Source organism: Gymnodraco acuticeps, unplaced genomic scaffold (genome assembly GCF_902827175.1).
Source record: "Gymnodraco acuticeps unplaced genomic scaffold, fGymAcu1.1, whole genome shotgun sequence".
Taxonomy (NCBI): Eukaryota; Metazoa; Chordata; class Actinopteri; order Perciformes; family Bathydraconidae; genus Gymnodraco; species Gymnodraco acuticeps.
The window spans coordinates 1305303-1376064 of record NW_022990037.1 but is presented as its reverse complement, the minus strand read 5'-3'; the positions used below and the strand labels follow the sequence as shown (position 1 = coordinate 1376064).

The 70762-nt window shown below is 39.4% G+C and overlaps 6 protein-coding genes, 3 long non-coding RNA genes and 1 pseudogene across 12 annotated transcripts in view; 4 read left to right on the top strand and 6 right to left on the bottom strand.

The window, feature by feature from the left end:
* LOC117545396 (zymogen granule membrane protein 16-like) overlaps positions 1-279 on the top strand; it is a 7326-nt gene extending 7047 nt beyond the window's left edge. The window contains exon 5 of the mRNA XM_034215151.1: positions 1-279. This exon is cut by the window's left edge and continues 2164 nt beyond it. The gene's annotated coding sequence lies outside the window, so the exon portion shown is untranslated.
* A 7305-nt stretch (positions 280-7584) lies between these two features.
* LOC117545399 lies at positions 7585-8463 on the bottom strand. The gene is made up of 4 exons (XR_004568828.1): positions 8287-8463; positions 8022-8134; positions 7856-7938; positions 7585-7683 (listed from the first exon to the last, which is right to left on the bottom strand). It is a non-coding gene; the product is annotated as an uncharacterized LOC117545399 (long non-coding RNA).
* Positions 8464-12431: 3968 nt separating this feature from the next.
* LOC117545407 lies at positions 12432-15344 on the bottom strand. Its single transcript, XM_034215164.1, has 8 exons — positions 15186-15344; positions 14804-14969; positions 14635-14717; positions 14310-14486; positions 13401-13508; positions 13217-13303; positions 12876-12980; positions 12432-12647 (listed from the first exon to the last, which is right to left on the bottom strand). Exons 1-8 carry the CDS (start codon positions 15342-15344, stop codon positions 12615-12617), a joined length of 918 nt encoding a protein of 305 aa, XP_034071055.1. The 3' UTR covers positions 12432-12614.
* Positions 15345-17533: 2189 nt separating this feature from the next.
* On the top strand, positions 17534-25016 carry LOC117545393 (zymogen granule membrane protein 16-like). Of its 2 annotated transcripts, none has more exons than XM_034215147.1 (5): positions 17534-17587; positions 21449-21486; positions 21563-21615; positions 21706-21826; positions 22423-25016. In XM_034215147.1, exons 3-5 carry the CDS (start codon positions 21564-21566, stop codon positions 22742-22744), a joined length of 495 nt encoding a protein of 164 aa, XP_034071038.1. In that variant the 5' UTR covers positions 17534-17587; positions 21449-21486; position 21563; the 3' UTR covers positions 22745-25016. The 2 variants fall into 2 exon arrangements, with proteins under 2 accessions (XP_034071038.1, XP_034071037.1); XM_034215146.1 differs by lacking the exon at positions 17534-17587 and adding an exon at positions 21171-21342.
* An 8027-nt stretch (positions 25017-33043) lies between these two features.
* On the bottom strand, positions 33044-39907 carry LOC117545405. Its single transcript, XM_034215163.1, has 11 exons — positions 39736-39907; positions 38827-38934; positions 38643-38729; positions 38308-38412; positions 37945-38079; positions 37470-37604; positions 37046-37140; positions 33717-33843; positions 33481-33565; positions 33286-33368; positions 33044-33112 (listed from the first exon to the last, which is right to left on the bottom strand). Exons 1-11 carry the CDS (start codon positions 39877-39879, stop codon positions 33044-33046), a joined length of 1173 nt encoding a protein of 390 aa, XP_034071054.1. The 5' UTR covers positions 39880-39907.
* A 206-nt stretch (positions 39908-40113) lies between these two features.
* Positions 40114-40761, bottom strand: LOC117545382. The gene is made up of 3 exons (XR_004568826.1): positions 40611-40761; positions 40229-40394; positions 40114-40142 (listed from the first exon to the last, which is right to left on the bottom strand). It is a non-coding gene; the product is annotated as an uncharacterized LOC117545382 (long non-coding RNA).
* Positions 40762-43496: 2735 nt separating this feature from the next.
* Positions 43497-50974, top strand: LOC117545394 (zymogen granule membrane protein 16-like). Of its 2 annotated transcripts, none has more exons than XM_034215149.1 (5): positions 43497-43550; positions 47410-47447; positions 47524-47576; positions 47667-47787; positions 48381-50974. In XM_034215149.1, the coding sequence occupies exons 3-5, from the start codon at positions 47525-47527 to the stop codon at positions 48700-48702; spliced, it is 495 nt and encodes a 164-aa protein (XP_034071040.1). In that variant the 5' UTR covers positions 43497-43550; positions 47410-47447; position 47524; the 3' UTR covers positions 48703-50974. The 2 variants fall into 2 exon arrangements, with proteins under 2 accessions (XP_034071040.1, XP_034071039.1); XM_034215148.1 differs by lacking the exon at positions 43497-43550 and adding an exon at positions 47132-47303.
* Positions 50975-58914: 7940 nt separating this feature from the next.
* Positions 58915-65868, bottom strand: LOC117545401. Of its 2 annotated transcripts, XM_034215155.1 has the most exons (11): positions 65697-65868; positions 64788-64895; positions 64604-64690; positions 64269-64373; positions 63906-64040; positions 63431-63565; positions 63007-63101; positions 59681-59807; positions 59416-59528; positions 59250-59332; positions 58915-59077 (listed from the first exon to the last, which is right to left on the bottom strand). In XM_034215155.1, exons 1-10 carry the CDS (start codon positions 65838-65840, stop codon positions 59326-59328), a joined length of 1056 nt encoding a protein of 351 aa, XP_034071046.1. In that variant the 5' UTR covers positions 65841-65868; the 3' UTR covers positions 58915-59077; positions 59250-59325. The 2 variants fall into 2 exon arrangements, with proteins under 2 accessions (XP_034071046.1, XP_034071048.1); XM_034215157.1 differs by lacking the exon at positions 59416-59528.
* Positions 65869-66076: 208 nt separating this feature from the next.
* On the bottom strand, positions 66077-66724 carry LOC117545381. The gene is made up of 3 exons (XR_004568825.1): positions 66574-66724; positions 66192-66357; positions 66077-66105 (listed from the first exon to the last, which is right to left on the bottom strand). It is a non-coding gene; the product is annotated as an uncharacterized LOC117545381 (long non-coding RNA).
* A 2733-nt stretch (positions 66725-69457) lies between these two features.
* LOC117545395 overlaps positions 69458-70762 on the top strand; it is a 5245-nt pseudogene continuing 3940 nt past the window's right edge.

Here is a 70762-nt window from a genome sequence, read left to right as displayed (position 1 = left end):
ATATGAAAAGGTTAGAAAAGTGTCAAAATAACTATACTTTCACGGGAAGACTAGGGGTAGAGGAATGTGAGAATTGGGTTAGGGATATAGCCAAATATCTGGAATGTAACTACCAGAAACCTGCAGATCCACTGCAACTCTTGTTCCCCTGTAATTATGTTGTCCTTTTTGTTTTCTGTTGTTTTTCTGTGTAACCAATGTGCTGCAGGTCTACCTTGAAAAAGATCGTTGATCTCAATGGGATTTTACCTGGTTAAATAAAGGCTACAAACAAACAAACAAACTCTTACTACTTTTAAATCCAGACTGAAGACTTTTATTTTTGCCGCTGCTTTTAATTGAACTATTCACATGCGTTATTCATGTTTTATCTTTTAATGTTTCTAATGTGTTTTATGCTCTTAATGTTTTTCATTTTCGTAAAGCACTTTGAATTGCCTTGTGTTGCAAAGTTTGCCTCGCCTCGCCTCAATCATGACAAAAACAGCATTCAATATGTGCCAAGTCCCCCCGACCATAACTCTGGAGCTAATGTCATAACTCCACAAACAAGATAAACAAGTTTTACAAGTGCCGTATGATTCACTAACAAACACAGTGTGCTTTGCTGGCCCGGTTCCAGAACAAAATGACTCTAAGGTTAGAGGGGGTGCACAAGTAGTAGGCTTACGTTAGCTCAGGGTTGACAACTTTGGGTACCTGGCTGGAGTGAGATTTTGATATCATGGGTTTAATTACACATATGCGCACGAAATGACTGCTATCGTGTCAGCAGCGGGACCATAGCATATATATAGGATATATATACAATATTTACAAATACACAAAATTGGACACAGACTATAAAGGACACACAGTTTAATTCACTAATGAAAGTCAAACACATGTTTGTTTCCACTGTTTTATTGTGTGCATAGGCCTGTCGCGATAAGCAATTAATTGACTTATCATACGATAAATAAAAATGAACTCGATAAATTGCCATTTACATGAGGATGTGACTAGCAGTTTGAAAGGATGTACTTGAATTATTATTATATATTATCATTATGTCAGTGGTCTAAAATGGTCATACAACGGTGCCGACAATATTATCGGTTATCGCAATAATTTCCGGGAAAATGTATCCAACAAAATTAATTATCGTGAGAGGCCTATACATGAAACACACACACACAAAGAAATCTACAGACTTACTCCAAACTGCCAAACATATTAATTAACACACATACATATACTAACACATAACACATATACATATACTCTTTGACTCTAATTTGGCCTAGTAGAACAATAAGCAGCAGACTTTTACTTTTTTTCATTTCTACTGGATCTTTGATCTGCGCATGCGCAATACGGGTCGGCAGTTGCGAGAGAGTATTTGTGTTGGGTAATCTATGGTAGGGCTAACCAGTGGCGGCGCCAGAGATTAAGGGGGTGCTGTGGGGTAGCTTTACGTTTCATAGAGGGTGCTCAAACATTACCAGCGCTACAGTTGAATTTTCTACTGCAACACTCCTCACACACACACAGTGCACCCTCGACTGTTACAATGAAGGCTCGATAATCAGCTCACGGCATATACTGTAGGTGTAAGCAGGGCTAAAGTGCTATTTTTACAAGTGGTGAGTGGACCTCACGTCCTCTAAGAGGGACCTCACCTCCTCTAATGGGGTCCGGGGGCATGCTTCCCCGGGAAGGTTTTTTTACATATTGAAGTTAAAAGCATCAATCTGGTGCACTTTGAGAGCAACGTGAAGAGATCTATGGATACATCTCTCAACACCCAGATGAAACAGAACTGTAAACAGATTTTCTATTTCTTTATAGATATTTTACAACTCCCCTTTTAAAACAAACCGTTTGAGACCCACTGAGATAACTAGACAACTATCTAAACACTGAGAGCCCTTTACTTCACCTGAGCTGAGGTTATCTGAGACTCTCAGTCTGACAGGAGAGAGTTCTCCCTCCACCTTGTTGTTAAAAAATCTCCTTATATCCGTTAGCTTGGCTAGCTAGCACCAGATGCTAACCACAACGATCTCCAGTAGATAGGCCTACCCACCGGTGCGTGAGCTCTCTCGCTCGCTCGCGCACGCACCCAAAATGGCTCGTGCCACACACACACAGAGCAGAGCTTGAATGAAACACAGAGACCCAGAAGTAAGCTACTTGTACTCACGAGGCTATGCTATTATGTGCAGAATTCCTCTCGCTTTCAGGTGGTTTTGATTGAGTGTCCACACGTGGACGTTTAAGGACTAAAAAACGATCAATTTTTCACTTTGCTGTTAGCAAATAAGTTGGCGCTCTAGCTAACAGGAAGTCACTCAAGTGTCACAAAGTCATTTAGCCTATGGGTAGGTCAAAAATCGAATCGGTGCTGGCCATTGGCCTAATCATATCACCTGTGTTGGCTTTATGTTTTTGGTCAAAAATGTGTTTGTTTCACATTTGCATTGAAGTAATCAATAATATTTCTAATTTAATTTAATAAAAATTATTATTATTATTTTCGGGGGAAAAAAAACACATTTCTTGGGGGTGCTTTGGCAACCCTGGGGGGTGCTTCAGCACCCCCTAGCTCCCCCCTGGCGCCGCCCCTGGGGCTAACCCATACAGTGGTGGGGCTCAAGTCAGTTTTTGCAATGTAATTACATACACGCTCCCCTTGACAGTGAAACGCCACGCGTGAGGTTTAGATTATTTCCCTGTCTCAATCCAAATTGAACTGTATGAAATAAAAAGGCACATTTGTCTTGTAGTAAATAAAAAGGGCGACCTGGAGCCAATCCTGCAATTTCCCCACAGGTGAAAGAGTTGACATGCTGAAAACCCAACCCCTGCAGGGGGGTCTGGGGGGATTCTCCCCCAGGAGATCTTTTGAAATACTAACATAAAATACACATTCTGGTACTCTCTTGAGAAGAAAAATAAATAAATCTATCACTACACGACAACAAATGAATGCCATTTAAGTTTTGTGTTACTTTGTTCTGAAAGCTGAACCTGCTGCTCCTCACAGAGAGAAGAGGGAAGAGGCTGTGTGAATTACTTTACATTGTGGATAAGGGTGGATAGCCCCCATTGTTCTGTGTGTCAAAATGAAAGACAGCCCACACACCTATCAATCATCAAACCGTGGGGTCTTATTTCATTACGTGTTGATTTCTATCAACACGTAATGTTGTATCGATGTATATAGAGATGTAGGCCTACTACAGCAAAAGTATTCTCCGTCGGGACTTCCTGCAACAACACCATGCCGTTATCTTGATTCTGATTGGCCAGAAGACATTATCAAAGATGTTCTATTGAGAAGACGATCACTACGTGACAACAGTTTTCAAAACCATTTCTAGTCTTCGGTATTCTTGTTTTTGGCGTGAGAATAGTTTGGGCAGCGTGAGAGCGTGAGATTGAGAGTGAAAGCGTGTGTCACACGCCAGATGCGTGAGAGTTGGCAACCCTGGTGACTGGCTGTACATGATGTGGCCTGCCGACATGGCCACTTTCATGCAGATCATACTAATGCCCTCGATTGGTCTCTGTGTGTCATTCAAGCTCGGGAGGGTGTGTGTGTGTGGCGCGAGCGAGCGAGAAAGAAAGCGCGCGCACCGGTTACGTGTAGTGTTGTTGTTACCATCTGGTGCTAGCTAGCTGCGCTAACGGATATAATGAGCTGTCAACAAGGTGGGGGGAGAGTCCTCTCCAGTCAGACTGAGAGACTGATACAGCTCAGGTGAGGTAAAGGTCTCTCTGAGTGTTTAGATAGTTAACTTAGTCTAAGTTCTCTGTGGGTCTCAAACGGTTTGGTCACCATTTATGTAAACACATATTTCCATTTGAAGGGGGAGTGATTAGTAAAATATGCATGAATAATAATTTTAAAAAAAGTTAACTAGGTGAAAAAAGGTAAGATAAACTATAAAAACTTGTTGAGAGCTAAAACTAGTCTTTGCTGCTGCCTCAAAGAGGAGCAGGGGGGAGAGGAGGGAGACAGGAGAGGCTGGTTCAGGAGCACAGACACACTCACAACTATAAATGAACCAAAAATAAATAAATAAACAAGTTTCAATGTTTTTTCATATTGGATATGGGATGTTATTGGTTACGGCCATGTTTTTATGATTTAATGATTATTTAAATGTATACAGTTCTGTTTCATATGGGTGTAGTCTCTTTATTTTCCCCTCAAAATGCACCAGATTGATGCATTTAAGTCCAACATTTAAAAAAAAAAAAATCTTAGCGGGGGAGCATGCCCCCGGACTATAGGATTTCAGGTCCACCTCCACTTAAAATATGTTCACATGGATAGGTTCCTAAATAGATTTGCACAGCAACGCTGTATATATTGACAAATTATTCCAGGAAAATGGCACAAAAGAAAACTGTTATGGCGCGTTTCCACTGCAGCGGGTAGCCCCGTTTAAGCGTCCTTAACCGTCCTCAAGCGGCCAGGCCGGTTTTTGGTGGCGTTTCCATATAGCCTAGCACCGGCCAGCGGGTACTTTTCCCCTCTTTTTCCGGCCTCATAAAATCGTGGTTCCCTCAGACCAGGGCCAGGGCTGAACTAGTGACGTCAACACTCTCGACTGCTGATTGGTCAGAGAGAATCGTCACAAGATTGCTCGCGAGTTCATCCCTAGCGTCGCATATATATCTAGAAGCAAGCTTGCAGCATTTTTATACACAGCATTTTGTAAACGGAGGAGCTACAAAAATGGCTACTTCTAAGAAAAGCACACCGTGGTCGACCGAGGAGGTGACGACGTTCCTTCATCTCATTGGGGATGATAAAATCCAGCGGGAGCTCGACGGAACAACGAGAAATGTGAACAAAAACAAAGCTGATCGCCCCGCCTACACTGCGTTGCTAGCCCAGGTCCTAAACTGTAATGGAAATGCGCCACGGCCTGGGCCGGCCAGCGAGGCAGCCCGAGGCCAGAGCGAGGACGCTTAGGGACGCTTAAACGGGGCTACCCCGCTGCAGTGGAAACGCGCCATTAGTGCCCTGGCTGGGTGTATAATTCCCGGCCTGACTTATTGTCCCAGTCCGGCCCTGGAGTAGCGTGACAGCCTGCAGTCCATGTCCACACGGTAGAGGATAATCCAAATGGTCCTTTGCCCGAGTAGCCACGATCAGATCCACTTTGTTTCTGCCGCAGCTCCAGTAGCCACGATCAGATCCACATCCGACAATTCCAGTGATAGTAAGTTCCTACACGCTAGTAATCCTCACGACGTTGTCGGTAAGTTTTTGACTTAATGTAGTGGCCAATTGTCCAAAGAAAATTAATGCTCAAAGGCCACTTAGTCTAGGAGGCGAGCTCGAGTATTGACTCGCGTATATTCAAAAAATCAGATACCTTGCTTGTTCCATTCAGGTGCTTTATTGAGAGGTTCAATAGATCAGCTGGCGGCCCACTGCCGACGTGCAACATTTGCACGGTATTTAAACAAATAAACAAACAAGATCCCTCGGTCATACGGATGTATGCGGTCAAAAACTTTTTTCAACTGCCTCTCTAGACTTCCTGCTGTGTCATGCTGGCAGCGTCATTTATACCTGAGCACGCCCCTACTATTGCTTTGTATAAATAATAACAAAACATAAACTAGAGCTGTCCATAAGCAAGATGACACGTTACAAAAACAATATAATAATAATTCATAGTTATTCAGCTCATTTAAGTTAAATTAAAGAATATTCAATTGGATCACAAAACCATAATTCATTACCATAAAATAATGTGCCTAAATCAAATGGCTCTTACACATGGGTCTGGGACTGCGGTCAACTCAGCCGTCTCTCGCATTTGCTTGGTCAAATGAGCAGCGCTTCAGTTTTGAGTGCGTGATTAATAGCGTCTTTACGGTAATCGCCGAGAAGTGGCACTGACAGTAGTACCGGTGCTTATGCTATATTTAATCAATCAATGATATTTGATGAGGGATAACATCATTTTTAGCCATAAGTTCTTAATAAAATTGGTACTGTTGGACTCAGTACATGTTAGACTACTACCACAAATACAATCAAGTACTTTTACTGTGTACTATTTGAGTAATACTCTGTCAAACTCCCCTCCAGAGTGCAATAATGCATGTTTTCTGCCCTCTTTGATGAGAGATACAATCATTTTTTGCAATAAGTTATTAGTGAGATTGGTACTGTTGGATTCAGTACTACGTGGACTAGTAGCACAAGTACAATCAAGCACTTTTACTGTGTACTTTTTGAGTAATACTTGTTTAAACTCCTGTCCTGAGTACACAAAATAATGTATTCTGCTATCTTTGATGAGAGATAAAATAATCTTTTGCAATAATTTATTAGTGAGATTGGTACTGTTGGATTCAGTACTACTTGGAATAGTAGCACAAGTACAATCAAGTACTTTTACTGTTTACTTTTTGAGTAATCCCCTGTCAAACTCCCCTTCAGAGTACAATAATGCATGTTTTCTGCCATCTTTGATGAGAGATAAAATGATTTTGTGCAATAAATTCTTCATGTAATTGGTACTGTTGGATTCAGTACTACTTGGACTACTACCAAAAGTACAATCAAGTACTGTGTACCTGTTGAGTAATCCTTTGTCAAACTCTGCCCCTGAGTACAATAATGCATGTTTTCTGCCATCTTTGATGAGAGATAAAATGATTGAACTCCCTTCCAGAATACAATAATGTATTCTTTTTTTACCACGTCAAATTCCTCGTACGTGTAAACCTACCTGGTAATAAACATGTTTCTGATTCTGATATATAATAAGCGTTAGAAAAATGTTCTTCACAATACTGACTATGTTGGACAGAGTATTTTAACAGGATATGGTAAACACATGATATGAACACTAGATCCACTAGATCAGTACTCCAGCAACAGCATTGTTACACTTTGGAAAGTCTTTAGAGACTGGCCTGGATAGCTGTTCACAACTTTCCTTCAGCACAGTGACACACCCTTGTCACTCTTGTTGGCCTCTTATGACGCTGCATGTCTTTTAATATATGTATAATATATTATTTCTCTGCCCCTAGTTCTTTCCTTGCAGATTCTTCAGTCTCATCAGCCTCATCAATCCATCAGTCCCAGTCAACGTCTTCAGCCTCCAGCACACTTTCCCTGTACAAGGCTCATTCCCCATGATCACAACACCTTATATTATCCTGTCTTTCACAAAATGTAAAGTCCTTCTACTGCACCTTTTGAAGACTCCAAAACAGGCATTTGTACTGTATGTGTTTGGAGAAATTATACAACAAATGGCCCAGATTTGTACTATAGAAAATCGAAATCTTGTAATGTAGGAAACAATTCACACTGGCTGCCATGTGATATAGGCTTTGTTTTGCAATATTTATTCAACGGTCACTTCTTAGTTAAACAAATCTCAAATATATATTCTAAATATATCAAATTGAGCATATAAATATAAACTATTTCACAGCAACCACATCCCCTGCTTTTTGGAAAAGTCTGGAGTCCCAGTCCCTAGCTGGTGCCTTTTTTTTTGTTAATATAGGACATACAGCAACCGCATGTTCATGCACAAACATTATTTGTCACACAGAGCAAACCCAGTCCCCAACTTGTGCCTCTTCAAGAGACTTTTGGTCCATATGCAGGCACTGTGTGTGGCACCACCGGAAACAGCTGTCACACTGAATCTGCAATAGAAGGAGTGGAGACAAATGAGAGTAAAGCCCTGCTTATAACAGCTTTGAGCAATGGTCAACTGCATCCCTCAAGTGTTTGTATTTAGTTTCTGCTTTCATTTAATGCTTTTCTACAAATCTAAATTGTGAAATATCTGAAGTCTCAATATTCATTAAACCTTACCCAGTCAGTGTGGGTGTGATGTGGCACTGAGCCGGGTGGTTTTATGCCGGCGCACATGGCACAGTTGACTTCTTTGTCAAACACTGATGAAAAAAAAATGCTAATGTTACATCTCAAGTACAACAATATCACAATTGAATTGATATTTTGAAAAAGTAGCATGCACCTGATGCTGTCAGTATTTCCATGGCCAACACTTTTCTTTAACATCTCCTTTTTTGTGGTCCCAAAGGCCATTGTTGGTGTTTTAGGAAAGACTTCCATGACCTCCTTTGCCATCTTAAAGTGATACACCATGTTATGTTCTTAAAATAACTATCCAACTACCCCAAATGTGTTTTTGTGAAAGGCAGTAAAACAGACTTAATCCTAAAAGCTGAATGAATGTTATATTAGCAAAAAGCATATATGAAAATAAATATTCCACTTACCATGCAGACAACTACCCCACAGCTATTGCCATCCTGCTGTACTGGGTGTTTCATTACTCCTCTCTTCCATTTTATGTCTACCCAGTCTGTCTTACTGCAGCAGGTCCTCCTCATTTTGAAGTAATCACTGCGTGAGATAAGATATATTATTAATGTACAATGCATACTGTATAAATACAATACTCGCATAATAACATAAATCCTTGTCACACTGTGTCTCAGCAGTCGAGTAACACAATTTGAAGTGATGTTAATGCATGTTTCCCAAATGTATATTTTAAGATGTAACATGCAGACACCTAGTCTGATGTCAAAATGAATTGACAATTGTTCACTCTAAGGTCTCAGTGCTGCGTTTGACACTGTTGACCATAACATATTACTAGACCGACTGGAAAACTGGGTGGGACTTTCGGAAACAGTTCTAAATTGGTTTGAATCCTACTTAAAGGACAGAAACAACTTTGTTTCTATAGGTAAATACACATCTGAGTTGACAAATATGACATGTGGGGTTCCTCAAGGCTCCATCTTGGGGCCGCTTCTCTTTAACATCTACATGCTTCCACTGGCTCAGATAATGAAAAACAACAAAATAAGTTACCATAGCCAGGGCTGCACATAACTGGTGCGCAGGTGCGCATGCGCACCTCCGCCAAAAAAAGAGCACCGGGTCATTTGAAACAAAGCGCATTTGCGTACCAACATTGAGAGAGGGAGAGAGAGAAGGGAGAAGAGAAAAGAGAAAATAGAGGAGAGAGGAGAGATGAGAGAGAGAGAAGAGAGAGAGAGAGAAAGATATTTGCGAGTTGCATACATGTATGAACCATGATATGAACTCAGGGTCGGCTCGTAGCACTGGCTAGATGTTCGCCTAGGGCGCCAGATCTGTGGAGGCGCTGCGCTGGCAGTTCTGGGAGGGAAAAATCATTTTGACCGTTGGGGCTCATCCTAATTTTCGGCCTTGATGTAGCAATATTCACAATTAAGTAAATGTAACACCCTTTTCACCCCGGTTACACGTTTCATTTGCCCTGTACAATGGGCGCTGTAAGTGATGAAAATGGGGGATGTTGGCTTATCTGGCGCCCGCAGCTCACAGCCAAAATGCGAGTGAGCGAGGGAGGGTGCACCGGTACCAGCGCTGTTGTTATTAGAATCTGGTGCTGTGCTAGCTGCTCTAACGGATATAAGAAGAAGATGTTTCTACAATAATGTGGAGGGAGAGTCCTCTCCAGACTGATAACTACAGCTCAGTGAGGTAAAGGACTCTTGAGTGTTTAGATAGTTCACTTTAGTCTAAGTTCAAACGGTTTGGTCGCAATTTATGTAAACACATATTTCCAAGGCACTCCTTAATAATTATTGGGATAAACAGGTTTTAAATAATTCCAATGTATACTATAGGACAGTAACCAAAAATATCCTTTAAAACTGGAGAGATAAAAAAAAATGCATAAATAAATGTTAAGGTAAAATAAGATATGAATGAACAACACAAATAAAATAAGTTACATTCATTTGTTATTGGCTATGGTAGGTTATTGGTTATGTTCACATACTTATTTGATTACATCCACTTGTCTAAGATGACAACAGAGACTTTCGACCCAAAACCAGCTGTTGACTTGTGGATGCAAGCATCTAATCGCAGACTCAACCAGAGAGAAAGTAGTAGGCCGACATCATCAGCTACCATGTCTGACAGAGAGGAAGACAGTGAGGAGAACAGTCAGGAGGGTAGTGATGACAGCTTGTAGGATTACTGCTTGTGCTAATGTTGTCTTGTGTTCACCTCTGCATGTGTGTTCTGTGTTCACCTCTGCATGTGTGTTCAGTGCCGTGTGTCTGGCAAATAAAGTCAAGACCCCCTCAAAAGTTACGGTTTATTTCATTTTAAGGATGAGCACCAAGCAACATCTCCAGGTGCTCCTTTGAGAACCAGGGCAAAACAGTTATGTGCACCCCTGACCATAGCTATGCAGATGACACACAAATTTACGTAACAATTTCACCAGGAGACTATGCTCCAATTCAAACACTGAGTAAGTGCATTGAACAAATCAATGACTGGATGTGTCAGAACTTTCTCCAATTAAACAAAGATAAAACTGAGGTAATGGTTTTTGGAGCCAAGTCAGAACGTATAAAGGTTAGCGCTGAGCTTCAGTCTGCAATGTTCAAAACAACAGATAAAGCCAGAAATCTAGTTGTAGTCATGGACTATGACCTGAGTTTCAACAGTCACATTAAAACAGTTACTAAATCAGCCTACTATCACCTAAATAATATATCTAGGATTAAAAGACTAATGTCACAGCAGGATTTGGAAAAACTTGTCCATGCTTTTATCTTCAGTAGACTCGACTACTGCAATGGTGTCTTCACGGGTCTCACTAAAAAATCTATTAGGAAGCTGCAGCTGATTCAGAACGCTGCTGCTCGAGTCCTCACTAACTCTAAGAAAGTGGATCACATCACTCCTGTTCTGAAGTCTTTACACTGGCTTCCTGTGTGTCAAAGAATAGATTTCAAAATACTGCTGCTGGTTTATAAAGCACTGAATGGTTTAGGCCCAAAATACATTTCTGACCTCCTGCTAAATTATGAACCATCCAGATCTCTCAGGTCTTCAGGGACTGGTCAGCTTTCTGTCCCCAGAGTCAGAACTAAACATGGAGAATCAGCGTTCAGTTATTATGCTCCAAATATCTGGAACAAACTCCCAGAAACCTGCAGGTCCGCTGTAACTCTGACTACTTTTAAATCCAGGCTGAAAACTTTTCTTTTTGTCGCTGCTTTTAATTGAACTATTCATATCTTAGACTGCACTGTAACTTTTATCCATGTACTTTTTATTTTAATGTTTAATTGAACTATTCATATCTTAGACTGCACTGAAACTTTTATCCATGTATTTTTTCTTTTAATGTTTATTTTATTAGCTTTTCTTTTTAATGACTGATTTTAAATGCCTTTTTCTTAATGTCTTTCATTTTTTGTAAAGCACTTTGAATTGCCTTGTGTTGAAAAGTGCTATATAAATAAACTTGCCTTGCCTTGCCTAAGGACAGGTTGTTTATTCAGTGGATTGGGTGTTTATGGTATAATCGGTATGGACCAAAGTCAAACATGCACACATTTTTCACACATTATATGTTCTGGTGTAGTAGTACATCAATTAAAAAAAAAAGGGCTGGTTGTGGCAATATAGCTGATCCATCTATTCCCACATAAATATAACAATAAATATAAACATTATATATGAGGGAATAGAATGAAATAAATATTTTTGAAAAATAGGTGAAATTGGATGCAGTTAGTACCTGCATTTGTTGGCAGCATTGTCTGACTCTGCCTGCTCTGCAGAGTTGCGTGCAGGATCTGCCAAATACACTGTGCTTTCTTCAGCATTGATGTACTGTGGACACAGAAAAAGAAATATATATATTTGAAATAAATACAACACCCCCAAAACGTAGCTGATCAAGAAATATACTATTATATGATATAGACACTACTAACCAGACATTTCCAGTGTACACCATCAACATGTACAAAGGACACAATGGCTCCATAGCTGTCAAAGTGTATCCGTAATACATACGAACAAAACAACTTCCATTTCCCATCAGGCTGTATTTGTTTTCTTTATACAGTAGAGTCAAATAGCTTGATAGAGTATGTTTATATTTAGACAAAGACATAATGAAAACCTTTGTAGTTATCCTCAATAGAAACACAAGTTACCTTTGACAAAGTGTGCTTCCTGACCTCTTCTCTTTTCCCAAAGAGGATCACACCAGCTGAGTAATGGTTGAGAATATAAATCCTCGTCCCCAGTTCACATTTATGTGCATGTATATGGAAAAGACACTCGATGATCTGGAGAGAATGTCGACAAGCAGACATTAATAAGAAATACAATTATATTAAATAATAATGTAGTTGACAGGTGTTAAGTTTCGTTGATAAAAACAGAAAATTATAACAGTGAATGACCACATTTGACTACTTCTTCTAGTGTACAATACAAGTTAAATATTCAACTGTGGATGCCTTTTAAGATTCACTTTTTAAAACAGTTTAATACATTTTAGGCTTTGGGTGCTAACAAGACTTCAGTGGTGTGCCATGAAGCTAGCGTTACATGAATATTGGATTAATGTGTAGTGAAGAGACTTGGTATGAGCACTGGTTCTGTCCTATGATATGGATGAAATACCTCGCCTGTAAGCCACTGGTGTGGTCTAAGGGTCCGCATGTCAGAGTGACGGATGGTAAAACTGTTGCCTCTTATTTGAGTGGGGACTACAGACACCACCACGTCAGTGTCCTTTTTTTTTCCACAACGCGGTCAGCTGGGGGTCACAAAAAAAATACTATATAATTTGTATGTCCCAAAGCTAGATTGTTAACAGAGCATGAGATACACATTGTAAATTGAAAGGTATTATTTTATAACGTTCCTTTAGTATTCCTTAAACATTAAAATCTGCATTTTAACTTTTTAGTTAATCAATTATTTTACTATTTTTATCTGGTCCCTCTGATGAACTCCCTGATGATGTGTCCTTACAGTTTCTTACCTCTGATGAAGCATCCACTTTACCTCCCTGTGCATCATCCTCAGCATGCTCCGTCATGTCTGATGTGGATGAAGATTGACCTTGTCTTGCCTTGTCTTTTGGATCCTGTATAGAAGCCGAAACATCAACATTGCCTTTCACATTGTCCAATATGTGTTGTTAAGTGCATGTCATAGTTAATCACTTCATCACACAATTTGAATCTTCAGTTCTTCTATCATTACCTACAGTATACTAATAGAAATAGAAAATGCAACATTAAGCTTTAGATTCCAAGCTGGTTTAGATGTATGTGTTTCAAATGCTTCCTGGCTTTGTTTAACCATGCTAAATGGGATTACCTGTGATGGAATATGTGCTTCCGTTTCACCTGGCGCTTGTTTTTGTAGTGGAGCTGGAGCTTTTGCTGTTTTTGTCTTCTGCATGAGCTGATAAAAAACAAAGTGTTAATAACACAAATATTATAACATTTATGTTATTTTCAACAAACAGGATAACAATGGTTTGCTCTCAAAAAATACATACATTCTTCTTGTGCTGTCTGAAAACAAAAGGCTTGTTTATGGGTGTCACATAAACTCCTCGCCTGTTCTGCTTTCTTTTTTTCCATCGCTCCATGTCCACACGATGGGTCTGCAGTTAATAAGGAATATTGACAGGGTAAATGCACTCATAAATTACCTTTCATTACATATTCTGCCATTTCACGTTATTCAATGTTGTTTTCTTTTCACAACAAACATTATCTTTGCCTGAAATAAATGTATTATTTCATTAATTATTATTCATCAAAATTATGAAACCAACTACATTCAGCATAGTTGCATCACAGTTTTGATTGGTGTATCAATATTATTGTGATATTATTAGCACACCTAATATAACTGTTAATAATGACCAAATTACCTGCAGAATAACTGTTGAGAAAATACTGAATGTACTCTTTGAATATCAGAGTAGCACATGATGACAAAGACCCTAAGTAGCTGTGTACATGACAGGATGTGTGAAGAAGAGAATCAGGACTGTTTGAGGCATATGATAGCTATGTGATTAACATGATGATTCAGCCTCTATGGAGATAGACATATGACAAGCATGATCATTTCTGTCGTGAGCCTTAGCTAATCTGAACTAAACATTGTATACTGCTTTGAACCGGTATTCCTCCATCTTGTGACGGTGTAAAAAGTCTGTCTACAAGTCTCTTATATATAAAGCTTGTGAAGGACACTGCTCTGTGAACTATTTGTACCAAATGCTCTGGACGTGATGAATACTTCCATTCTTGCAAGGATAATAAATACATGTATCCTGATTATTGAAACTCAAGCCAGTGGCGAGTGATATTTTCCTAACATAATCGATAGCAATGCTTAATGACTAGGGACAAATGTGATAACATAACAGCAATATATAAATAACAAACTGTACCTTCTTCCCCCTCCTCAGAGAGTCGCCATATTCCCTTAGCAGGGCGCTCAAGGTGACTTTGTATGTATGTACAAAATCGTCCAGCCTGGTCAGACGTCTCCGTTGAAAACGGATCTTTTTGAGGTCCCACTTGCTTTTTTCCATTATCCCTTGAGTTTTGTTGTCCTCTGTGTAATTCTGCGGTTGAACATATTAGTTACGGTACATCAAATGATATTGTTAACAATCACTTGGATTACATACTGTTTACATTGCAGTTTATAATATTGATTATAGAATAATGCATTGAAATTCAATATTACATCAAAGCTTTAGGTTTTTGTACCTGTGTGGGTTTTTTTGCAGCATTTTTGTACTTCTGGGAACGTTTCTGATAAATGGTCCCTGTTCCATGGCGTCCAAGGTCACCTAACCAAACAGTAAACATGCCTTATTATTTTATATTACATTACATTAACAAGCAGCTATAGAAAGACGTGCAAAATAAAACTTACCCAAGAGTAGGCCAGACCACAGACCAGCCAGGGGCAGAAAGTACTTAAGCAAGGAAGGGATGAAAGTCGGGCAGAAGTACATGTTGTCATCACCAGATTTCTCAATAACTGTTTGGGTTATTAAGTCCTCAAAATGCTGTTTGAAGGGCGTAGGTCCGATATCATTCTAGAAAAAACAATCCACAAATAACTTTAGTTGCATTGCATTGAGCTTGGGGTAATATAAAAATATGTAAACCATGTTAATATTTTTCATTGTTTCTGGTCACACTGCCTCTGTCCTCTTTTCTGTGCTGTGTTGTACTTGAAGTTAAACAAATCATTTGTAATGATATTTTTGAGCTATGAAACAACTTCCAACATTCACATAATTATTACATACCACACAGTCTTCCACAATGGTTGAATCGTCCAAGTTTGACTGCGCTGAATTTGTCAGTAGTCCTTGGAGATTTTCAAAATGTTTTCCAACATTTCTGTCACTGTGGGAGCTGGAGAATACCACCACAGCACTGGTGACAACTTCATCCAGCTCGGACATTGTGGTGGCATTTATTAGGCAAGGCAAGGCAAGGCAAGGCAAGTTTATATAGCACTTTTCAACACAAGGCAATTCAAAGTGCTTTACAAAAAATGAAAGACATTAAGAAAATGGCATTTAAAATCAGTCATTAAAAAGAAAAGCTAATAAAATAAACATTAAAAGAAAAAATACATGGATAAAAGTTACAGTGCAGTTTAAGATGTGAATAGTTCAATTAAAAGCAGCGTAGTAGTTTTGGTAGTAGTCCAAGTAGTACTGAATCCAACAGTACCAATTACATTAAGAACTTATTGCACAAAATCATTTTATCTCTCATCAAAGATGGCAGAAAACATGCATTATTGTACTCAGGGGTGGAGTTTGACAAAGGATTACTCAAAAAGGTACACAGTAAAAGTACTTGATTGTACTTGTGCTTCTAGTCCAAGTAGTACTGAATCCAACAGTACCAATTTCATTAAGAACTTATTGCACAAAATCATTTTATCTCTCATCAAAGATGGCAGAAAACCTGCATTATTGTACTCAGGGGTGGAGTTTGACAAAGGATTACTCAAAAAGTACACAGTAAAAGTACTTGATTGTACTTGTGCTTCTAGTCCAAGTAGTACTGAGTTCAACAGTATCAATTTCACTAAGAACTTATTGCAAAAAATCCTTTTATCTCATCAAAGAGGGCAGAAAACATGCATTATTGTACTCAGGGGTGGAGTTTGACAAAGGATTACTCAAAAAGTACACAGTAAAAGTACTTGATTGTACTTTTGGTAGTAGTCCAAGTAACACTGAATCCAACAGTTCCAATTACATTAAGAACTTATTGCACAAAATCCTTTTATCTCTCATCAAAGATGGCAGAAAACATGCATTATTGTACTCAGGGGTGGAGTTTGACAAAGGATTACTCAAAAGGTACACAGTAAAAGTCCTTGATTGTACTTTTGGTAGTAGTCCAAGTAGTACTGAATCCAACAGTACCAATTACCTTAAGAACTTATTGCACAAAATCATTTTATCTCTCATCAAAGAGGGCAGAAAACATGCATTATTGTACTCTGGAGGGGAGTTTGACAGGGGATTACTCAAAAGTACACAGTAAAAGTACTTGATTGTACTTGTGGTAGTAGTCTAACAAGTAGTGAGTCCAACAGTATCACTTTTATTAAGGATGTATCGCTAAAAATCATTTTATCTCATCAAATATAGCAGAAGTTGCATGATTTTGTTCTCAGGAGGGGAATTTGCGAGTATTACCCAGAAAAAAGACAGTAAAAGTACTTCATTTTATTGTACTGAGTCAAACAGTGTTTTTTTTTTTAAGAACTCATGGTAAAAATCATTTGTATCGCATGAAGCAGAAAAAACATGCATTCTTTTACTCTTGCGTTAGTGCCGCTTCTCAGCGATTACCGTAAAGGCGCTATAAATCGCGCACTCAAAAAATGAAGAACTGCTCATTTGACCAAGCAAATTTGAGAGACGGCTGAGTTGACCGCAGTGGTCTGGGTAGAGTTCTTCAGAAGTGACGTGGCAACTCTACCGTGCAGTCAGATCGTGGCTGCTGTGACTTGTGATGTGAATTCTCCGGCCGAAGCTCCAAATAAACCATCAGTCGGTGACTCCCACTGCATTGCTACACAGAAGTTTCCCTTACAATGATCCAAAACAAGAGCATACTTGGCACACATAGCCGCGGGAAGTAGGGGTGCTGGGGGTGCTGCAGCACCCCCTGTTGGCGAGTGGTGTACATTTGAAAAACTGAGTGACCACCTAAATAAAAATGATTAAACTACATAAAATAGTTATGATTTTACTTAAAATAAAATTAGCTGTATACAGTAGCATATAATAGTCATAGTATATATTTGTATATATCAGGTGGCTTGAATTTATTTTCCAAATAAATAAAATCCGAGTCATCTAGGTCATAGGTCGTGGGAGAGTGACGTAATTGACGCGACACACACACTGCAGAGTGACAACTTTATAGAATGGCGCAAAAAAGGATTTTGGATTTTTTTCTCCAACAAACAACCCAATAAAAAGAGTGGACCACCAGCTACTCCTCAGCCCACCACCTCTACAACTAGAGTAATATGACACAGAAGAGACTGACACATCTGACTTTAATGCATGTCCATAGTAACATTTTGGACAATGTGGATGTATCTGCTCTAATGAGGGTCTTCATTAGTGCCACCCCAGGCTACATTTGGAGTTTTGTGAAGCCCCAACACAAGGTAAGACGATATTTTTCCTTTAATGCTGCTGCCGCTGTGCAGTGTTTTGCCTTGTCAATCAGTTAAAATTGAATTCATAGTTTTATTAATATTGTAAATAATATTTTCTGACTATTTGTAATGTTATGTAGGTTTGTAAGACTCATAGTTAGCATGTGGGCATGTGCAGCTGTTGCTAAGGTCTATAATGGTTTATTAAAGTTAAGGCGAGACACCCCAGGTGAATAGGGTAATTTCTCCAGTTAATTACCTACAATAAGGCAATTGTTTCTTATATTACAAGTTTTCTGAATATGCAAATGAGTCATTATCTCATTAAATTTGCGCATATTTTAACACATTTGAGGAACCGAAATCTGAACTTTGGATAAAGCCAGGTTCAAAATTATCGTTTCATTTTGTAGTCATATTAGCATCTAAGGTTTTCACAGAAGGGATTTTGGATATCTCTTTTTATCACTCCATAAATCAGAAAATACTGTCAACAGCCCTAAAATATCAATTTTCGCCATGTTTCTAGGTATAACATCTTATATAATTCAGGCTATGAATGATCTATGAACAAACCCTTCTGTAAAAGCCTTCATAATATTGATAGGAATATAACTGGAAGGTTTGGTGTATGTACGTGCAACTGAAGTGGACATTTCGAACTCAGAGTAGGAGAAAAAACTCATTTTGAGAAAAGGACCTTTAAAGATTGCAGTGAGGCGCTAGCTAAACCCTCCTGTTCTTTGGATGACAGCTTGCTTATCGAAGCACTCCGTGAAGGTATTTCATGTTCGGGGTCATTTGTGTTTTGTATAACCTTGCTTCGTGCAAGTGACAATTGTTGTTGTCTTCTCTGTGAACGTTTTTTTCGCCGTTCCTTTGCCATTTTGAGATTTACATTTCTAGCGGAAAGCTAACCAGGAAGTGTTTTAGCACATCACGTGATGCATCTGAACGAATCACGTTGTCAGAAGTTGACACCAGCCAATGAGATTTCGTTTCTTGGTTTAAGACCCTTTTGTACTTTCACGATTGGTTGCTGATACAAAGGAAATGACCATATTTGGATCTGATGAGATTGTGCAGGAGAGACTCAGCTTTCCAACGATGACATGGTGCAAACAGCGGTCGCGGTACTTTATGTTACGTTAGAATGCTAACTTTTGGTGAATTTAGGAGAAATATACAGACGCAAATAGACCAACTATAGTAAAATGAACACTTAAATGTGTATTTTGTACGTTTTACTTCCAAAAGCCTGAAAGAAAACATGTTATGGAATCAAAATAGTACAACATCTCAAAATTGACCAGTGCATGAAAAACGATGTTTTTGCCTGCCGTGTCTCGCCTTTAACAAACAATGTATGCGGCTCGTATCGCTGACAGCTGGGCCCGGCTGGGCCTTTTTTTTTTTTAAGCCTCTCCCTCCTCACTTTTGGCAGCACCCCCTGAGCAAAATGACTTCCCGCGGCTATGTTGGCACATATCATATTTACACCTAGATTATGAAGATGTTGACTGGAAGGAATTACTTGACGAACCGCCAACAAAAATACCCACGCACCTCCCTCCCTGTCTGATACGTCATAACTCGGCAAGGACCAATAAACTGTTCAGGATTTGTTTCTGAATGCAGTTGCACTATAAATGATCGTATCCACTCCAAATGTAGATATTAGGAGAGTAGCTGCACACATGCTGAGGCTTCATTTGCTGTAATGCACACTTGAACGGCAAGTATCATTTTTTGAATTCCAAAAAAAAAATGCTCCATGTTTTTAGGCTGTAAACTTTAACTGTTATGTAAGCCAACTAGACAGACAGTTTATCACTCTTCCTCCTGTACATTAGCAGATAAAAGGCATCACATACTTGAATGAATGGTAAATAAAGAATGCTGGAAATAACTGCATCTCCATTTAGGCCGCAAGGTGAACCTCGAAAAAGTCCTTTAGAAAAGAAATCCCGCTCCACAGAAGTGAAACTACACAATCTTTAGTTCATAAAAAAGAACGATTCATGCTTATCCACCAAAAAAAATTTCGTCGCTAAAATTCCTCTAGTTTCTTCAAGTTTTGTTTTTTTCCCCTCTAGCTTGCGCCGGACTGAAACTGTCTTTTCACCGACATCTCTCCACCTGCACTAGTGGCCGTATCAAAGCCGTGATTGGTCAGATGTCGATTCATTGCAACGGTGTCGGGTTACAGACGTGCTCCCCTTATGGGCATAGATATGTCTCATAATTATTTGTGTGAACATAAAAATAATTTGTGTGTAAATATGTGATTTGTAAATGTAAAACAACATCCACAAATGCATTTAAAAGATTTGCAAATACATTTGCAAGTGTAAAACGGATCTGCAAATACGCTAAATATGTTCACAAATAAAAAAAAGATCTGTGAATATCTCTTTAACATTTACACCTTTCGATCAGGCATTTGTGAATCCATTTTGTATTTGTGGACCAAAAATGCGCTTGCGGATCTCAAATCTCTGTTCACGGATCTCAAATCTCTGTTCGCGGATCGTCTTTTTACACACACGGAATTTTGAGACATATTTTCCGCCGGTCTCGGCTAAAATCTACTCGTGTCACTCGGTTATTTTCGGAAACCACGTGATGGCCTGCTGTTGACGACATTTCTGCATGATTTCAAAGTAAGAGCATGATGGTTTGTTTAATGCTCTGTTTTTGTATTATAATGAACAGCGGAACGTTAGATGCATTCTTTATCACCATTACCCTGACCTAAATACGGTGCTTTTCTACAGATTACTTTATTACTGCACTGGTAAGGTACAATTAGGCCGATTAATAAGATGTGAAGTGCTTTGTAACTTCGACCCGCTTGACTGAATACACAACAAACAATGAAGAAAGAGTTTTATCTGGGCTGCTTCGCTGCCAGCTGCTCCCCCGGGACCCGAAAGTGGCGTATAGCCTGCACTTCAACATCAACGAAAGTGCTCGATATATGCTATATTGAACCAATAACACAAACTAACTGTATCACTATAACATGATGATGATGGTGATGAAGAATGCATCTAACGTTCCGCTGTTCATTATAATACAAAAACAGAGCATTAAACAAACCATCATGCTCTTACTTTGAAATCATGCGGAAATGTCGTCAACAGCGGGCCATCACGTGGTTTCCGAAAATAACCGAGTGACACGAGTAGATTTTAGCCGAGACCGGCGGAAAATATGTCTCAAAATTCCGTGTGTGTAAAAAGACGATCCGCGAACAGAGATTTGAGATCCGTGAACAGAGATTTGAGAACCGCAAGCGCATTTTTGGTCCACAAATACAAAATGGATTCACAAATGCCTGATCGAAAGGTGTAAATGTTAAAGAGATATTCACAGATCTTTTTTTTATTTGTGAACATATTTAGCGTATTTGCAGATCCGTTTTACACTTGCAAATGTATTTGTGAGTTTGCAAATCTTTTAAATGCATTTGTGGATGTTGTTTTACATTTACAAATCACATATTTACACACAAATTATTTTTATGTTCACACAAATAATTATGAGACATATCTATGCCCATATCCCCTTGTCACCTCACTCTCGCGTGTCAGCCGGGGGTGCGCGGAGAACTGCGCACAGCAGCTGAGGCCCTCTGGGCGGGGCCCCCTGCGCAAGGCGGGGCCCCATGCAGCCTGCGTGATTGGCCTGTAGGGAGGGGCGGCCCTGAGTGTAGCTGCACACATGCTGAGGCTTCATTTGCTGTAATGCACACTTGAACGGCAAGTATCATTTTTTGAATTCCACTCATCACTAACCAAATGTATTATGTAAGTAAACAAGAATGACTGAACAGATGTATTTATATTTCTGTATTATCCACTACAGGTATCTTTTGATAATAGAAGAAACAACAAATCAGACAGGTGAGACTCCGTCTATAGTCAATAATTATTATTAACAACGAGATGCAGGGTAAATAACTCTTCTCTTTCTTTTCAGAATGCTTTTTCTTGCTATCTTCGCTGTTATTGCAGCCTCTGCTATAGCTGACCGTAAGTTTCCATGAGTACATTATCCTTCATGAATCAAATTTATAAGGATAATTCATGTTCATAATATGTTTGTCTGTCTCCTTGTTGCAGCTGAGACTCAGAGCTATTCCTACTCCCCTCCTGCGGGGTCAGGGAGTGGCTCTCCGTTCAGTATAATTGGGGAGGGAAGAATCACAGCTGTACGAGTGTGGGAGTCGTCCTACATACGAGGGTAAATGTTATAGATCATTATTTTGGTAGGACTGAAGAGCATTTTTTAAATTAAAAATAATGTAACACTGGGTAAAAGACACCATCAGATGTTATAGTTTTGATCCACTGGTTGCAGGTATTTATTGCAATAATATGACCACTAAACATTTGAAGTTCACTTATGAATTTGTTCCTGTTTAATTTAGTACCAGATCAAACCTGATAACATAAGGTACTTGTACTTTTGTAATTTAAAAATGTAGTATTTTCCCATTTATGTTGCATATATTGTACTGCATCAATAACTAGCAACCATTGCAGATTTAGTTCAATGTTACAAAAAATAAAACAATTTTATTAAAGGTTAGGCAACTCAGTAGAATGTAAAGTAATTCAAATAAGTCACACTTTTGCCAAGTGCCATATTGAAGTAATGCATCAATAACTAAAATACGATCAATGTTTATTTTATATTATATTTGTATGATTCTGAAATGGAACATGCTGCATAATGAGTTTTTTTATCTGTGCTACTTTAAGTATGTTTTGATGTCGATGCTTTCGTACTTTGAATGCAGGACTTTAAACTGAGCATTGTTACACTTCATTCATCAGCTTCCAGTTCCGCTACGGCTTCACCTGGTCTTCAGTTTCGGGTACGACATCCGGCCAGCTACAGGAGAGGGAATTGTCTGGCGGTGAAGCCATCATTCAGATTTCTGGGATGTACAGTCACTACGTGCAGTCAGTGGTGTTCGTAACTAGCAAGGGCCGCCATTTTGAAGCAGGCCAGCCCTCAGGCACTTCCTTCAACATGTATCCCAGCCACAAGGGTGCCGAGCTGGTCCTCATCAGTGGCACTACCCATGGAGGAATCACCTCCATCGCAGCAATCTGGGGTCGAGTTGATACATCTGCTACTCACACTGATCACTGAGAAGTAGAGCTTGCCTGAGGAGATGCTACCATTTAACCAACAACTTGGCCAAACCTATGTATGAAAATTATGGTTTATTTCAGAATGTAATTCGTCTGTTCTGCGGTGCAACATTTTAACATCACAAATCTGCACATTTGCACTTTTGCTTGCTGAAGTGCTGTTCTTTATTTAGCTGGAAACATATTTTATAGTTAAATCTTTGTTCTGATGAATGTATGGAATGAGAGAACTTGACTATTCCTACTTAAACACTTTCAAATTATTTCCAAACACATATGAGCAACAACACAAATTCACATTATGTTGCTACTTATGCTAATTAAACAGCTGACATGCTCATAGCTTCTTGATTTCTATATATGTATGAGCATATACAGTACGTGTAATGAAGAAAAATGATTTCACAAACTCCTGCACCATATAAAAGCTTGATGAAATGTAACTTTAATTGTTTTTCCGGCATAGCATTTGTACACATCATGCTCTTGTCATTTTTTGAAAAATGTACTAGTTGATAAAAAAAGAACTCTGTAGCCTACATGAAAGCTGCTGACATATTGTGTTTTTCAATACTCATAGATACACACACATAGAGAAACAAACTCTATAATAATAATGACCTATAGCGTAATATAACAATATTTTCATATCAATTGACCATCAACCATCAATAGACTATCACGGGATAATAATATGTCTGTTTAATTGTAAGGGCAAAGTTGGCTACAGCAGTGTCTGATACACTATAAGGCGACACGTGTAAGTTGTAAAGATAATGCTAATTTCTAACACCAGTCCTTGATAGGCATTTATGGTTCAGATGTTACAGTGTAAAATCTTAAAAGAAGCACACTTATCTTTACAGATGATCCATTTGATTTCTGAAAAAGCTATAGTAGCTAATGTTCACAACATTATAAAAGTTCGTTTTAGCATGACTGCTATCTAGCTACTTCATGTTTAATGACCAATATATATATATCTCTACTACCCCAGGCATTGTCACAACAGGGAGCAGGGCACCCAAGAACCACTAAACAGATTATTGCTCTTCAGCAAATATTAGCATGCTAACACGCTTAACAAAACTAGCATGGTAAACAATATACCTTCTGAACATTAGCATGTTAGCATTTAATTCCTAACATTTTAACATGCTGACGTTGGCATAAGATCAAAGCTCATGTAGCTCAAAGCACCACTGCTTCAAATTACAACTCATTGTGCTATTTAAAGCCGTTAGCAGTGAACAGTGACACAGAAAACATAATTTAAATCCTATTTAACTACAAACACTCGCTACTCCAAAGAGCTCCTGTTTTCTTTTTTATCATACTCCTTTTGTTTCCATCTTCTTCATCAAACACTGTCATGACACCTGTCACATAAATCCAAACCAGGGACCTTTATCCTCCTTCATCTGGCTCCAGCAGGGCTCTCTGTTATCCTGTCGGTCCCTCTGCAGGGGACGAGGGTTTCCTCTCAGCCTCCTGGCCAGCCCTCTCTGACCCCTGTATTAAGTTAGCTTTAATTTGTTGTCCTTCCATCTTTATTTATCAAGGCCAAGTTGCATAGTCAAACATTAACATACAGCCTCTTTTCGGAAGGAAGTATTAGTGGATTACATAGTAGTTTACTTTTCCTGGGCCAGAACCGATTTGTGTGGCTGGCCTCTTTGTCGAGGTCAACATTGTAGGAAGGCAAGAACCCTCTGCACTTGGATCAAAACTGTAGCCTATTATCATTCCTCAAGAGCCATATGTTGAGCTGTTACACATTTTAGTATGATTATTATGAATATCTGACTCTTATACACTGGGATGTTGATCATGAGGGAAGTCTTAAAACAGGTTTAATAATCCTAATTCTGGGAATTGAAAAGAAAAGTGGTTTAAAGGTCAAAGATGTATTCGGGTAACAGTAACACAGGGGAAAATCTGTTGTCTGGAGATGCAAAATGGATGAAAGAGAAAGATGAAAGGAATATGAAAAGGTTAGAAAAGTGTCAAAATAACTATACTTTCACGGGAAGACTAGGGGTAGAGGAATGTGAGAATTGGGTTAGGGATATTGCCAAATATCTGGAATGTAACTACCAGAAACCTGCAGATCCACTGCAGCTCTTGTTCCCCTGTAATTATGTTGTATGATGTCCTTTTTGTTTTCTGTTGTTTTTCTGTGTAACCAATGTGCTGCAGGTCTACCTTGAAAAAGATCGTTGATCTCAATGGGATTTTACCTGGTTAAATAAAGGCTACAAACAAACAAACAAACTCTTACTACTTTTGAATCCAGACTGAAGACTTTTATTTTTGCCGCTGCTTTTAATTGAACTATTCACATGCGTTATTCATGTTTTATCTTTTAATGTTTCTAATGTGTTTTATGCTCTTAATGTTTTTCATTTTCGTAAAGCACTTTGAATTGCCTTGTGTTGCAAAGTTTGCCTCGCCTCGCCTCAATCATGACAAAAACAGCATTCAATATGTGCCAAGTCCCCCCGACCATAACTCTGGAGCTAATGTCATAACTCCACAAACAAGATAAACAAGTTTTACAAGTGCCGTATGATTCACTAACAAACACAGTGTGCTTTGCTGGCCCGGTTCCAGAACAAAATGACTAAGGTTAGAGGGGGTGCACCAGTAGTAGGCTTACGTTAGCTCAGGGTTGACAACTTTGGGTACCTGGCTGGAGTGAGATTTTGATATCATGGGTTTAATTACACATATGCGCACGAAATGACTGCTATCGTGTCAGCAGCGGGACCATAGCATATATATAGGATATATATACAATATTTACAAATACACAAAATTGGACACAGACTATAAAGGACACACAGTTTAATTCACTAATGAAAGTCAAACACATGTTTGTTTCCACTGTTTTATTGTGTGCATAGGCCTGTCGCGATAAGCAATTAATTGACTTATCGTACGATAAATAAAAATGAACTCGATAAATTGCCATTTACATGAGGATGTGACTAGCAGTTTGAAAGGATGTACTTGAATTATTATTATATATTATCATTATGTCAGTGGTCTAAAATGGTCATACAACGGTGCCGACAATATTATCGGTTATCGCAATAATTTCCGGGAAAATGTATCCAACAAAATTAATTATCGTGAGAGGCCTATACATGAAACACACACACACAAAGAAATCTACAGACTTACTCCAAACTGCCAAACATATTAATTAACACACATACATATACTAACACATAACACATATACATATACTCTTTGACTCTAATTTGGCCTAGTAGAACAATAAGCAGCAGACTTTTACTTTTTTTCATTTCTACTGGATCTTTGATCTGCGCATGCGCAATACGGGTCGGCAGTTGCGAGAGAGTATTTGTGTTGGGTAATCTATGGTAGGGCTAACCAGTGGCGGCGCCAGAGATTAAGGGGGTGCTGTGGGGTAGCTTTACGTTTCATAGAGGGTGCTCAAACTTTACCAGCGCTACAGTTGAATTTTCTACTGCAACACTCCCCACACACACACACAGTGCACCCTCAACTGTTACAATGAAGGCTCGATAATCAGCTCACGGCATATACTGTAGGTGTAAGCAGGGCTAAAGTGCTATTTTTACAAGTGGTGAGTGGACCTCACGTCCTCTAAGAGGGACCTCACCTCCTCTAATGGGGTCCGGGGGCATGCTTCCCCGGGAAGGTTTTTTTACATATTGAAGTTAAAAGCATCAATCTGGTGCACTTTGAGAGCAACGTGAAGAGATCTATGGATACATCTCTCAACACCCAGATGAAACAGAACTGTAAACAGATTTTCTATTTCTTTATAGATATTTTACAACTCCCCTTTTAAAACAAACCGTTTGAGACCCACTGAGATAACTAGACAACTATCTAAACACTGAGAGCCCTTTACTTCACCTGAGCTGAAGTTATCTGAGACTCTCAGTCTGACAGGAGAGAGTTCTCCCTCCACCTTGTTGTTAAAAAAGCTCCTTATATCCGTTAGCTTGGCTAGCTAGCACCAGATGCTAACCACAACGATCTCCAGTAGATAGGCCTACCCACCGGTGCGTGAGCTCTCTCTTTCGCTCGCGCACGCACACAAAATGGCTCGTGCCACACACACACAGAGCAGAGCTTGAATGAAACACAGAGACCCAGAAGTAAGCTACTTGTACTCACGAGGCTATGCTATTATGTGCAGAATTCCTCTCGCTTTCAGGTGGTTTTGATTGAGTGTCCACACGTGGACGTTTAAGGACTAAAAAACGATCAATTTTTCACTTTGCTGTTAGCAAATAAGTTGGCGCTCTAGCTAACAGGAAGTCACTCAAGTGTCACAAAGTCATTTAGCCTATGGGTAGGTCAAAAATCGAATCGGTGCTGGCCATTGGCCTAATCATATCACCTGTGTTGGCTTTATGTTTTTGGTCAAAAATGTGTTTGTTTCACATTTGCATTGAAGTAATCAATAATATTTCTAATTTAATTTAATAAAAATTATTATTATTATGTTCGGAAAAAAAAAAACACATTTCTTTGGGGTGCTTTGGCAACCCTGGGGGGTGCTTCAGCACCCCCTAACTCCCCCCTGGCGCCGCCCCTGGGGCTAACCCATACAGTGGTGGGGCTCAAGTCAGTTTTTGCAATGTAATTACATACACGCTCCCCTTGACAGTGAAACGCCACACGTGAGGTTTAGATTATTTCCCTGTCTCAATCCAAATTGAACTGTATGAAATAAAAAGGCACATTTGTCTTGTAGTAAATAAAAAGGGCGACCTGGAGCCAATCCTGCAATTTCCCCACAGGTGAAAGAGTTGACATGCTGAAAACCCAACCCCTGCAGGGGGGTCTGGGGGGATTCTCCCCCAGGAGATCTTTTGAAATACTAACATAAAATACACATTCTGGTACTCTCTTGAGAAGAAAAATAAATAAATCTATTACTACACGACACCGATGGACTGTCCACTCCAAGTAGGGAATGAGTCCTTACCCCAAGTGAAGGAGTTCAAGTATCTCGGGGTCTTGTTCTCGAGTGAGGGAACAATGGAGCGTGAGATGGGCCGGAGAATCGGAGCAGCGGGAGCGGTACTGCAGTCGCTTTACCGCACCGTTGTGACGAAAAGGGAGCTGAGCCAGAAGGCAAAGCTCTCGGTCTTCCGGGCCATTTTCATTCCTACCCTCACCTATGGTCATGAAGGATGGGTCATGACCGAAAGAACGAGATCGCGGATACAAGCGGCCGAGATGGGTTTTCTCCGCAGGGTGGCTGGTGTCTCCCTTAGGGATAAGGTGAGAAGTTCGGTCATCAGGGAGGGACTCGGAGTTGAGCCGCTCCTCCTTCGCGTCGAAAGGAGCCAGTTGAGGTGGTTCGGGCACCTAGTTAGGATGCCACCTGGGCGCCTCCCTAGGGAGGTGTTCCAGGCACGTCCAGCTGGGAAGAGACCAAGGGGTAGACCTAGGACCAGGTGGAGGGATTATATCTCTTCGCTGGCCTGGGAGCGCCTTGGGATCCCCCAGTCAGAGCTGGTTGATGTCGCCAGGGAAAAGAAAGTTTGGGGCTCTCTGCTGGAACTGCTACCCCCGCGACCCGACCACGGATAAGCGGGAGAAGATGGATGGATGGATGGATGGACTACACGACAAAAAATGAATGCCATTTTAGTTTTGTGTTACTTTGTTCCGAAAGCTGAACCTGCTGCTCCTCACAGAGAGAAGAGGGAAGAGGCTGTGTGAATTACTTTACATTGTGGATAAGGGTGGATAGCCCCCATTGTTCTGTGTGTCAAAATGAAAGACAGCCCACACACCTATCAATCATCAAACCGTGGGGTCTTATTTCATTACGTGTTGATTTCTATCAACACGTAATGTTGTATCGATGTATATAGAGATGTAGGCCTACTACAGCAAAAGTATTCTCCGTCGGGACTTCCTGCAACAACACCATGCCGTTATCTTGATTCTGATTGGCCAGAAGACATTATCAAAGATGTTCTATTGAGAAGACGATCACTACGTGACAACAGTTTTCAAAACCATTTCTAGTCTTCGGTATTCTTGTTTTTGGCGTGAGAATAGTTTGGGCAGCGTGAGAGCGTGAGATTGAGAGTGAAAGCGTGTGTCACACGCCAGATGCGTGAGAGTTGGCAACCCTGGTGACTGGCTGTACATGATGTGGCCTGCCGACATGGCCACTTTCATGCAGATCATACTAATGCCCTTGATTGGTCTCTGTGTGTCATTCAAGCTCGGGAGGGTGTGTGTGTGTGGCGCGAGCGAGCGAGAAAGAAAGCGCGCGCACCGGTTACGTGTAGTGTTGTTGTTACCATCTGGTGCTAGCTAGCTGCGCTAACGGATATAATGAGCTGTCAACAAGGTGGGGGGAGAGTCCTCTCCAGTCAGACTGAGAGACTGATACAGCTCAGGTGAGGTAAAGGTCTCTCTGAGTGTTTAGATAGTTAACTTAGTCTAAGTTCTCTGTGGGTCTCAAACGGTTTGGTCACCATTTATGTAAACACATATTTCCATTTGAAGGGGGGAGTGATTAGTAAAATATGCATGAATAATAATTTAAAAAAAAGTTAACTAGAAAAAAGGTAAGATAAACTATAAAAACTTGTTGAGAGCTAAAACTAGTCTTTGCTGCTGCCTCAAAGAGGAGCAGGGGGGAGAGGAGGGAGACAGGAGAGGCTGGTTCAGGAGCACAGACACACTCACAACTATAAATGAACCAAAAATAAATAAATAAACAAGTTTCAATGTTTTTTCATATTGGATATGGGATGTTATTGGTTACGGCCATGTTTTTATGATTTAATGATTATTTAAATGTATACAGTTCTGTTTCATATGGGTGTAGTCTCTTTATTTTCCCCTCAAAATGCACCAGATTGATGCATTTAAGTCCAACATTTAAAAAAAATAAAAATCTTAGCGGGGGAGCATGCCCCCGGACCCCCCTATAGGATTTCAGGTCCACCTCCACTTAAAATATGTTCACATGGATAGGTTCCTAAATAGATTTGCACAGCAACGCTGTATATATTGACAAATAAATCCAGGAAAATGGCACAAAAGAAAACTGTTATGGCGCGTTTCCACTGCAGCGGGTAGCCCCGTTTAAGCGTCCTTAACCGTCCTCAAGCGGCCAGGCCGGTTTTTGGTGGCGTTTCCATATAGCCTAGTACCGGCCAGCGGGTACTTTTTCCCTCTTTTTCCGGCCTCATAAAATCGTGGTTCCCTCAGACCAGGGCCAGGGCTGAACTAGTGACGTCAACACTCTCGACTGCTGATTGGTCAGAGAGAATCGTCACAAGATTGCTCGCGAGTTCATCCCTAGCGTCGCATATATATCTAGAAGCAAGCTTGCAGCATTTTTATACACAGCATTTTGTAAACGGAGGAGCTACAAAAATGGCTACTTCTAAGAAAAGCACACCGTGGTCGACCGAGGAGGTGACGACGTTCCTTCATCTCATTGGGGATGATAAAATCCAGCGGGAGCTCGACGGAACAACGAGAAATGTGAACAAAAACAAAGCTGATCGCCCCGCCTACACTGCGTTGCTAGCCCATGTCCTAAACTGTAATGGAAATGCGCCACGGCCTGGGCCGGCCAGCGAGGCAGCCCGAGGCCAGAGCGAGGACGCTTAGGGACGCTTAAACGGGGCTACCCCGCTGCAGTGGAAACGCGCCATTAGTGGCCTGGCTGGGTGTATAATTCCCGGCCTGACTTATTGTCCCAGTCCGGCCCTGGAGTAGCGTGACAGCCTGCAGTCCATGTCCACACGGTAGAGGATAATCCAAATGGTCCTTTGCCCCAGTAGCCACGATCAGATCCACTTTGTTTCTGCCGCAGCTCCAGTAGCCACGATCAGATCCACATCCGACAATTCCAGTGATAGTAAGTTCCTACACGCTAGTAATCCTCACGACGTTGTCGGTACGTTTTTGACTTAATGTAGTGGCCAATTGTCTAAAGAAAATTAATGCTCAAAGGCCACTTAGTCTAGGAGGCGAGCTCGAGTATTGACTCGCGTATATTCAAAAAATCAGATACCTTGCTTGTTCCATTCAGGTGCTTTATTGAGAGGTTCAATAGATCAGCTGGCGGCCCACTGCCGACGTGCAACATTTGCACGGTATTTAAACAAATAAACAAACAAGATCCCTCGGTCATACGGATGTATGCGGTCAAAAACTTTTTTCAACTGCCTCTCTAGACTTCCTGCTGTGTCATGCTGGCAGCGTCATTTATACCTGAGCACGCCCCTACTATTGCTTTGTATAAATAATAACAAAACATAAACTAGAGCTGTCCATAAGCAAGATGACACGTTACAAAAACAATATAATAATAATTCATAGTTATTCAGCTCATTTAAGTTAAATTAAGGAATATTCAATTGGATCACAAAACCATAATTCATTACCATAAAATAATGTGCCTAAATCAAATGGCTCTTACGCATGGGTCTGGGACTGCGGTCAACTCAGCCGTCTCTCGCATTTGCTTGGTCAAATGAGCAGCGCTTCAGTTTTGAGTGCGTGATTAATAGCGTCTTTACAGTAATCGCCGAGAAGTGGCGCTGACAGTAGTACCGGTGCTTATGCTATATTTAATCAATCAATGATATTTGATGAGGGATAACATAATTTTTAGCCATAAGTTCTTAATAAAATTGGTACTCAGTACATGTTAGACTACTACCACAAATACAATCAAGTACTTTTACTGTGTACTATTTGAGTAATACTCTGTCAAACTCCCCTCCAGAGTGCAATAATGCATGTTTTCTGCCCTCTTTGATGAGAGATACAATCATTTTTTGCAATAAGTTATTAGTGAGATTGGTACTGTTGGATTCAGTACTACGTGGACTAGTAGCACAAGTACAATCAAGCACTTTTACTGTGTACTTTTTGAGTAATACTTGTTTAAACTCCTGTCCTGAGTACACAAAATAATGTATTCTGCTATCTTTGATGAGAGATAAAATGATCTTTTGCAATAAGTTATTAGTGAGATTGGTACTGTTGGATTCAGTACTACTTGGAATAGTAGCACAAGTACAATCAAGTACTTTTACTGTTTACTTTTTGAGTAATCCCCTGTCAAACTCCCCCTTCAGAGTACAATAATGCATGTTTTCTGCCATCTTTGATGAGAGATAAAATGATTTGTGCAATAAGTTCTTCATGTAATTGGTACTGTTGGATTCAGTACTACTTGGACTACTAACCAAAAGTACAATCAAGTACTGTGTACCTGTTGAGTAATCCTTTGTCAAACTCTGCCCCTGAGTACAATAATGCATGTTTTCTGCCATCTTTGATGAGAGATAAAATGATTGAACTCCCTTCCAGAATACAATAATGTATTCTTTTTTTACCACGTCAAATTCCTCGTACGTGTAAACCTACCTGGTAATAAACATGTTTCTGATTCTGATATATAATAAGCGTTAGAAAAATGTTCTTCACAATACTGACTATGTTGGACAGAGTATTTTAACAGGATATGGTAAACACATGATATGAACACTAGATCCACTAGATCAGTACTCCAGCAACAGCATTGTTACACTTTGGAAAGTCTTTAGAGACTGGCCTGGATAGCTGTTCACAACTTTCCTTCAGCACAGTGACACACCCTTGTCACTCTTGTTGGCCTCTTATGACGCTGCATGTCTTTTAATATATGTATAATATATTATTTCTCTGCCCCTAGTTCTTTCCTTGCAGATTCTTCAGTCTCATCAGCCTCATCAATCCATCAGTCCCAGTCAACGTCTTCAGCCTCCAGCACACTTTCCCTGTACAAGGCTCATTCCCCATGATCACAACACCTTATATTATCCTGTCTTTCACAAAATGTAAAGTCCTTCTACTGCACCTTTTGAAGACTCCAAAACAGGCATTTGTACTGTATGTGTTTGGAGAAATTATACAACAAATGGCCCAGATTTGTACTATAGAAAATCGAAATCTTGTAATGTAGGAAACAATTCACACTGGCTGCCATGTGATATAGGCTTTGTTTTGCAATATTTATTCAACGGTCACTTCTTAGTTAAACAAATCTCAAATATATATTCTAAATATATCAAATTGAGCATATAAATATAAACTATTTCACAGCAACCACATCCCCTGCTTTTTGGAAAAGTCTGGAGTCCCAGTCCCTAGCTGGTGCCTTTTTTGTTGTTAATATAGGACATACAGCAACCGCATGTTCATGCACAAACATTATTTGTCACACAGAGAGCAAACCCAGTCCCCAACTTGTGCCTCTTCAAGAGACTTTTGGTCCATATGCAGGCACTGTGTGTGGCACCACCGGAAACAGCTTGTCACACTGAATCTGCAATAGAAGGAGTGGAGACAAATGAGAGTAAAGCCCTGCTTATAACAGCTTTGAGGCAATGGTCAACTGCATCCCTCAAGTGTTTGTATTTAGTTTCTGCTTTCATTTAATGCTTTTCTACAAATCTAAATTGTGAAATATCTGAAGTCTCAATATTCATTAAACCTTACCCAGTCAGTGTGGGTGTGATGTGGCACTGAGCCGGGTGGTTTTATGCCGGCGCACATGGCACAGTTGACTTCTTTGTCAAACACTGATGAAAAAAAAATGCTAATGTTACATCTCAAGTACAACAATATCACAATTGAATTGATATTTTGAAAAAGTAGCATGCACCTGATGCTGTCAGTATTTCCATGGCCAACACTTTTCTTTAAACATCTCCTTTTTTGTGGTCCCAAAGGCCATTGTTGGTGTTTTAGGAAAGACTTCCATGACCTCCTTTGCCATCTTAAAGTGATACACCATGTTATGTTCTTAAAATAACTATCCAACTACCCCAAATGTGTTTTTGTGAAAGGCAGTAAAACAGACTTAATCCTAAAAGCTGAATGAATGTTATATAGCAAAAAGCATATATGAAAATAAATATTCCACTTACCATGCAGACAACTACCCCACAGCTATTGCCATCCTGCTGTACTGGGTGTTTCATTACTCCTCTCTTCCATTTTATGTCTACCCAGTCTGTCTTACTGCAGCAGGTCCTCCTCATTTTGAAGTAATCACTGCGTGAGATAAGATATATTATTAATGTACAATGCATACTGTATAAATACAATACTCGCATAATAACATAAATCCTTGTCCACACTGTGTCTCAGCAGTCGAGTAACACAATTTGAAGTGATGTTAATGCATGTTTCCCAAATGTATATTTTAAGATGTAACATGCAGACACCTAGTCTGATGTCAAAATGAATTGACAATTGTTCACTCTAAGGTCTCAGTGCTGCGTTTGACACTGTTGACCACAACATATTACTAGACCGACTGGAAAACTGGGTGGGACTTTCGGAAACAGTTCTAAATTGGTTTGAATCCTACTTAAAGGACAGAAACAACTTTGTTTCTATAGGTAAATACACATCTGAGTTGACAAATATGACATGTGGGGTTCCTCAAGGCTCCATCTTGGGGCCTCTTCTCTTTAACATCTACATGCTTCCACTGGCTCAGATAATGAAAAACAACAAAATAAGTTACCATAGCCAGGGCTGCACATAACTGGTGCGCAGGTGCGCATGCGCACCTCCGCCAAAAAAAGAGCACCGGGTCATTTGAAACAAAGCGCATTTGCGTACCAACATTGAGAGAGGGAGAGAGAGAAGGGAGAAGAGAAAAGAGAAAATAGAGGAGAGAGGAGAGATGAGAGAGAGAGAAGAGAGAGAGAGAGAAAGATATTTGCGAGTTGCATACATGTATGAACCATGATATGAACTCAGGGTCGGCTCGTAGCACTGGCTAGATGTTCGCCTAGGGCGCCAGATCTGTGGAGGCGCTGCGCTGGCAGTTCTGGGAGGGAAAAATCATTTTGACCGTTGGGGCTCATCCTAATTTTCGGCCTTGATGTAGCAATATTCATAATTAAGTAAATGTAACACCCTTTTCACCCCCGGTTACACGTTTCATTTGCCCTGTACAATGGGCGCTGTAAGTGATGAAAATGGGGGATGTTGGCTTATCTGGCGCCCGCAGCTCACAGCCAAAATGCGAGTGAGCGAGGGAGGGTGCACCGGTACCAGCGCTGTTGTTATTAGAATCTGGTGCTGTGCTAGCTGCTCTAACGGATATAAGAAGAAGATGTTTCTACAATAATGTGGAGGGAGAGTCCTCTCCAGACTGATAACTACAGCTCAGTGAGGTAAAGGACTCTTGAGTGTTTAGATAGTTCACTTTAGTCTAAGTTCAAACGGTTTGGTCGCAATTTATGTAAACACATATTTCCAAGGCACTCCTTAATAATTATTGGGAAAAACAGGTTTTAAATAATTCCAATGTATACTATAGGACAGTAACCAAAAATATCCTTTAAAACTGGAGAGATAAAAAAAAATGCATAAATAAATGTTAAGGTAAAATAAGATATGAATGAACAACACAAATAAAATAAGTTACATTCATTTGTTATTGGCTATGGTAGGTTATTGGTTATGTTCACATACTTATTTGATTACATCCACTTGTCTAAGATGACAACAGAGACTTTCGACCCAAAACCAGCTGTTGACTTGTGGATGCAAGCATCTAATCGCAGACTCAACCAGAGAGAAAGTAGTAGGCCGACATCATCAGCTACCATGTCTGACAGAGAGGAAGACAGTGAGGAGAACAGTCAGGAGGGTAGTGATGACAGCTTGTAGGATTACTGCTTGTGCTAATGTTGTCTTGTGTTCACCTCTGCATGTGTGTTCTGTGTTCACCTCTGCATGTGTGTTCAGTGCCGTGTGTCTGGCAAATAAAGTCAAGACCCCCCTCAAAAGTTACGGTTTATTTCATTTTAAGGATGAGCACCAAGCAACATCTCCAGGTGCTCCTTTGAGAACCAGGGCAAAACAGTTATGTGCACCCCTGACCATAGCTATGCAGATGACACACAAATTTACGTAACAATTTCACCAGGAGACTATGCTCCAATTCAAACACTGAGTAAGTGCATTGAACAAATCAATGACTGGATGTGTCAGAACTTTCTCCAATTAAACAAAGATAAAACTGAGGTAATGGTTTTTGGAGCCAAGTCAGAACGTATAAAGGTTAGCGCTGAGCTTCAGTCTGCAATGTTCAAAACAACAGATAAAGCCAGAAATCTAGGTGTAGTCATGGACTCTGACCTGAGTTTCAACAGTCACATTAAAACAGTTACTAAATCAGCCTACTATCACCTAAATAATATATCTAGGATTAAAAGACTAATGTCACAGCAGGTTTCGGAAAAACTTGTCCATGCTTTTATCTTCAGTAGACTCGACTACTGCAATGGTGTCTTCACGGGTCTCACTAAAAAATCTATTAGGAAGCTGCAGCTGATTCAGAACGCTGCTGCTCGAGTCCTCACTAACTCTAAGAAAGTGGATCACATCACTCCTGTTCTGAAGTCTTTACACTGGCTTCCTGTGTGTCAAAGAATAGATTTCAAAATACTGCTGCTGGTTTATAAAGCACTGAATGGTTTAGGCCCAAAATACATTTCTGACCTCCTGCTAAATTATGAACCATCCAGATCTCTCAGGTCTTCAGGGACTGGTCAGCTTTCTGTCCCCAGAGTCAGAACTAAACATGGTAAAGCAGCGTTCAGTTATTATGCTCCAAATATCTGGAACAAACTCCCAGAAACCTGCAGGTCCGCTGTAACTCTGACTACTTTTAAATCCAGGCTGAAAACTTTTCTTTTTGTCGCTGCTTTTAATTGAACTATTCATATCTTAGACTGCACTGTAACTTTTATCCATGTACTTTTTATTTTAATGTTTAATTGAACTATTCATATCTTAGACTGCACTGAAACTTTTATCCATGTATTTTTTCTTTTAATGTTTATTTTATTAGCTTTTCTTTTTAATGACTGATTTTAAATGCCTTTTTCTTAATGTCTTTCATTTTTTGTAAAGCACTTTGAATTGCCTTGTGTTGAAAAGTGCTATATAAATAAACTTGCCTTGCCTTGCCTAAGGACAGGTTGTTTATTCAGTGGATTGGGTGTTTATGGTATAATCGGTATGGACCAAAGTCAAACATGCACACATTTTTCACACATTATATGTTCTGGTGTAGTAGTACATCAATTAAAAAAAAAAGGGCTGGTTGTGGCAATATAGCTGATCCATCTATTCCCACATAAATATAACAATAAATATAAACATTATATATGAGGGAATAGAATGAAATAAATATTTTTGAAAAATAGGTGAAATTGGATGCAGTTAGTACCTGCATTTGTTGGCAGCATTGTCTGACTCTGCCTGCTCTGCAGAGTTGCGTGCAGGATCTGCCAAATACACTGTGCTTTCTTCAGCATTGATGTACTGTGGACACAGAAAAAGAAATATATATATTTGAAATAAATACAACACCCCCAAAACGTAGCTGATCAAGAAATATACTATTATATGATATAGACACTACTAACCAGACATTTCCAGTGTACACCATCAACATGTACAAAGGACACAATGGCTCCATAGCTGTCAAAGTGTATCCGTAATACATACGAACAAAACAACTTCCATTTCCCATCAGGCTGTATTTGTTTTCTTTATACAGTAGAGTCAAATAGCTTGATAGAGTATGTTTATATTTAGACAAAGACATAATGAAAACCTTTGTAGTTATCCTCAATAGAAACACAAGTTACCTTTGACAAAGTGTGCTTCCTGACCTCTTCTCTTTTCCCAAAGAGGATCACACCAGCTGAGTAATGGTTGAGAATATAAATCCTCGTCCCCAGTTCACATTTATGTGCATGTATATGGAAAAGACACTCGATGATCTGGAGAGAATGTCGACAAGCAGACATTAATAAGAAATACAATTATATTAAATAATAATGTAGTTGACAGGTGTTAAGTTTCGTTGATAAAAACAGAAAATTATAACAGTAAATGACCACATTTGACTACTTCTTCTAGTGTACAATACAAGTTAAATATTCAACTGTGGATCCCTTTTAAGATTCACTTTTTAAAACAGTTTAATACATTTTAGGCTTTGGGTGCTAACAAGACTTCAGTGGTGTGCCATGAAGCTAGCGTTACATGAATATTGGATTAATGTGTAGTGAAGAGACTTGGTATGAGCACTGGTTCTGTCCTATGATATGGATGAAATACCTCGCCTGTAAGCCACTGGTGTGGTCTAAGGGTCCGCATGTCAGAGTGACGGATGGTAAAACTGTTGCCTCTTATTTGAGTGGGGACTACAGACACCACCACGTCAGTGTCCTTTTTTTTCCACAACGCGGTCAGCTGGGGGTCACAAAAAAAATACTATATAATTTGTATGTCCCAAAGCTAGATTGTTAACAGAGCATGAGATACACATTGTAAATTGAAAGGTATTATTTTATAACGTTCCTTTAGTATTCCTTAAACATTAAAATCTGCATTTTAACTTTTTAGTTAATCAATTATTTTACTATTTTTATCTGGTCCCTCTGATGAACTCCCTGATGATGTGTCCTTACAGTTTCTTACCTCTGATGAAGCATCCACTTTACCTCCCTGTGCATCATCCTCAGCATGCTCCGTCATGTCTGATGTGGATGAAGATTGACCTTGTCTTGCCTTGTCTTTTGGATCCTGTATAGAAGCCGAAACATCAACATTGCCTTTCACATTGTCCAATATGTGTTGTTAAGTGCATGTCATAGTTAATCACTTCATCACACAATTTGAATCTTCAGTTCTTCTATCATTACCTACAGTATACTAATAGAAAATGCAACATTAAGCTTTAGATTCCAAGCTGGTTTAGATGTATGTGTTTCAAATGCTTCCTGGCTTTGTTTAACCATGCTAAATGGGATTACCTGTGATGGAATATGTGCTTCCGTTTCACCTGGCGCTTGTTTTTGTAGTGGAGCTGGAGCTTTTGCTGTTTTTGTCTTCTGCATGAGCTGATAAAAAACAAAGTGTTAATAACACAAATATTATAACATTTATGTTATTTTCAACAAACAGGATAACAATGGTTTGCTCTCAAAAAATACATACATTCTTCTTGTGCTGTCTGAAAACAAAAGGCTTGTTTATGGGTGTCACATAAACTCCTCGCCTGTTCTGCTTTCTTTTTTTCCATCGCTCCATGTCCACACGATGGGTCTGCAGTTAATAAGGAATATTGACAGGGTAAATGCACTCATAAATTACCTTTCATTACATATTCTGCCATTTCACGTTATTCAATGTTGTTTTCTTTTCACAACAAACATTATCTTTGCCTGAAATAAATGTATTATTTCATTAATTATTATTCATCAAAATTATGAAACCAACTACATTCAGCATAGTTGCATCACAGTTTTGATTGGTGTATCAATATTATTGTGATATTATTAGCACACCTAATATAACTGTTAATAATGACCAAATTACCTGCAGAATAACTGTTGAGAAAATACTGAATGTACTCTTTGAATATCAGAGTAGCACATGATGACAAAGACCCTAAGTAGCTGTGTACATGACAGGATGTGTGAAGAAGAGAATCAGGACTGTTTGAGGCATATGATAGCTATGTGATTAACATGATGATTCAGCCTCTATGGAGATAGACATATGACAAGCATGATCATTTCTGTCGTGAGCCTTAGCTAATCTGAACTAAACATTGTATACTGCTTTGAACCGGTATTCCTCCATCTTGTGACGGTGTAAAAAGTCTGTCTACAAGTCTCTTATATATAAAGCTTGTGAAGGACACTGCTCTGTGAACTATTTGTACCAAATGCTCTGGACGTGATGAATACTTCCATTCTTGCAAGGATAATAAATACATGTATCCTGATTATTGAAACTCAAGCCAGTGGCGAGTGATATTTTCCTAACATAATCGATAGCAATGCTTAATGACTAGGGACAAATGTGATAACATAACAGCAATATATAAATAACAAACTGTACCTTCTTCCCCCTCCTCAGAGAGTCGCCATATTCCCTTAGCAGGGCGCTCAAGGTGACTTTGTATGTATGTACAAAATCGTCCAGCCTGGTCAGACGTCTCCGTTGAAAACGGATCTTTTTGAGGTCCCACTTGCTTTTTTCCATTATCCCTTGAGTTTTGTTGTCCTCTGTGTAATTCTGCGGTTGAACATATTAGTTACGGTACATCAAATTATATTGTTAACAATCACTTGGATTACATACTGTTTACATTGCAGTTTATAATATTGATTATAGAATAATGCATTGAAATTCAATATTACATCAAAGCTTTAGGTTTTTGTACCTGTGTGGGTTTTTTGCAGCATTTTTGTACTTCTGGGAACATTTCTGATAAATGGTCCCTGTTCCATGGCGTCCAAGGTCACCTAACCAAACAGTAAACATGCCTTATTATTTTATATTACATTACATTAACAAGCAGCTATAGAAAGACGTGCAAAATAAAACTTACCCAAGAGTAGGCCAGACCACAGACCAGCCAGGGGCAGAAAGTACTTAAGCAAGGAAGGGATGAAAGTCGGGCAGAAGTACATGTTGTCATCACCAGATTTCTCAATAACTGTTTGGGTTATTAAGTCCTCAAAATGCTGTTTGAAGGGCGTAGGTCCGATATCATTCTAGAAAAAACAATCCACAAATAACTTTAGTTGCATTGCATTGAGCTTGGGGTAATATAAAAATATGTAAACCATGTTAATATTTTTCATTGTTTCTGGTCACACTGCCTCTGTCCTCTTTTCTGTGCTGTGTTGTACTTGAAGTTAAACAAATCATTTGTAATGATATTTTTGAGCTATGAAACAACTTCCAACATTCACATAATTATTACATACCACACAGTCTTCCACAATGGTTGAATCGTCCAAGTTTGACTGCGCTGAATTTGTCAGTAGTCCTTGGAGATTTTCAAAATGTTTTCCAACATTTCTGTCACTGTGGGAGCTGGAGAATACCACCACAGCACTGGTGACAACTTCATCCAGCTCGGACATTGTGGTGGCATTTATTAGGCAAGGCAAGGCAAGGCAAGGCAAGGCAAGTTTATATAGCACTTTTCAACACAAGGCAATTCAAAGTGCTTTACAAAAAATGAAAGACATTAAGAAAATGGCATTTAAAATCAGTCATTAAAAAGAAAAGCTAATAAAATAAACATTAAAAGAAAAAATACATGGATAAAAGTTACAGTGCAGTTTAAGATGTGAATAGTTCAATTAAAAGCAGCGTAGTAGTTTTGGTAGTAGTCCAAGTAGTACTGAATCCAACAGTACCAATTACATTAAGAACTTATTGCACAAAATCATTTTATCTCTCATCAAAGATGGCAGAAAACATGCATTATTGTACTCAGGGGTGGAGTTTGACAAAGGATTACTCAAAAAGTGCACAGTAAAAGTACTTGATTGTACTTGTGCTTCTAGTCCAAGTAGTACTGAATCCAACAGTACCAATTTCATTAAGAACTTATTGCACAAAATCATTTTATCTCTCATCAAAGATGGCAGAAAACCTGCATTATTGTACTCAGGGGTGGAGTTTGACAAAGGATTACTCAAAAAGGTACACAGTAAAAGTACTTGATTGTAATTTTGGTAGTAGTCCAAGTAGTACTGAATCCAACAGTACCAATTACATTAAGAACGTATTGCACAAAATCATTTTATCTCTCATCAGAGATGGCAGAAAACATGCATTATTGTACTCAGGGGTGGAGTTTGACAAAGGATTACTCAAAAAGTACACAGTAAAAGTACTTGATTGTACTTGTGCTTCTAGTCCAAGTAGTACTGAGTTCAACAGTATCAATTTCACTAAGAACTTATTGCAAAAAAATCCTTTTATCTCATCAAAGAGGGCAGAAAACATGCATTATTGTACTCAGGGGTGGAGTTTGACAAAGGATTACTCAAAAGGTACACAGTAATAGTACTTGATTGTACTTTTGGTAGTAGTCCAAGTAACACTGAATCCAACAGTTCCAATTACATTAAGAACTTATTGCACAAAATCATTTTATCTCTCATCAAAGATGGCAGAAAACATGCATTATTGTACTCAGGGGTGGAGTTTGACAAAGGATTACTCAAAAAGTACACAGTAAAAGTACTTGATTGTACTTTTGGTAGTAGTCCAAGTAACACTGAATCCAACAGTTCCAATTACATTAAGAACTTATTGCACAAAATCATTTTATCTCTCATCAAAGATGGCAGAAAACATGCATTATTGTACTCAGGGGTGGAGTTTGACAAAGGATTACTCAAAAGGTACACAGTAAAAGTCCTTGATTGTACTTTTGGTAGTAGTCCAAGTAGTACTGAATCCAACAGTACCAATTACCTTAAGAACTTATTGCACAAAATCATTTTATCTCTCATCAAAGAGGGCAGAAAACATGCATTATTGTACTCAGGGGTGGAGTTTGACAAAGGATTACTCAAAAGGTACACAGTAAAAGTACTTGATTGTACTTTTGGTAGTAGTCCAAGTAGTACTGAGTTCAACAGTATCAATTTCACTAAGAACTTATTGCAAAAAATCCTTTTATCTCTCATCAAAGAGGGCAGAAAACATGCATTATTGTACTCTGGAGGGGAGTTTGACAGGGGATTACTCAAAAGTACACAGTAAAAGTACTTGATTGTACTTGTGGTAGTAGTCTAACAAGTAGTGAGTCCAACAGTATCACTTTTATTAAGGATGTATCGCTAAAAAATCATTTTATCTCATCAAATATAGCAGAAGTTGCATGATTTTGTTCTCAGGAGGGGAATTTGCGAGTATTACCCAGAAAAAAGACAGTAAAAGTACTTCATTTTATTGTACTGAGTCAAACAGTGTTTTTTTTTTTAAGAACTCATGGTAAAAATCATTTGTATCGCATGAAGCAGAAAAAACATGCATTCTTTTACTCTTGCGTTAGTGCCGCTTCTCAGCGATTACCGTAAAGGCGCTATAAATCGCGCACTCAAAAAATGAAGAACTGCTCATTTGACCAAGCAAATTTGAGAGACGGCTGAGTTGACCGCAGTGGTCTGGGTAGAGTTCTTCAGAAGTGACGTGGCAACTCTACCGTGCAGTCAGATCGTGGCTGCTGTGACTTGTGATGTGAATTCTCCGGCCGAAGCTCCAAATAAACCATCAGTCGGTGACTCCCACTGCATTGCTACACAGAAGTTTCCCTTACAATGATCCAAAACAAGAGCATACTTGGCACACATAGCCGCGGGAAGTAGGGGTGCTGGGGGTGCTGCAGCACCCCCTGTTGGCGAGTGGTGTACATTTGAAAAACTGAGTGACCACCTAAATAAAAATGATTAAACTACATAAAATAGTTATGATTTTACTTAAAATAAAATTAGCTGTATACAGTAGCATATAATAGTCATAGTATATATTTGTATATATCAGGTGGCTTGAATTTATTTTCCAAATAAATAAAATCCGAGTCATCTAGGTCATAGGTCGTGGGAGAGTGACGTAATTGACGCGACACACACACTGCAGAGTGACAACTTTATAGAATGGCGCAAAAAAGGATTTTGGATTTTTTTCTCCAACAAACAACCCAATAAAAAGAGTGGACCACCAGCTACTCCTCAGCCCACCACCTCTACAACTAGAGTAATATGACACAGAAGAGACTGACACATCTGACTTTAATGCATGTCCATAGTAACATTTTGGACAATGTGGATGTATCTGCTCTAATGAGGGTCTTCATTAGTGCCACCCCAGGCTACATTTGGAGTTTTGTGAAGCCCCAACACAAGGTAAGACGATATTTTTCCTTTAATGCTGCTGCCGCTGTGCAGTGTTTTGCCTTGTCAATCAGTTAAAATTGAATTCATAGTTTTATTAATATTGTAAATAATATTTTCTGACTATTTGTAATGTTATGTAGGTTTGTAAGACCCATAGTTAGCATGTGGGCATGTGCAGCTGTTGCTAAGGTCTATAATGGTTTATTAAAGTTAAGGCGAGACACCCCAGGTGAATAGGGTAATTTCTCCAGTTAATTACCTACAATAAGGCAATTGTTTCTTATATTACAAGTTTTCTGAATATGCAAATTAGTCATTATCTCATTAAATTTGCGCATATTTTAACACATTTGAGGAACCGAAATCTGAACTTTGGATAAAGCCAGGTTCAAAATTATCGTTTCATTTTGTAGTCATATTAGCATCTAAGATTTTCACAGAAGGGATTTTGGATATCTCTTTTTATCACTCCATAAATCAGAAAATACTGTCAACAGCCCTAAAATATCAATTTTCGCCATGTTTCTAGGTATAACATCTTATATAATTCAGGCTATGAATGATCTATGAACAAACCCTTCTGTAAAAGCCTTCATAATATTGATAGGAATATAACTGGAAGTTTTGGTGTCTCTACGTGCAACTGAAGTGGACATTTCGAACTCAGAGTAGGAGAAAAAACTCATTTTGAGAAAAGGACCTTTAAAGATTGCAGTGAGGCGCTAGCTAAACCCTCCTGTTCTTTGGATGACAGCTTGCTTATCGAAGCACTCCGTGAAGGTATTTCATGTTCGGGGTCATTTGTGTTTTGTATAACCTTGCTTCGTGCAAGTGACAATTGTTGTTGTCTTCTCTGTGAACGTTTTTTTCGCCGTTCCTTTGCCATTTTGAGATTTACATTTCTAGCGGAAAGCTAACCAGGAAGTGTTTTAGCACATCACGTGACGCATCTGAACGAATCACGTTGTCAGAAGTTGACACCAGCCAATGAGATTTCGTTTCTTGGTTTAAGACCCTTTTGTACTTTCACGATTGGTTGCTGATACAAAGGAAATGACCATATTTGGATCTGATGAGATTGTGCAGGAGAGACTCAGCTTTCCAACGATGACATGGTGCAAACAGCGGTCGCGGTACTTTATGTTACGTTAGAATGCTAACTTTTGGTGAATTTAGGAGAAATATACAGACGCAAATAGACCAACTATAGTAAAATGAACACTTAAATGTGTATTTTGTACGTTTTACTTCCAAAAGCCTGAAAGAAAACATGTTATGGAATCAAAATAGTACAACATCTCAAAATTGACCAGTGCATGAAAAACGATGTTTTTGCCTGCCGTGTCTCGCCTTTAACAAACAATGTATGCGGCTCGTATCGCTGACAGCTGGGCCCGGCTGGGCCTTTTTTTTTTAAGCCTCTCCCTCCTCACTTTTGGCAGCACCCCCTGAGCAAAATGACTTCCCGCGGCTATGTTGGCACATATCATATTTACACCTAGATTATGAAGATGTTGACTGGAAGGAATTACTTGACGAACCGCCAACAAAAATACCCACGCACCTCCCTCACTGTCTGATACGTCATAACTCGGCAAGGACCAATAAACTGTTCAGGATTTGTTTCTGAATGCAGTTGCACTATAAATGATCGTATCCACTCCAAATGTAGATATTAGGAGAGTAGCTGCACACATGCTGAGGCTTCATTTGCTGTAATGCACACTTGAACGGCAAGTATCATTTTTTGAATTCCAAAAAAAAAATGCTCCATGTTTTTAGGCTGTAAACTTTAACTGTTATGTAAGCCAACTAGACAGACAGTTTATCACTCTTCCTCCTGTACATTAGCAGATAAAAGGCATCACATACTTGAATGAATGGTAAATAAAGAATGCTGGAAATAACTGCATCTCCATTTAGGCCGCAAGGTGAACCTCGAAAAAGTCCTTTAGAAAAGAAATCCCGCTCCACAGAAGTGAAACTACACAATCTTTAGTTCATAAAAAAGAACGATTCATGCTTATCCACCAAAAAAAATTTCGTCGCTAAAATTCCTCTAGTTTCTTCAAGTTTTGTTTTTTTCCCCTCTAGCTTGCGCCGGACTGAAACTGTCTTTTCACTGACATCTCTCCACCTGCACTAGTGGCCGTATCAAAGCCGTGATTGGTCAGATGTCGATTCATTGCAACGGTGTCGGGTTACAGACGTGCTCCCCTTATGGGCATAGATATGTCTCATAATTATTTGTGTGAACATAAAAATAATTTGTGTGTAAATATGTGATTTGTAAATGTAAAACAACATCCACAAATGCATTTAAAAGATTTGCAAATACATTTGCAAGTGTAAAACGGATCTGCAAATACGCTAAATATGTTCACAAATAAAAAAAAGATCTGTGAATATCTCTTTAACATTTACACCTTTCGATCAGGCATTTGTGAATCCATTTTGTATTTGTGGACCAAAAATGCGCTTGCGGATCTCAAATCTCTGTTCACGGATCTCAAATCTCTGTTCGCGGATCGTCTTTTTACACACACGGAATTTTGAGACATATTTTCCGCCGGTCTCGGCTAAAATCTACTCGTGTCACTCGGTTATTTTCGGAAACCACGTGATGGCCTGCTGTTGACGACATTTCTGCATGATTTCAAAGTAAGAGCATGATGGTTTGTTTAATGCTCTGTTTTTGTATTATAATGAACAGCGGAACGTTAGATGCATTCTTTATCACCATTACCCTGACCTAAATACGGTGCTTTTCTACAGATTACTTTATTACTGCACTGGTAAGGTACAATTAGGCCGATTAATAAGATGTGAAGTGCTTTGTAACTTCGACCCGCTTGACTGAATACACAACAAACAATGAAGAAAGAGTTTTATCTGGGCTGCTTCGCTGCCAGCTGCTCCCCCGGGACCCGAAAGTGGCGTATAGCCTGCACTTCAACATCAACGAAAGTGCTCGATATATGCTATATTGAACCAATAACACAAACTAACTGTATCACTATAACATGATGATGATGGTGATGAAGAATGCATCTAACGTTCCGCTGTTCATTATAATACAAAAACAGAGCATTAAACAAACCATCATGCTCTTACTTTGAAATCATGCGGAAATGTCGTCAACAGCGGGCCATCACGTGGTTTCCGAAAATAACCGAGTGACACGAGTAGATTTTAGCCGAGACCGGCGGAAAATATGTCTCAAAATTCCGTGTGTGTAAAAAGACGATCCGCGAACAGAGATTTGAGATCCGTGAACAGAGATTTGAGAACCGCAAGCGCATTTTTGGTCCACAAATACAAAATGGATTCACAAATGCCTGATCGAAAGGTGTAAATGTTAAAGAGATATTCACAGATCTTTTTTTTATTTGTGAACATATTTAGCGTATTTGCAGATCCGTTTTACACTTGCAAATGTATTTGTGAGTTTGCAAATCTTTTAAATGCATTTGTGGATGTTGTTTTACATTTACAAATCACATATTTACACACAAATTATTTTTATGTTCACACAAATAATTATGAGACATATCTATGCCCATATCCCCTTGTCACCTCACTCTCGCGTGTCAGCCGGGGGTGCGCGGAGAACTGCGCACAGCAGCTGAGGCCCTCTGGGCGGGGCCCCCTGCGCAAGGCGGGGCCCCATGCAGCCTGCGTGATTGGCCTGTAGGGAGGGGCGGCCCTGAGTGTAGCTGCACACATGCTGAGGCTTCATTTGCTGTAATGCACACTTGAACGGCAAGTATCATTTTTTGAATTCCACTCATCACTAACCAAATGTATTATGTAAGTAAACAAGAATGACTGAACAGATGTATTTATATTTCTGTATTATCCACTACAGGTATCTTTTGATAATAGAAGAAACAACAAATCAGACAGGTGAGACTCCGTCTATAGTCAATAATTATTATTAACAACGAGATGCAGGGTAAATAACTCTTCTCTTTCTTTTCAGAATGCTTTTTCTTGCTATCTTCGCTGTTATTGCAGCCTCTGCTATAGCTGACCGTAAGTTTCCATGAGTACATTATCCTTCATGAATCAAATTTATAAGGATAATTCATGTTCATAATATGTTTGTCTGTCTCCTTGTTGCAGCTGAGACTCAGAGCTATTCCTACTCCCCTCCTGCGGGGTCAGGGAGTGGCTCTCCGTTCAGTATAATTGGGGAGGGAAGAATCACAGCTGTACGAGTGTGGGAGTCGTCCTACATACGAGGGTAAATGTTATAGATCATTATTTTGGTAGGACTGAAGAGCATTTTTTAAATTAAAAATAATGTAACACTGGGTAAAAGACACCATCAGATGTTATAGTTTTGATCCACTGGTTGCAGGTATTTATTGCAATAATATGACCACTAAACATTTGAAGTTCACTTATGAATTTGTTCCTGTTTAATTTACCAGATCAAACCTGATAACATAAGGTACTTGTACTTTTGTAATTTAAAAATGTAGTATTTTCCCATTTATGTTGCATATATTGTACTGCATCAATAACTAGCAACCATTGCAGATTTAGTTCAATGTTACAAAAAATAAAACAATTTTATTAAAGGTTAGGCAACTCAGTAGAATGTAAAGTAATTCAAATAAGTCACACTTTTGCCAAGTGCCATATTGAAGTAATGCATCAATAACTAAAATACGATCAATGTTTATTTTATATTATATTTGTATGATTCTGAAATGGAACATGCTGCATAATGAGTTTTTTTACCTGTGCTACTTTAAGTATGTTTTGATGTCGATGCTTTCGTACTTTGAATGCAGGACTTTAAACTGAGCATTGTTACACTTCATTCATCAGCTTCCAGTTCCGCTACGGCTTCACCTGGTCTTCAGTTTCGGGTACGACATCCGGCCAGCTACAGGAGAGGGAATTGTCTGGCGGTGAAGCCATCATTCAGATTTCTGGGATGTACAGTCACTACGTGCAGTCAGTGGTGTTCGTAACTAGCAAGGGCCGCCATTTTGAAGCAGGCCAGCCCTCAGGCACTTCCTTCAACATGTATCCCAGCCACAAGGGTGCCGAGCTGGTCCTCATCAGTGGCACTACCCATGGAGGAATCACCTCCATCGCAGCAATCTGGGGTCGAGTTGATACATCTGCTACTCACACTGATCACTGAGAAGTAGAGCTTGCCTGAGGAGATGCTACCATTTAACCAACAACTTGGCCAAACCTATGTATGAAAATTATGGTTTATTTCAGAATGTAATTCGTCTGTTCTGCGGTGCAACATTTTAACATCACAAATCTGCACATTTGCACTTTTGCTTGCTGAAGTGCTGTTCTTTATTTAGCTGGAAACATATTTTATAGTTAAATCTTTGTTCTGATGAATGTATGGAATGAGAGAACTTGACTATTCCTACTTAAACACTTTCAAATTATTTCCAAACACATATGAGCAACAACACAAATTCACATTATGTTGCTACTTATGCTAATTAAACAGCTGACATGCTCATAGCTTCTTGATTTCTATATATGTATGAGCATATACAGTACGTGTAATGAAGAAAAATGATTTCACAAACTCCTGCACCATATAAAAGCTTGATGAAATGTAACTTTAATTGTTTTTCCGGCATAGCATTTGTACACATGATGCTCTTGTCATTTTTTGAAAAATGTACTAGTTGATAAAAAAAGAACTCTGTAGCCTACATGAAAGCTGCTGACATATTGTGTTTTTCAATACTCATAGATACACACACATAGAGAAACAAACTCTATAATAATAATGACCTATAGCGTAATATAACAATATTTTCATATCAATTGACCATCAACCATCAATAGACTATCACGGGATAATAATATGTCTGTTTAATTGTAAGGGCAAAGTTGGCTACAGCAGTGTCTGATACACTATAAGGCGACACGTGTAAGTTGTAAAGATAATGCTAATTTCTAACACCAGTCCTTGATAGGCATTTATGGTTCAGATGTTACAGTGTAAAATCTTAAAAGAAGCACACTTATCTTTACAGATGATCCATTTGATTTCTGAAAAAGCTATAGTAGCTAATGTTCACAACATTATAAAAGTTCGTTTTAGCATGACTGCTATCTAGCTACTTCATGTTTAATGACCAATATATATATATCTCTACTACCCCAGGCATTGTCACAACAGGGAGCAGGGCACCCAAGAACCACTAAACAGATTATTGCTCTTCAGCAAATATTAGCATGCTAACACGCTTAACAAAACTAGCATGGTAAACAATATACCTTCTGAACATTAGCATGTTAGCATTTAATTCCTAACATTTTAACATGCTGACGTTGGCATAAGATCAAAGCTCATGTAGCTCAAAGCACCACTGCTTCAAATTACAACTCATTGTGCTATTTAAAGCCGTTAGCAGTGAACAGTGACACAGAAAACATAATTTAAATCCTATTTAACTACAAACACTCGCTACTCCAAAGAGCTCCTGTTTTCTTTTTTATCATACTCCTTTTGTTTCCATCTTCTTCATCAAACACTGTCATGACACCTGTCACATAAATCCAAACCAGGGACCTTTATCCTCCTTCATCTGGCTCCAGCAGGGCTCTCTGTTATCCTGTCGGTCCCTCTGCAGGGGACGAGGGTTTCCTCTCAGCCTCCTGGCCAGCCCTCTCTGACCCCTGTATTAAGTTAGCTTTAATTTGTTGTCCTTCCATCTTTATTTATCAAGGCCAAGTTGCATAGTCAAACATTAACATACAGCCTCTTTTCGGAAGGAAGTATTAGTGGATTACATAGTAGTTTACTTTTCCTGGGCCAGAACCGATTTGTGTGGCTGGCCTCTTTGTCGAGGTCAACATTGTAGGAAGGCAAGAACCCTCTGCACTTGGATCAAAACTGTAGCCTATTATCATTCCTCAAGAGCCATATGTTGAGCTGTTACACATTTTAGTATGATTATTATGAATATCTGACTCTTATACACTGGGATGTTGATCATGAGGGAAGTCTTAAAACAGGTTTAATAATCCTAATTCTGGGAATTGAAAAGAAAAGTGGTTTAAAGGTCAAAGATGTATTCGGGTAACAGTAACACAGGGGAAAATCTGTTGTCTGGAGATGCAAAATGGATGAAAGAGAAAGATGAAAGGAATATGAAAAGGTTAGAAAAGTGTCAAAATAACTATACTTTCACGGGAAGACTAGGGGTAGAGGAATGTGAGAATTGGGTTAGGGATATTGCCAAATATCTGGAATGTAACTACCAGAAACCTGCAGATCCACTGCAGCTCTTGTTCCCCTGTAATTATGTTGTATGATGTCCTTTTTGTTTTCTGTTGTTTTTCTGTGTAACCAATGTGCTGCAGGTCTACCTTGAAAAAGATCGTTGATCTCAATGGGATTTTACCTGGTTAAATAAAGGCTACAAACAAACAAACAAACTCTTACTACTTTTGAATCCAGACTGAAGACTTTTATTTTTGCCGCTGCTTTTAATTGAACTATTCACATGCGTTATTCATGTTTTATCTTTTAATGTTTCTAATGTGTTTTATGCTCTTAATGTTTTTCATTTTCGTAAAGCACTTTGAATTGCCTTGTGTTGCAAAGTTTGCCTCGCCTCGCCTCAATCATGACAAAAACAGCATTCAATATGTGCCAAGTCCCCCCGACCATAACTCTGGAGCTAATGTCATAACTCCACAAACAAGATAAACAAGTTTTACAAGTGCCGTATGATTCACTAACAAACACAGTGTGCTTTGCTGGCCCGGTTCCAGAACAAAATGACTAAGGTTAGAGGGGGTGCACCAGTAGTAGGCTTACGTTAGCTCAGGGTTGACAACTTTGGGTACCTGGCTGGAGTGAGATTTTGATATCATGGGTTTAATTACACATATGCGCACGAAATGACTGCTATCGTGTCAGCAGCGGGACCATAGCATATATATAGGATATATATACAATATTTACAAATACACAAAATTGGACACAGACTATAAAGGACACACAGTTTAATTCACTAATGAAAGTCAAACACATGTTTGTTTCCACTGTTTTATTGTGTGCATAGGCCTGTCGCGATAAGCAATTAATTGACTTATCGTACGATAAATAAAAATGAACTCGATAAATTGCCATTTACATGAGGATGTGACTAGCAGTTTGAAAGGATGTACTTGAATTATTATTATATATTATCATTATGTCAGTGGTCTAAAATGGTCATACAACGGTGCCGACAATATTATCGGTTATCGCAATAATTTCCGGGAAAATGTATCCAACAAAATTAATTATCGTGAGAGGCCTATACATGAAACACACACACACAAAGAAATCTACAGACTTACTCCAAACTGCCAAACATATTAATTAACACACATACATATACTAACACATAACACATATACATATACTCTTTGACTCTAATTTGGCCTAGTAGAACAATAAGCAGCAGACTTTTACTTTTTTTCATTTCTACTGGATCTTTGATCTGCGCATGCGCAATACGGGTCGGCAGTTGCGAGAGAGTATTTGTGTTGGGTAATCTATGGTAGGGCTAACCAGTGGCGGCGCCAGAGATTAAGGGGGTGCTGTGGGGTAGCTTTACGTTTCATAGAGGGTGCTCAAACTTTACCAGCGCTACAGTTGAATTTTCTACTGCAACACTCCCCACACACACACACAGTGCACCCTCAACTGTTACAATGAAGGCTCGATAATCAGCTCACGGCATATACTGTAGGTGTAAGCAGGGCTAAAGTGCTATTTTTACAAGTGGTGAGTGGACCTCACGTCCTCTAAGAGGGACCTCACCTCCTCTAATGGGGTCCGGGGGCATGCTTCCCCGGGAAGGTTTTTTTACATATTGAAGTTAAAAGCATCAATCTGGTGCACTTTGAGAGCAACGTGAAGAGATCTATGGATACATCTCTCAACACCCAGATGAAACAGAACTGTAAACAGATTTTCTATTTCTTTATAGATATTTTACAACTCCCCTTTTAAAACAAACCGTTTGAGACCCACTGAGATAACTAGACAACTATCTAAACACTGAGAGCCCTTTACTTCACCTGAGCTGAAGTTATCTGAGACTCTCAGTCTGACAGGAGAGAGTTCTCCCTCCACCTTGTTGTTAAAAAAGCTCCTTATATCCGTTAGCTTGGCTAGCTAGCACCAGATGCTAACCACAACGATCTCCAGTAGATAGGCCTACCCACCGGTGCGTGAGCTCTCTCTTTCGCTCGCGCACGCACACAAAATGGCTCGTGCCACACACACACAGAGCAGAGCTTGAATGAAACACAGAGACCCAGAAGTAAGCTACTTGTACTCACGAGGCTATGCTATTATGTGCAGAATTCCTCTCGCTTTCAGGTGGTTTTGATTGAGTGTCCACACGTGGACGTTTAAGGACTAAAAAACGATCAATTTTTCACTTTGCTGTTAGCAAATAAGTTGGCGCTCTAGCTAACAGGAAGTCACTCAAGTGTCACAAAGTCATTTAGCCTATGGGTAGGTCAAAAATCGAATCGGTGCTGGCCATTGGCCTAATCATATCACCTGTGTTGGCTTTATGTTTTTGGTCAAAAATGTGTTTGTTTCACATTTGCATTGAAGTAATCAATAATATTTCTAATTTAATTTAATAAAAATTATTATTATTATGTTCGGAAAAAAAAAAAACACATTTCTTTGGGGTGCTTTGGCAACCCTGGGGGGTGCTTCAGCACCCCCTAACTCCCCCCTGGCGCCGCCCCTGGGGCTAACCCATACAGTGGTGGGGCTCAAGTCAGTTTTTGCAATGTAATTACATACACGCTCCCCTTGACAGTGAAACGCCACACGTGAGGTTTAGATTATTTCCCTGTCTCAATCCAAATTGAACTGTATGAAATAAAAAGGCACATTTGTCTTGTAGTAAATAAAAAGGGCGACCTGGAGCCAATCCTGCAATTTCCCCACAGGTGAAAGAGTTGACATGCTGAAAACCCAACCCCTGCAGGGGGGTCTGGGGGGATTCTCCCCCAGGAGATCTTTTGAAATACTAACATAAAATACACATTCTGGTACTCTCTTGAGAAGAAAAATAAATAAATCTATTACTACACGACACCGATGGACTGTCCACTCCAAGTAGGGAATGAGTCCTTACCCCAAGTGAAGGAGTTCAAGTATCTCGGGGTCTTGTTCTCGAGTGAGGGAACAATGGAGCGTGAGATGGGCCGGAGAATCGGAGCAGCGGGAGCGGTACTGCAGTCGCTTTACCGCACCGTTGTGACGAAAAGGGAGCTGAGCCAGAAGGCAAAGCTCTCGGTCTTCCGGGCCATTTTCATTCCTACCCTCACCTATGGTCATGAAGGATGGGTCATGACCGAAAGAACGAGATCGCGGATACAAGCGGCCGAGATGGGTTTTCTCCGCAGGGTGGCTGGTGTCTCCCTTAGGGATAAGGTGAGAAGTTCGGTCATCAGGGAGGGACTCGGAGTTGAGCCGCTCCTCCTTCGCGTCGAAAGGAGCCAGTTGAGGTGGTTCGGGCACCTAGTTAGGATGCCACCTGGGCGCCTCCCTAGGGAGGTGTTCCAGGCACGTCCAGCTGGGAAGAGACCAAGGGGTAGACCTAGGACCAGGTGGAGGGATTATATCTCTTCGCTGGCCTGGGAGCGCCTTGGGATCCCCCAGTCAGAGCTGGTTGATGTCGCCAGGGAAAAGAAAGTTTGGGGCTCTCTGCTGGAACTGCTACCCCCCGCGACCCGACCACGGATAAGCGGGAGAAGATGGATGGATGGATGGATGGACTACACGACAAAAAATGAATGCCATTTTAGTTTTGTGTTACTTTGTTCCGAAAGCTGAACCTGCTGCTCCTCACAGAGAGAAGAGGGAAGAGGCTGTGTGAATTACTTTACATTGTGGATAAGGGTGGATAGCCCCCATTGTTCTGTGTGTCAAAATGAAAGACAGCCCACACACCTATCAATCATCAAACCGTGGGGTCTTATTTCATTACGTGTTGATTTCTATCAACACGTAATGTTGTATCGATGTATATAGAGATGTAGGCCTACTACAGCAAAAGTATTCTCCGTCGGGACTTCCTGCAACAACACCATGCCGTTATCTTGATTCTGATTGGCCAGAAGACATTATCAAAGATGTTCTATTGAGAAGACGATCACTACGTGACAACAGTTTTCAAAACCATTTCTAGTCTTCGGTATTCTTGTTTTTGGCGTGAGAATAGTTTGGGCAGCGTGAGAGCGTGAGATTGAGAGTGAAAGCGTGTGTCACACGCCAGATGCGTGAGAGTTGGCAACCCTGGTGACTGGCTGTACATGATGTGGCCTGCCGACATGGCCACTTTCATGCAGATCATACTAATGCCCTTGATTGGTCTCTGTGTGTCATTCAAGCTCGGGAGGGTGTGTGTGTGTGGCGCGAGCGAGCGAGAAAGAAAGCGCGCGCACCGGTTACGTGTAGTGTTGTTGTTACCATCTGGTGCTAGCTAGCTGCGCTAACGGATATAATGAGCTGTCAACAAGGTGGGGGGAGAGTCCTCTCCAGTCAGACTGAGAGACTGATACAGCTCAGGTGAGGTAAAGGTCTCTCTGAGTGTTTAGATAGTTAACTTAGTCTAAGTTCTCTGTGGGTCTCAAACGGTTTGGTCACCATTTATGTAAACACATATTTCCATTTGAAGGGGGAGTGATTAGTAAAATATGCATGAATAATAATTTAAAAAAAAGTTAACTAGAAAAAAGGTAAGATAAACTATAAAAACTTGTTGAGAGCTAAAACTAGTCTTTGCTGCTGCCTCAAAGAGGAGCAGGGGGGAGAGGAGGGAGACAGGAGAGGCTGGTTCAGGAGCACAGACACACTCACAACTATAAATGAACCAAAAATAAATAAATAAACAAGTTTCAATGTTTTTTCATATTGGATATGGGATGTTATTGGTTACGGCCATGTTTTTATGATTTAATGATTATTTAAATGTATACAGTTCTGTTTCATATGGGTGTAGTCTCTTTATTTTCCCCTCAAAATGCACCAGATTGATGCATTTAAGTCCAACATTTAAAAAAAATAAAAATCTTAGCGGGGGAGCATGCCCCCGGACCCCCCTATAGGATTTCAGGTCCACCTCCACTTAAAATATGTTCACATGGATAGGTTCCTAAATAGATTTGCACAGCAACGCTGTATATATTGACAAATAAATCCAGGAAAATGGCACAAAAGAAAACTGTTATGGCGCGTTTCCACTGCAGCGGGTAGCCCCGTTTAAGCGTCCTTAACCGTCCTCAAGCGGCCAGGCCGGTTTTTGGTGGCGTTTCCATATAGCCTAGTACCGGCCAGCGGGTACTTTTTCCCTCTTTTTCCGGCCTCATAAAATCGTGGTTCCCTCAGACCAGGGCCAGGGCTGAACTAGTGACGTCAACACTCTCGACTGCTGATTGGTCAGAGAGAATCGTCACAAGATTGCTCGCGAGTTCATCCCTAGCGTCGCATATATATCTAGAAGCAAGCTTGCAGCATTTTTATACACAGCATTTTGTAAACGGAGGAGCTACAAAAATGGCTACTTCTAAGAAAAGCACACCGTGGTCGACCGAGGAGGTGACGACGTTCCTTCATCTCATTGGGGATGATAAAATCCAGCGGGAGCTCGACGGAACAACGAGAAATGTGAACAAAAACAAAGCTGATCGCCCCGCCTACACTGCGTTGCTAGCCCATGTCCTAAACTGTAATGGAAATGCGCCACGGCCTGGGCCGGCCAGCGAGGCAGCCCGAGGCCAGAGCGAGGACGCTTAGGGACGCTTAAACGGGGCTACCCCGCTGCAGTGGAAACGCGCCATTAGTGGCCTGGCTGGGTGTATAATTCCCGGCCTGACTTATTGTCCCAGTCCGGCCCTGGAGTAGCGTGACAGCCTGCAGTCCATGTCCACACGGTAGAGGATAATCCAAATGGTCCTTTGCCCCAGTAGCCACGATCAGATCCACTTTGTTTCTGCCGCAGCTCCAGTAGCCACGATCAGATCCACATCCGACAATTCCAGTGATAGTAAGTTCCTACACGCTAGTAATCCTCACGACGTTGTCGGTACGTTTTTGACTTAATGTAGTGGCCAATTGTCTAAAGAAAATTAATGCTCAAAGGCCACTTAGTCTAGGAGGCGAGCTCGAGTATTGACTCGCGTATATTCAAAAAATCAGATACCTTGCTTGTTCCATTCAGGTGCTTTATTGAGAGGTTCAATAGATCAGCTGGCGGCCCACTGCCGACGTGCAACATTTGCACGGTATTTAAACAAATAAACAAACAAGATCCCTCGGTCATACGGATGTATGCGGTCAAAAACTTTTTTCAACTGCCTCTCTAGACTTCCTGCTGTGTCATGCTGGCAGCGTCATTTATACCTGAGCACGCCCCTACTATTGCTTTGTATAAATAATAACAAAACATAAACTAGAGCTGTCCATAAGCAAGATGACACGTTACAAAAACAATATAATAATAATTCATAGTTATTCAGCTCATTTAAGTTAAATTAAGGAATATTCAATTGGATCACAAAACCATAATTCATTACCATAAAATAATGTGCCTAAATCAAATGGCTCTTACGCATGGGTCTGGGACTGCGGTCAACTCAGCCGTCTCTCGCATTTGCTTGGTCAAATGAGCAGCGCTTCAGTTTTGAGTGCGTGATTAATAGCGTCTTTACAGTAATCGCCGAGAAGTGGCGCTGACAGTAGTACCGGTGCTTATGCTATATTTAATCAATCAATGATATTTGATGAGGGATAACATAATTTTTAGCCATAAGTTCTTAATAAAATTGGTACTGTTGGACTCAGTACATGTTAGACTACTACCACAAATACAATCAAGTACTTTTACTGTGTACTATTTGAGTAATACTCTGTCAAACTCCCCTCCAGAGTGCAATAATGCATGTTTTCTGCCCTCTTTGATGAGAGATACAATCATTTTTTGCAATAAGTTATTAGTGAGATTGGTACTGTTGGATTCAGTACTACGTGGACTAGTAGCACAAGTACAATCAAGCACTTTTACTGTGTACTTTTTGAGTAATACTTGTTTAAACTCCTGTCCTGAGTACACAAAATAATGTATTCTGCTATCTTTGATGAGAGATAAAATGATCTTTTGCAATAAGTTATTAGTGAGATTGGTACTGTTGGATTCAGTACTACTTGGAATAGTAGCACAAGTACAATCAAGTACTTTTACTGTTTACTTTTTGAGTAATCCCCTGTCAAACTCCCCTTCAGAGTACAATAATGCATGTTTTCTGCCATCTTTGATGAGAGATAAAATGATTTTGTGCAATAAGTTCTTCATGTAATTGGTACTGTTGGATTCAGTACTACTTGGACTACTACCAAAAGTACAATCAAGTACTGTGTACCTGTTGAGTAATCCTTTGTCAAACTCTGCCCCTGAGTACAATAATGCATGTTTTCTGCCATCTTTGATGAGAGATAAAATGATTGAACTCCCTTCCAGAATACAATAATGTATTCTTTTTTTACCACGTCAAATTCCTCGTACGTGTAAACCTACCTGGTAATAAACATGTTTCTGATTCTGATATATAATAAGCGTTAGAAAAATGTTCTTCACAATACTGACTATGTTGGACAGAGTATTTTAACAGGATATGGTAAACACATGATATGAACACTAGATCCACTAGATCAGTACTCCAGCAACAGCATTGTTACACTTTGGAAAGTCTTTAGAGACTGGCCTGGATAGCTGTTCACAACTTTCCTTCAGCACAGTGACACACCCTTGTCACTCTTGTTGGCCTCTTATGACGCTGCATGTCTTTTAATATATGTATAATATATTATTTCTCTGCCCCTAGTTCTTTCCTTGCAGATTCTTCAGTCTCATCAGCCTCATCAATCCATCAGTCCCAGTCAACGTCTTCAGCCTCCAGCACACTTTCCCTGTACAAGGCTCATTCCCCATGATCACAACACCTTATATTATCCTGTCTTTCACAAAATGTAAAGTCCTTCTACTGCACCTTTTGAAGACTCCAAAACAGGCATTTGTACTGTATGTGTTTGGAGAAATTATACAACAAATGGCCCAGATTTGTACTATAGAAAATCGAAATCTTGTAATGTAGGAAACAATTCACACTGGCTGCCATGTGATATAGGCTTTGTTTTGCAATATTTATTCAACGGTCACTTCTTAGTTAAACAAATCTCAAATATATATTCTAAATATATCAAATTGAGCATATAAATATAAACTATTTCACAGCAACCACATCCCCTGCTTTTTGGAAAAGTCTGGAGTCCCAGTCCCTAGCTGGTGCCTTTTTTGTTGTTAATATAGGACATACAGCAACCGCATGTTCATGCACAAACATTATTTGTCACACAGAGAGCAAACCCAGTCCCCAACTTGTGCCTCTTCAAGAGACTTTTGGTCCATATGCAGGCACTGTGTGTGGCACCACCGGAAACAGCTGTCACACTGAATCTGCAATAGAAGGAGTGGAGACAAATGAGAGTAAAGCCCTGCTTATAACAGCTTTGAGCAATGGTCAACTGCATCCCTCAAGTGTTTGTATTTAGTTTCTGCTTTCATTTAATGCTTTTCTACAAATCTAAATTGTGAAATATCTGAAGTCTCAATATTCATTAAACCTTACCCAGTCAGTGTGGGTGTGATGTGGCACTGAGCCGGGTGGTTTTATGCCGGCGCACATGGCACAGTTGACTTCTTTGTCAAACACTGATGAAAAAAAAATGCTAATGTTACATCTCAAGTACAACAATATCACAATTGAATTGATATTTTGAAAAAGTAGCATGCACCTGATGCTGTCAGTATTTCCATGGCCAACACTTTTCTTTAACATCTCCTTTTTTGTGGTCCCAAAGGCCATTGTTGGTGTTTTAGGAAAGACTTCCATGACCTCCTTTGCCATCTTAAAGTGATACACCATGTTATGTTCTTAAAATAACTATCCAACTACCCCAAATGTGTTTTTGTGAAAGGCAGTAAAACAGACTTAATCCTAAAAGCTGAATGAATGTTATATTAGCAAAAAGCATATATGAAAATAAATATTCCACTTACCATGCAGACAACTACCCCACAGCTATTGCCATCCTGCTGTACTGGGTGTTTCATTACTCCTCTCTTCCATTTTATGTCTACCCAGTCTGTCTTACTGCAGCAGGTCCTCCTCATTTTGAAGTAATCACTGCGTGAGATAAGATATATTATTAATGTACAATGCATACTGTATAAATACAATACTCGCATAATAACATAAATCCTTGTCACACTGTGTCTCAGCAGTCGAGTAACACAATTTGAAGTGATGTTAATGCATGTTTCCCAAATGTATATTTTAAGATGTAACATGCAGACACCTAGTCTGATGTCAAAATGAATTGACAATTGTTCACTCTAAGGTCTCAGTGCTGCGTTTGACACTGTTGACCATAACATATTACTAGACCGACTGGAAAACTGGGTGGGACTTTCGGAAACAGTTCTAAATTGGTTTGAATCCTACTTAAAGGACAGAAACAACTTTGTTTCTATAGGTAAATACACATCTGAGTTGACAAATATGACATGTGGGGTTCCTCAAGGCTCCATCTTGGGGCCGCTTCTCTTTAACATCTACATGCTTCCACTGGCTCAGATAATGAAAAACAACAAAATAAGTTACCATAGCCAGGGCTGCACATAACTGGTGCGCAGGTGCGCATGCGCACCTCCGCCAAAAAAAGAGCACCGGGTCATTTGAAACAAAGCGCATTTGCGTACCAACATTGAGAGAGGGAGAGAGAGAAGGGAGAAGAGAAAAGAGAAAATAGAGGAGAGAGGAGAGATGAGAGAGAGAGAAGAGAGAGAGAGAGAAAGATATTTGCGAGTTGCATACATGTATGAACCATGATATGAACTCAGGGTCGGCTCGTAGCACTGGCTAGATGTTCGCCTAGGGCGCCAGATCTGTGGAGGCGCTGCGCTGGCAGTTCTGGGAGGGAAAAATCATTTTGACCGTTGGGGCTCATCCTAATTTTCGGCCTTGATGTAGCAATATTCATAATTAAGTAAATGTAACACCCTTTTCACCCCGGTTACACGTTTCATTTGCCCTGTACAATGGGCGCTGTAAGTGATGAAAATGGGGGATGTTGGCTTATCTGGCGCCCGCAGCTCACAGCCAAAATGCGAGTGAGCGAGGGAGGGTGCACCGGTACCAGCGCTGTTGTTATTAGAATCTGGTGCTGTGCTAGCTGCTCTAACGGATATAAGAAGAAGATGTTTCTACAATAATGTGGAGGGAGAGTCCTCTCCAGACTGATAACTACAGCTCAGTGAGGTAAAGGACTCTTGAGTGTTTAGATAGTTCACTTTAGTCTAAGTTCAAACGGTTTGGTCGCAATTTATGTAAACACATATTTCCAAGGCACTCCTTAATAATTATTGGGAAAAACAGGTTTTAAATAATTCCAATGTATACTATAGGACAGTAACCAAAAATATCCTTTAAAACTGGAGAGATAAAAAAAAATGCATAAATAAATGTTAAGGTAAAATAAGATATGAATGAACAACACAAATAAAATAAGTTACATTCATTTGTTATTGGCTATGGTAGGTTATTGGTTATGTTCACATACTTATTTGATTACATCCACTTGTCTAAGATGACAACAGAGACTTTCGACCCAAAACCAGCTGTTGACTTGTGGATGCAAGCATCTAATCGCAGACTCAACCAGAGAGAAAGTAGTAGGCCGACATCATCAGCTACCATGTCTGACAGAGAGGAAGACAGTGAGGAGAACAGTCAGGAGGGTAGTGATGACAGCTTGTAGGATTACTGCTTGTGCTAATGTTGTCTTGTGTTCACCTCTGCATGTGTGTTCTGTGTTCACCTCTGCATGTGTGTTCAGTGCCGTGTGTCTGGCAAATAAAGTCAAGACCCCCTCAAAAGTTACGGTTTATTTCATTTTAAGGATGAGCACCAAGCAACATCTCCAGGTGCTCCTTTGAGAACCAGGGCAAAACAGTTATGTGCACCCCTGACCATAGCTATGCAGATGACACACAAATTTACGTAACAATTTCACCAGGAGACTATGCTCCAATTCAAACACTGAGTAAGTGCATTGAACAAATCAATGACTGGATGTGTCAGAACTTTCTCCAATTAAACAAAGATAAAACTGAGGTAATGGTTTTTGGAGCCAAGTCAGAACGTATAAAGGTTAGCGCTGAGCTTCAGTCTGCAATGTTCAAAACAACAGATAAAGCCAGAAATCTAGGTGTAGTCATGGACTCTGACCTGAGTTTCAACAGTCACATTAAAACAGTTACTAAATCAGCCTACTATCACCTAAATAATATATCTAGGATTAAAAGACTAATGTCACAGCAGGTTTCGGAAAAACTTGTCCATGCTTTTATCTTCAGTAGACTCGACTACTGCAATGGTGTCTTCACGGGTCTCACTAAAAAATCTATTAGGAAGCTGCAGCTGATTCAGAACGCTGCTGCTCGAGTCCTCACTAACTCTAAGAAAGTGGATCACATCACTCCTGTTCTGAAGTCTTTACACTGGCTTCCTGTGTGTCAAAGAATAGATTTCAAAATACTGCTGCTGGTTTATAAAGCACTGAATGGTTTAGGCCCAAAATACATTTCTGACCTCCTGCTAAATTATGAACCATCCAGATCTCTCAGGTCTTCAGGGACTGGTCAGCTTTCTGTCCCCAGAGTCAGAACTAAACATGGTAAAGCAGCGTTCAGTTATTATGCTCCAAATATCTGGAACAAACTCCCAGAAACCTGCAGGTCCGCTGTAACTCTGACTACTTTTAAATCCAGGCTGAAAACTTTTCTTTTTGTCGCTGCTTTTAATTGAACTATTCATATCTTAGACTGCACTGTAACTTTTATCCATGTACTTTTTATTTTAATGTTTAATTGAACTATTCATATCTTAGACTGCACTGAAACTTTTATCCATGTATTTTTTCTTTTAATGTTTATTTTATTAGCTTTTCTTTTTAATGACTGATTTTAAATGCCTTTTTCTTAATGTCTTTCATTTTTTGTAAAGCACTTTGAATTGCCTTGTGTTGAAAAGTGCTATATAAATAAACTTGCCTTGCCTTGCCTAAGGACAGGTTGTTTATTCAGTGGATTGGGTGTTTATGGTATAATCGGTATGGACCAAAGTCAAACATGCACACATTTTTCACACATTATATGTTCTGGTGTAGTAGTACATCAATTAAAAAAAAAAGGGCTGGTTGTGGCAATATAGCTGATCCATCTATTCCCACATAAATATAACAATAAATATAAACATTATATATGAGGGAATAGAATGAAATAAATATTTTTGAAAAATAGGTGAAATTGGATGCAGTTAGTACCTGCATTTGTTGGCAGCATTGTCTGACTCTGCCTGCTCTGCAGAGTTGCGTGCAGGATCTGCCAAATACACTGTGCTTTCTTCAGCATTGATGTACTGTGGACACAGAAAAAGAAATATATATATTTGAAATAAATACAACACCCCCAAAACGTAGCTGATCAAGAAATATACTATTATATGATATAGACACTACTAACCAGACATTTCCAGTGTACACCATCAACATGTACAAAGGACACAATGGCTCCATAGCTGTCAAAGTGTATCCGTAATACATACGAACAAAACAACTTCCATTTCCCATCAGGCTGTATTTGTTTTCTTTATACAGTAGAGTCAAATAGCTTGATAGAGTATGTTTATATTTAGACAAAGACATAATGAAAACCTTTGTAGTTATCCTCAATAGAAACACAAGTTACCTTTGACAAAGTGTGCTTCCTGACCTCTTCTCTTTTCCCAAAGAGGATCACACCAGCTGAGTAATGGTTGAGAATATAAATCCTCGTCCCCAGTTCACATTTATGTGCATGTATATGGAAAAGACACTCGATGATCTGGAGAGAATGTCGACAAGCAGACATTAATAAGAAATACAATTATATTAAATAATAATGTAGTTGACAGGTGTTAAGTTTCGTTGATAAAAACAGAAAATTATAACAGTGAATGACCACATTTGACTACTTCTTCTAGTGTACAATACAAGTTAAATATTCAACTGTGGATCCCTTTTAAGATTCACTTTTTAAAACAGTTTAATACATTTTAGGCTTTGGGTGCTAACAAGACTTCAGTGGTGTGCCATGAAGCTAGCGTTACATGAATATTGGATTAATGTGTAGTGAAGAGACTTGGTATGAGCACTGGTTCTGTCCTATGATATGGATGAAATACCTCGCCTGTAAGCCACTGGTGTGGTCTAAGGGTCCGCATGTCAGAGTGACGGATGGTAAAACTGTTGCCTCTTATTTGAGTGGGGACTACAGACACCACCACGTCAGTGTCCTTTTTTTTCCACAACGCGGTCAGCTGGGGGTCACAAAAAAAATACTATATAATTTGTATGTCCCAAAGCTAGATTGTTAACAGAGCATGAGATACACATTGTAAATTGAAAGGTATTATTTTATAACGTTCCTTTAGTATTCCTTAAACATTAAAATCTGCATTTTAACTTTTTAGTTAATCAATTATTTTACTATTTTTATCTGGTCCCTCTGATGAACTCCCTGATGATGTGTCCTTACAGTTTCTTACCTCTGATGAAGCATCCACTTTACCTCCCTGTGCATCATCCTCAGCATGCTCCGTCATGTCTGATGTGGATGAAGATTGACCTTGTCTTGCCTTGTCTTTTGGATCCTGTATAGAAGCCGAAACATCAACATTGCCTTTCACATTGTCCAATATGTGTTGTTAAGTGCATGTCATAGTTAATCACTTCATCACACAATTTGAATCTTCAGTTCTTCTATCATTACCTACAGTATACTAATAGAAAATGCAACATTAAGCTTTAGATTCCAAGCTGGTTTAGATGTATGTGTTTCAAATGCTTCCTGGCTTTGTTTAACCATGCTAAATGGGATTATCTGTGATGGAATATGTGCTTCCGTTTCACCTGGCGCTTGTTTTTGTAGTGGAGCTGGAGCTTTTGCTGTTTTTGTCTTCTGCATGAGCTGATAAAAAACAAAGTGTTAATAACACAAATATTATAACATTTATGTTATTTTCAACAAACAGGATAACAATGGTTTGCTCTCAAAAAATACATACATTCTTCTTGTGCTGTCTGAAAACAAAAGGCTTGTTTATGGGTGTCACATAAACTCCTCGCCTGTTCTGCTTTCTTTTTTTCCATCGCTCCATGTCCACACGATGGGTCTGCAGTTAATAAGGAATATTGACAGGGTAAATGCACTCATAAATTACCTTTCATTACATATTCTGCCATTTCACGTTATTCAATGTTGTTTTCTTTTCACAACAAACATTATCTTTGCCTGAAATAAATGTATTATTTCATTAATTATTATTCATCAAAATTATGAAACCAACTACATTCAGCATAGTTGCATCACAGTTTTGATTGGTGTATCAATATTATTGTGATATTATTAGCACACCTAATATAACTGTTAATAATGACCAAATTACCTGCAGAATAACTGTTGAGAAAATACTGAATGTACTCTTTGAATATCAGAGTAGCACATGATGACAAAGACCCTAAGTAGCTGTGTACATGACAGGATGTGTGAAGAAGAGAATCAGGACTGTTTGAGGCATATGATAGCTATGTGATTAACATGATGATTCAGCCTCTATGGAGATAGACATATGACAAGCATGATCATTTCTGTCGTGAGCCTTAGCTAATCTGAACTAAACATTGTATACTGCTTTGAACCGGTATTCCTCCATCTTGTGACGGTGTAAAAAGTCTGTCTACAAGTCTCTTATATATAAAGCTTGTGAAGGACACTGCTCTGTGAACTATTTGTACCAAATGCTCTGGACGTGATGAATACTTCCATTCTTGCAAGGATAATAAATACATGTATCCTGATTATTGAAACTCAAGCCAGTGGCGAGTGATATTTTCCTAACATAATCGATAGCAATGCTTAATGACTAGGGACAAATGTGATAACATAACAGCAATATATAAATAACAAACTGTACCTTCTTCCCCCTCCTCAGAGAGTCGCCATATTCCCTTAGCAGGGCGCTCAAGGTGACTTTGTATGTATGTACAAAATCGTCCAGCCTGGTCAGACGTCTCCGTTGAAAACGGATCTTTTTGAGGTCCCACTTGCTTTTTTCCATTATCCCTTGAGTTTTGTTGTCCTCTGTGTAATTCTGCGGTTGAACATATTAGTTACGGTACATCAAATTATATTGTTAACAATCACTTGGATTACATACTGTTTACATTGCAGTTTATAATATTGATTATAGAATAATGCATTGAAATTCAATATTACATCAAAGCTTTAGGTTTTTGTACCTGTGTGGGTTTTTTTTGCAGCATTTTTGTACTTCTGGGAACATTTCTGATAAATGGTCCCTGTTCCATGGCGTCCAAGGTCACCTAACCAAACAGTAAACATGCCTTATTATTTTATATTACATTACATTAACAAGCAGCTATAGAAAGACGTGCAAAATAAAACTTACCCAAGAGTAGGCCAGACCACAGACCAGCCAGGGGCAGAAAGTACTTAAGCAAGGAAGGGATGAAAGTCGGGCAGAAGTACATGTTGTCATCACCAGATTTCTCAATAACTGTTTGGGTTATTAAGTCCTCAAAATGCTGTTTGAAGGGCGTAGGTCCGATATCATTCTAGAAAAAACAATCCACAAATAACTTTAGTTGCATTGCATTGAGCTTGGGGTAATATAAAAATATGTAAACCATGTTAATATTTTTCATTGTTTCTGGTCACACTGCCTCTGTCCTCTTTTCTGTGCTGTGTTGTACTTGAAGTTAAACAAATCATTTGTAATGATATTTTTGAGCTATGAAACAACTTCCAACATTCACATAATTATTACATACCACACAGTCTTCCACAATGGTTGAATCGTCCAAGTTTGACTGCGCTGAATTTGTCAGTAGTCCTTGGAGATTTTCAAAATGTTTTCCAACATTTCTGTCACTGTGGGAGCTGGAGAATACCACCACAGCACTGGTGACAACTTCATCCAGCTCGGACATTGTGGTGGCATTTATTAGGCAAGGCAAGGCAAGGCAAGGCAAGGCAAGTTTATATAGCACTTTTCAACACAAGGCAATTCAAAGTGCTTTACAAAAAATGAAAGACATTAAGAAAATGGCATTTAAAATCAGTCATTAAAAAGAAAAGCTAATAAAATAAACATTAAAAGAAAAAATACATGGATAAAAGTTACAGTGCAGTTTAAGATGTGAATAGTTCAATTAAAAGCAGCGTAGTAGTTTTGGTAGTAGTCCAAGTAGTACTGAATCCAACAGTACCAATTACATTAAGAACTTATTGCACAAAATCATTTTATCTCTCATCAAAGATGGCAGAAAACATGCATTATTGTACTCAGGGGTGGAGTTTGACAAAGGATTACTCAAAAAGTGCACAGTAAAAGTACTTGATTGTACTTGTGCTTCTAGTCCAAGTAGTACTGAATCCAACAGTACCAATTTCATTAAGAACTTATTGCACAAAATCATTTTATCTCTCATCAAAGATGGCAGAAAACCTGCATTATTGTACTCAGGGGTGGAGTTTGACAAAGGATTACTCAAAAAGGTACACAGTAAAAGTACTTGATTGTAATTTTGGTAGTAGTCCAAGTAGTACTGAATCCAACAGTACCAATTACATTAAGAACGTATTGCACAAAATCATTTTATCTCTCATCAGAGATGGCAGAAAACATGCATTATTGTACTCAGGGGTGGAGTTTGACAAAGGATTACTCAAAAAGTACACAGTAAAAGTACTTGATTGTACTTGTGCTTCTAGTCCAAGTAGTACTGAGTTCAACAGTATCAATTTCACTAAGAACTTATTGCAAAAAATCCTTTTATCTCATCAAAGAGGGCAGAAAACATGCATTATTGTACTCAGGGGTGGAGTTTGACAAAGGATTACTCAAAAGGTACACAGTAATAGTACTTGATTGTACTTTTGGTAGTAGTCCAAGTAACACTGAATCCAACAGTTCCAATTACATTAAGAACTTATTGCACAAAATCATTTTATCTCTCATCAAAGATGGCAGAAAACATGCATTATTGTACTCAGGGGTGGAGTTTGACAAAGGATTACTCAAAAAGTACACAGTAAAAGTACTTGATTGTACTTTTGGTAGTAGTCCAAGTAACACTGAATCCAACAGTTCCAATTACATTAAGAACTTATTGCACAAAATCATTTTATCTCTCATCAAAGATGGCAGAAAACATGCATTATTGTACTCAGGGGTGGAGTTTGACAAAGGATTACTCAAAAGGTACACAGTAAAAGTCCTTGATTGTACTTTTGGTAGTAGTCCAAGTAGTACTGAATCCAACAGTACCAATTACCTTAAGAACTTATTGCACAAAATCATTTTATCTCTCATCAAAGAGGGCAGAAAACATGCATTATTGTACTCAGGGGTGGAGTTTGACAAAGGATTACTCAAAAGGTACACAGTAAAAGTACTTGATTGTACTTTTGGTAGTAGTCCAAGTAGTACTGAGTTCAACAGTATCAATTTCACTAAGAACTTATTGCAAAAAATCCTTTTATCTCTCATCAAAGAGGGCAGAAAACATGCATTATTGTACTCTGGAGGGGAGTTTGACAGGGGATTACTCAAAAGTACACAGTAAAAGTACTTGATTGTACTTGTGGTAGTAGTCTAACAAGTAGTGAGTCCAACAGTATCACTTTTATTAAGGATGTATCGCTAAAAATCATTTTATCTCATCAAATATAGCAGAAGTTGCATGATTTTGTTCTCAGGAGGGGAATTTGCGAGTATTACCCAGAAAAAAGACAGTAAAAGTACTTCATTTTATTGTACTGAGTCAAACAGTGTTTTTTTTTTTAAGAACTCATGGTAAAAATCATTTGTATCGCATGAAGCAGAAAAAACATGCATTCTTTTACTCTTGCGTTAGTGCCGCTTCTCAGCGATTACCGTAAAGGCGCTATAAATCGCGCACTCAAAAAATGAAGAACTGCTCATTTGACCAAGCAAATTTGAGAGACGGCTGAGTTGACCGCAGTGGTCTGGGTAGAGTTCTTCAGAAGTGACGTGGCAACTCTACCGTGCAGTCAGATCGTGGCTGCTGTGACTTGTGATGTGAATTCTCCGGCCGAAGCTCCAAATAAACCATCAGTCGGTGACTCCCACTGCATTGCTACACAGAAGTTTCCCTTACAATGATCCAAAACAAGAGCATACTTGGCACACATAGCCGCGGGAAGTAGGGGTGCTGGGGGTGCTGCAGCACCCCCTGTTGGCGAGTGGTGTACATTTGAAAAACTGAGTGACCACCTAAATAAAAATGATTAAACTACATAAAATAGTTATGATTTTACTTAAAATAAAATTAGCTGTATACAGTAGCATATAATAGTCATAGTATATATTTGTATATATCAGGTGGCTTGAATTTATTTTCCAAATAAATAAAATCCGAGTCATCTAGGTCATAGGTCGTGGGAGAGTGACGTAATTGACGCGACACACACACTGCAGAGTGACAACTTTATAGAATGGCGCAAAAAAGGATTTTGGATTTTTTTCTCCAACAAACAACCCAATAAAAAGAGTGGACCACCAGCTACTCCTCAGCCCACCACCTCTACAACTAGAGTAATATGACACAGAAGAGACTGACACATCTGACTTTAATGCATGTCCATAGTAACATTTTGGACAATGTGGATGTATCTGCTCTAATGAGGGTCTTCATTAGTGCCACCCCAGGCTACATTTGGAGTTTTGTGAAGCCCCAACACAAGGTAAGACGATATTTTTCCTTTAATGCTGCTGCCGCTGTGCAGTGTTTTGCCTTGTCAATCAGTTAAAATTGAATTCATAGTTTTATTAATATTGTAAATAATATTTTCTGACTATTTGTAATGTTATGTAGGTTTGTAAGACCCATAGTTAGCATGTGGGCATGTGCAGCTGTTGCTAAGGTCTATAATGGTTTATTAAAGTTAAGGCGAGACACCCCAGGTGAATAGGGTAATTTCTCCAGTTAATTACCTACAATAAGGCAATAGTTTCTTATATTATAAGTTTTCTGAATATGCAAATGAGTCATTATCTCATTAAATTTGCGCATATTTTAACACATTTGAGGAACCGAAATCTGAACTTTGGATAAAGCCAGGTTCAAAATTATCGTTTCATTTTGTAGTCATATTAGCATCTAAGGTTTTCACAGAAGGGATTTTGGATATCTCTTTTTATCACTCCATAAATCAGAAAATACTGTCAACAGCCCTAAAATATCAATTTTCGCCATGTTTCTAGGTATAACATCTTATATAATTCAGGCTATGAATGATCTATGAACAAACCCTTCTGTAAAAGCCTTCATAATATTGATAGGAATATAACTGGAAGTTTTGGTGTCTCTACGTGCAACTGAAGTGGACATTTCGAACTCAGAGTAGGAGAAAAAACTCATTTTGAGAAAAGGACCTTTAAAGATTGCAGTGAGGCGCTAGCTAAACCCTCCTGTTCTTTGGATGACAGCTTGCTTATCGAAGCACTCCGTGAAGGTATTTCATGTTCGGGGTCATTTGTGTTTTGTATAACCTTGCTTCGTGCAAGTGACAATTGTTGTCGTCTTCTCTGTGAACGTTTTTTTTCGCCGTTCCTTTGCCATTTTGAGATTTACATTTCTAGCGGAAAGCTAACCAGGAAGTGTTTTAGCACATCACGTGACGCATCTGAACGAATCACGTTGTCAGAAGTTGACACCAGCCAATGAGATTTCGTTTCTTGGTTTAAGACCCTTTTGTACTTTCACGATTGGTTGCTGATACAAAGGAAATGACCATATTTGGATCTGATGAGATTGTGCAGGAGAGACTCAGCTTTCCAACGATGACATGGTGCAAACAGCGGTCGCGGGTACTTTATGTTACGTTAGAATGCTAACTTTTGGTGAATTTAGGAGAAATATACAGACGCAAATAGACCAACTATAGTAAAATGAACACTTAAATGTGTATTTTGTACGTTTTACTTCCAAAAGC

Excerpts from the sequence above, each read along its gene's own strand:
- LOC117545394 (XM_034215149.1), top strand. The coding sequence starts at position 47,525 with ATGCTTTTTCTTGCTATCTTCGCTGTTATTGCAGCCTCTGCTATAGCT. Across the intron at positions 47,577-47,666 it reads AGCCTCTGCTATAGCTGACC|CTGAGACTCAGAGCTATTCC; the intron begins GTAAGTTTCCAT and ends TCCTTGTTGCAG. Across the intron at positions 47,788-48,380 it reads GAGTCGTCCTACATACGAGG|CTTCCAGTTCCGCTACGGCT; the intron begins GTAAATGTTATA and ends TTCATTCATCAG.
- LOC117545401 (XM_034215155.1), bottom strand. The coding sequence starts at position 65,840 with ATGGAAAAAAGCAAGTGGGACCTCAAAAAGATCCGTTTTCAACGGAGA. Across the intron at positions 64,691-64,787 it reads TCAGACAGCACAAGAAGAAT|CTCATGCAGAAGACAAAAAC; the intron begins GTATGTATTTTT and ends GTTTTTTATCAG. Across the intron at positions 59,808-63,006 it reads AATGCTGCCAACAAATGCAG|TGATTACTTCAAAATGAGGA; the intron begins GTACTAACTGCA and ends TATCTCACGCAG.
- LOC117545393 (XM_034215147.1), top strand. The coding sequence starts at position 21,564 with ATGCTTTTTCTTGCTATCTTCGCTGTTATTGCAGCCTCTGCTATAGCT. Across the intron at positions 21,616-21,705 it reads AGCCTCTGCTATAGCTGACC|CTGAGACTCAGAGCTATTCC; the intron begins GTAAGTTTCCAT and ends TCCTTGTTGCAG. Across the intron at positions 21,827-22,422 it reads GAGTCGTCCTACATACGAGG|CTTCCAGTTCCGCTACGGCT; the intron begins GTAAATGTTATA and ends TTCATTCATCAG.
- LOC117545405 (XM_034215163.1), bottom strand. The coding sequence starts at position 39,879 with ATGGAAAAAAGCAAGTGGGACCTCAAAAAGATCCGTTTTCAACGGAGA. Across the intron at positions 38,935-39,735 it reads CTCTGAGGAGGGGGAAGAAG|ACCCATCGTGTGGACATGGA; the intron begins GTACAGTTTGTT and ends TATTAACTGCAG. Across the intron at positions 33,566-33,716 it reads GTGGGGTAGTTGTCTGCATG|ATGGCAAAGGAGGTCATGGA; the intron begins GTAAGTGGAATA and ends TATCACTTTAAG.
- LOC117545407 (XM_034215164.1), bottom strand. The coding sequence starts at position 15,344 with ATGTCCGAGCTGGATGAAGTTGTCACCAGTGCTGTGGTGGTATTCTCC. Across the intron at positions 14,718-14,803 it reads GTGGTCTGGCCTACTCTTGG|GTGACCTTGGACGCCATGGA; the intron begins GTAAGTTTTATT and ends CTGTTTGGTTAG. Across the intron at positions 14,487-14,634 it reads CTGCAAAAAAACCCACACAG|AATTACACAGAGGACAACAA; the intron begins GTACAAAAACCT and ends GTTCAACCGCAG.